This window comes from Lygodium microphyllum, chromosome 17 (genome assembly GCF_053477565.2).
Source record: "Lygodium microphyllum isolate KBCC chromosome 17, Lygodium_microphyllum_v1.1.10, whole genome shotgun sequence".
Classification (NCBI taxonomy): domain Eukaryota; kingdom Viridiplantae; phylum Streptophyta; class Polypodiopsida; order Schizaeales; family Lygodiaceae; genus Lygodium; species Lygodium microphyllum.
In genome coordinates this window covers 101,834,244-101,906,332 of record NC_141151.1, presented here as the reverse complement: position 1 = coordinate 101,906,332, position 72,089 = coordinate 101,834,244, and the positions used below count along the sequence as shown (strand labels likewise).

The following is a 72,089-nucleotide window of genomic DNA, read 5'->3' as shown; positions in this document are numbered from 1 at the left end:
GTCTCCTTTACTTATCATAGAAGGAGTACATCCAAAAGGTCCTTGAGCAATTTCTTATTTAGAATATTAAGCATATTGGCTACCTTTGCCTTCTCATATGAAGGTTAGTCAAGCCAATTGGCCATAGTTTTATGAGCAAAAGGCCAAGATGGCCAAAATCCCTTATATATCCACAGCGGACATTTTGATATATGCCATGATAGCCACTTGTCTTGACATAGCATTTGTAGTGGGATTTGTGGCTTACTATATGGCTATGTGAAGGGTGTCATGAGATACCTTGAAAGACACTGTAGATATGTATATATTTTATGGTGGCAAGGATACATGAGTCATGGGGTGCACTAACTTTGATTATATAGGACATGCAGACAATTGGAAGTCCACCTCTGGCTATGTCTTCATCTTTGTTGGAGTTGTTGTTTCTTAGATGTCTAGGGTGTAGAAATGCACACCCCTATCTACTACAGAGATAGAGTATGTTTCAACCATTGAGGCTTGCAACATACTAATATGGCTCTTTAGTTAGCTATCTAATCGCATGCCTTGGTACTACTGATACGGTCCCTACATTGCATTCGGATTCTATGAGTGATACTCAATTGGCCAAGAATCCGATCTTCCATGCAAAGACAAAGCACATTGCGGTGCATTACCACCTTATGAGAGAGATCATTAAGGATAAGTCCCTCAAGCTTGTCAAGATCTCAACTACCCAAAATATTGCAAAACTGCTCACTAAAAGTCTCTCGACACAAGTGTTTTTCCTTCCTTCAGAGCTGATGGGCATTGGATGACATGACATATTACTCTTTCCATTGTATGAGAAATCCCTAAAGAATATAATGCTTCCAGAAGCAAACTGTTGCTAGACATCGCCAATATCAACAATATCCAATGCCAAGTCATTATCCAATCTGACAAATCTTGTCATGTTGTGATAGGAGTGGAACTACTCTCGATGAGGAGAAACATAAAATAAAGTCCTTAAATCAATCAGCCAATACTGATCATAGGCATCAACCAACTATGAAACATCAAGAGAAGAAGCTACAACTATATAATTATCATCAAAATTAGTATGCACCACATTAATCTCTTCAATCTTGATTTTGGGCATACTACAATGTTGCAATCATCATTCTTTTCTTGCACTTTTCCCTTTCCTTTTTCCTTATGCTTGCCACATCACACATTTTATGGCATTGTGGCTATGACTTTGTTTTCCACAATAATGACAAGTTAATGAGAACTTATGGCCATGAGACTTACTATGAGATTGTCTACATGACTAAGAATAAGACTTCCGAGAGTCTCTCCCATGGCAATCATTATCGCTCTTATCATTTTTGTTTCTGACTATCAAAGCATGAGAACTATGGGAAGCATTAGCATTCTTTTTGTTAACCTCTTCATTTAATAGTGGGCCCTCTACATCCTGCAATTTCAACCCATCAATAGGCATATTTGCACACGTAGCAATATGGAATATATCCCATGGGTCAAGCAATGTAACTAGTAAGAACAATAGTATAAGATTATCCTTAAGATCAATCCCCTTCAAAGACAAGTAGTTGAAGATAGTATGCAACTCATTTAAGTTGGTGGACATGAAAGTACATCTTTCATACAAAGGTCCATGAGCTACTTCAGTCAATATATCTATGAAGCAAGACTTTGCTCATAGACATCAGGACCTTCTCCCATAACTACTAGACAGTCTGCCCATCAAAGACACCATTATAGAAGACCTACTTAGAGAGTGAAAAAATGATTGTGGATTTACATAACTCATCCAATTCAGCCCAACCCTCTACATCAAATCATTTGGCTTTACACCCTCATGTCTCAAATGGCTTAATCTATAACTTTTGCACCAAAACTTGCCATATTTGTGCCTTCCAATAGTCATTATTAGAGCCATCCAATTTGTTAATGTTAAAGATAGCACTATCATTTGATCCATCAATCATAATGCAATAAATGAAAGCATGGTCCAAGACAAACAGGCTACTATAAATGATAGCAAAACAAGTCAAAATCAAAAAGACAATGTCTAAATAGATGAAATCAACAAAGAGCAGGGCTATCCACTAACTACCAATAAAATGCCAATCAAGTCAAATCATTTGCCTTCATAGACAATGCATAAACCTACAATTATAGTATGTTGAAGATAATGACAATCGTAAATCCAAAGCCACGTGTGAGAAATCAACTGACAAAATCCAATCTACATTTGCTAGGTATATCCTACAAGAAGTAATATATGTAGGAACCATTACCAGTAAGCATACAACTAGTATCGAGAGCTATCAAACTCAATGTGTTAGAGGGGGTACATCCAATAGACATAACTGGCATGCATATTGTAGGTCTCAAGAAAAATGGAAGAGCTTTGCCAAATGCACAACCAATTACACAAGGACAATGAATCTCAATGCATAGCCAAGCAAGATGAATGCTTCACTGATAACACATTGACAAATATAGGTATTGAGCTCAATGCAAGGATCAAATAAGCCCATTAGGAAACAAGTAGAGTGAAAGAGCTCCTGGAGAGCATAGACATAACTCAATCGAGTTCTATGGTCTCACTAAAGTAAGCTCAAGCTCAACTACAAATATCCAAAGCTCTACATAACATCCAAATTTCATGAAAGCTCCCACTAGAGCAAAGAGCGATTGCCAAATAAGCAAAAGAAGCTCAATATATCATGTGTATAGAATCCAAACATCCAAGATATATATGACATACATGGGGAGTATAAGACTTAATATCTTCTTCAAGCTCTTACTATAGCATCCAATAGCATACATCACAACCAATATCATTGTAACCAAACACAAATCACAACTCAAGAGTTCTCAATAAGCATAATTAAACATGTAGCATCCATGCCTGACATCAATGTATCCAATAGAGTACCTAAATAGCATTGGAGAGCAAGAGGTATATAGGTACACTGATAAAATCATGTGCTGCCCTATTTTTACAATGCTCAAATGACACTCAAAACTGAGCTGTTGCAAATTAGTCCCAAAAGGCATTATAAGTCATCAAAACATCCTAAAATACATTTCAATACATCGTTGAATGATTCAAGAACCAATAATCATCACATGAGCATGTCACATGAGCATTATAAAGTCAAAAAATGAGGGATATGGTTGTCCTAGATAGGGTAGTAGTAAGTTTGTATGAGTATTTAGCCAATGTGACTAAGCATAGAATACTCAAAAAAGAGTGCTCAAATGATAGCAAATGATGCCAAGACCAAGTTTCAATGGTTCTCTGGTCACAAAAATAAATATTGGAGAGCTCAATGCCTGCAACTGAAGGGATGACTTGCTATACAAATTGGCACAATTGCATGGATAGCCCAAGAGGATGCTGCTAGATAGCTGCACTTGATGACCTTGATGGAGCCTTAGACAAAGCAACCCAAGGAAGGTCCTAGAGTAGGCACAAACAAGCCTTGAAGCAATGAAGGTCAAAGCTCACCTCAAATGGAAGGAGCCATGGCTGCCAAGAAAAAAATGAGCTATAGGCTTCAAAATCGAGTTGAAGTAATTACTAATGATGAAGCTCCTCAAACCAATGCTTTGATACTTGTTGAAGGGAGAAGCCTGAGTGAGAACACAAGCAAGTGGAAGCACCAGAGGTATGAGCTATGGTGGATGGAGCAAGAGAGCAAGCGAGAGAGAAACTCAAGATGTGGGAACTCCAAAAGTCATAATGTGTGACCAACTTTCTGTTGTTCAAATGTCATTGAAAGAATAAAAAATAAAGTGACAATGATGGGCACCTACTACCTACAATGTATAGGTGTGCAGGTACTATCAGTATAGTGAATACATGGGCGACATAGGCATAGGTGCCTTTACCCCCAGTAATTTTGAGTTACCCAATGTCAGGATCATCACAACTTTTAGCAAGGGTACTAAGGCCTTAATGGAGATCGTAGTACCACTAACACTCTCCACACACCCCCATTCACCCCTTAAAAAGAGTAATGATGCCTCTCCTCAATGAATTTCTCAAATCTCAAGCAGGCCATGATAGACTAGCGAGTCATGCACATCCAACCAATATGAACCATCAACTATGGGTACCGGCACTCCATAAGCAAAAGTAGCATGCCCACTCACATGCATGTTCCTAGCACAAACCAACCCTAACCAAGTACTATGGTGATGCAAATGATGCACCCCAAGTTGATGGATTCCTAAAGCCTTGCTCAACAAGGAACTACATTGACAACAAGCTCATTTAGTTGCCAAAGCTCATGCATAAAACTACCCTGATATCCCCATACATAAAATCCTAGGGCAATAAACCCACACAACTAGGAAAATAAGCACCACAACCATCTCTACCCAATTATGGCCCTTAAGTTTATCCTATATAGATCCCAACCTCTAAACCCTTGCAACTAACTTATAAAGGATCACAATCCAATGAGTTGCTGGAACCGCATAGACTAGTTGTCCCTATATGCGAGGAAACATCGAACATTACTAGAATTGTACCCCAGTCTTATCCATTGCATGGTAGACCCCCACTTATGCCTAAAAGCACCCTCAATTCAAAACCCAAGCATTCACAGTGCCCAATTATATCAATCAAAAAGAAGCCAAATGTCCCTCTTAGCTTCAAACCTTCTTATTGAGATAGAGTCTCTCTTGGAACTCGTTGCTAACATGGCTACGCATACTAGCAATGACATAGTCACGTGTATTCGAAAACTTGATAATACCTTCACCCTATTCACATGTAGCTATGAACGACCTGACTAGGACTCCTTGATAAAAACACTGCAAAGGATGTGAGTTCCCTACCATGCTCATGGCAAGAATATTAACTCATCTTCATCAAGGCTACTTCAATCATTGAGGAGCTTATTGAGACCTAGGTTTCATGAGAGCAGGCCCTGAAATGAATATTAATCAGCTCGTTCAAATGAAGTTGTGTTGAGATCATGCTACATGAACTAGCCAACCTCAACCATCTTGCACCAGACTGACTACTTTTTCTTGTAGCATTGGTTTACCCTACAAGCACAATGGGAAAGAGTGGGATATCAAATCATGACCAATGCATAGCAATGGCATGCCATTAAGACATCAGAGTATGATCCTACTTATGTTTCCCCCACATCATTTCATGTACTTGCTCTTACCCATAAACATGTGTTAGAAGATCATGTGGTGTTGCATCCATACATAAATAGAGTCCTTAGCAAGGAAGAGCTTCATATTGCTAGTTGAATCTGTTCAAGGGACCTCCTTACTAATGTTCTAACGTATATTACCCATATCAGTATCCATCCCCATAGGATATGGACCATTACACTACCATGGAATACAATCTACACTTCTAGGAGTGGTGGTTGCAAACATAGCTGCCATGACCCCTTGCAATCTTGAATGTATTATAGTCCATTAGGAGGAGGAGGGGTTTGCATAAACTTTGCTCATAAACTCTACATAAGGTCTATAAATTGAACATTCTTCTTTGAATCATCTTTTGACTTTTTTAATAAGTAAAAATTTCCTTATGTGAGAAGAAAAGCCTTAAGACAAAATTTTCAACTTTCTTTGTGCCTGTGCAAGATGTGAAGCTTTGGTTTTTCTTAGCAAATTGTATATATATGTTTCGTTCATAACAAATTCAATACTACTTGAAAGCTCACCACAAAATGTTGTTAGACCATGAGTAGTGGCTGGAAAAAATCCAAATACCAAAGTGGTGGGGTGAATATTATAAATACAATAGAGAATTTTGAAGGGAATATAAATTATGAGTAGTACACATAATTTCTCACAAGTTACAATCCTCACAGGCATAGTGGATTTATTATAGTGAGTGACAACCATAAATGGGAACAAATGGAGATCCCTCTTAATCCAATGATGGTGCACAAAGCTTTGTGCCTATGAAATAAGCAGGGGAAGTGACCAAAGCAAGATGTCTATGCAATGCTAGGGATGGACAAGTAGAAGGTTCTCGCCAATGATGGCATTAGCTTGAATGACATCCTAGATCCCTCAATAAAAATTCAAGCTAGACTAATACATGCCCTATTCTTTGGAAATAGATACACCTCCATGATGAGTAGGATCTAAGTTCCAATGCTGGATAGTGTGGCTACTTGGGAAATGGATAACAAAAACCTCAATGCCTACATCATAAAAACCATCCATGATACGACACAACTATTAAGCTTTGGCACATAAGAGTTCAAGAGATCAGGACCCATGTCAGCAATAGCAAGTAGAGAGGAAGAAAGGAAGAAGGTAGCAACCAAGGCTACTCTAGTGAGATTTAGTGGGTCACTAATAGCCATTATACAAGAAGCCACCAAAGAATCACACCCAAGAGCAAAGCCATCAATGCATGAACCACAAGGCATAGCAATGCAAGAGGTGTTATTCACTTGCATTAAAACTCTAGAGCATGGACCTTCAAAGGAGCAAGAGAAAGAGAAAATCATGAGATTGCAATAGGAGGTAAGAGGAGACTACAAGGAGGTTTGCTCCCACATGGCAGAAATTTCAAACCAAGAAAACACCTAGGAAAAGAGTTGTAAGTAAAGCCCCCATGACAAGCACAATTGGAGAATAGGAGCAACTCAGCCTAGGCCCATAATAGTTGATATTCAAGCTCAAGCCATGGCACTAGAGCAACTATGATGACCAAACTAGCATATTTCTTTCTCACATAAAGTGAATGATCAACATAAAAAATATAAAAGCCAAATTTGACAAGATACTCTCTACTATTTTCAAATAATGCTCTAGGTGCTTGCCTCAGTCCATAGACATCTTCTTTAACATGCACACATATGTGGGATTCTCTAAATCTTCATAACCTACATGCTACTCCATATACACCTCTTCTTGCAATTTTCCATGCAAGAAGGCATTCTTTACATCCATTTTTTGTAAACTCCAACCTTTGGCTATTGTTATAGTGATCACACATCAAATCTCACAGCAATCTTGGATTTTTTCTTTGCCCTACTCTTGGTACCTATACAAGCACTATCCAAGAGAAATAGTGGAAGAATGGGAGAGCTTCTTACTCATTGCTTGCTTGCTTGAATCCTTGTTTTTTCTCCTTTACTTCAGTATTTAAAATCAACCTCTCTTAGTGGTGCTGCTCTAATGTCATGTCACGAATCGTGTGGAGGGGGGACTTGCTTAAGGTATTGTGCCAAACATATGCCATACACATAAGAGGGAGCTCACTCAAGAACATAAGAAGAGAGATGGAGGCTAAAACTTTTCTTGCTAGTTTCTTATTCTTTTTGTACACACAATATAATGTACACAAAGTATAGAGAAGATAGTTTTAAAGGAGAGTGGTCTACTAAGTCAAATAGTGCACAACTGACTATACTAATCGATTGGGCACTATAACTATGCCATCGATAGGTAGGTGCAACAAACTAAATATAATAAGTGATAAGTCAGTGGTGGCTATGACCTATCTAACCAAGAAATCCATCATGAACATTCACACATGTTGAGCTTGCAAGCTGAACAGTCCTCACATGGCTTCCACACTTCAAGTAGTATATTGATGAAGCCCTACCATTGAACCTACATCATTGCTTCAATTACCTTAGCTCTTTTTACTTCTAGACTTCTTTCACATTCTGCTTGTTCTAAATGTGTGGCCATGTTTTGCAGCACAAAGTCCATATTTTTTTCTTTCCCTGACTCATCTTTTCCTTTGTTATCTCTAGCCATTGGTTTTGCCATTTTGCAAGGATTCCTAGTGTGGTTTGCGATTCTTGCCTAGTTTGGACAAGGATGTTTCTTTGTTGCAATTCATGGCTAGTTGCTTTTGGAGTTGTGCATAGTTATGTGTGGATTTTTCTATCTTATGTTTTCAACTCCATTAGCTACTAGGTCTTTTGTTGGGTCTCCTCTTTGGCTCACTTTGCCTCCTCCATCTCCCTTATTTGTCATTCTTAGACCTGCTTCATCTCCTCCAATTCTACTTCTAAATTAGCTTTGTCTTTCATGGCTTGGGTATACCGGCCTTCGAGTTGCACATGGTTTTCTCTTTCTACTTCACATAGTTCTTGCAACTCTTCATATCCTTTTTCTTTGTCATAACCTTCCCTCATTGCAGCCAATTATCTCTTTAGACTAAAAATACCTCTTATCTTCTATTGTCGATAAGTGTCATGGGCTATCTTTTCTTTTCTAAAGCTTCCAAGGCTGGCTTCGTCTCCTTATCTAGGTGATCCCTTTGCTCTTCTAGCTCTTTTAATAACTCTCCAAAAATTGGTGCTGGGGCTTAGGGTGGTCATGGGTAAAGAAGTTGATGACCCTTCCACTCTTGTCATTTCAAGCACCTTTTGACTAGATTCGGCATTTACAACTACCAATATATGATACCACTAGTTGTGGCTTCTTTTGATCTTGCATGTGAGAGAGTGGCAACTTATGTAGCAAGCTGATAGACCATGCTCTCTAGTCTACTTCTAGCTAAATTGTCTATTGTGAGGGCTAGGATGGGTGATGTTGTAGCTATACGTGAATGGGAAAGCCTTCCAAGTGGAGTCTTATCTTTGCTTAGGATGATTGGTGGCCTAGCTATAGGTCCTTTGCATTGGTGTGTGCCTCTGAAGACCCGCTCGGGTTCATGCTGCTTTACTAATTTTCTAATCTCTAAGGCTATGTCTTCATGCTCTTGCTTTCTAAGGTGCTCCTTTACCTCTTGTTTTTTTTTTCCTTTGTTTCTCTTGCTCTCTTTTGGAGGATTCTTTCACTTTTTTGAGTTATTTCTTCTCTTTCATCATGCCCTTCTCTTGTTCGATTGACCATGATGATAAAATTTTCCCCTTCTTTTCTTTTGATAGATATGGATTGTAGCTTCTATTGCTACTACTAGGTTTCTAGCCTCCTATACTATGGATCTTGGAACCTCTTGTGGCCAATGTGGGGCTCGTAGTATTAGGGCGGTGGTTAGAGCCTTTTTTAGTTCCTCTATGCGCGTTGGCACTTTGCAGTCCATGCGAATACAATCAACACATTATATAGAGGTCTAGGAATCAATGTGTAGTTTAACACAAACCGTCGATAGTACCCGGTATGTCCTAAGAAGCATTGAACACCCTTGTAATTAGCTAGGGGTGGAAGATCAAAAATGACCTTGATCTTCAAGAAATTTGTGGCAATGCCATTCTTTGACACCACATGTCCTAGGATACATCCATGCTTCACCCAGAACTGGCATTTCAAGGGGTTCAATGAGAGGCGGTACAGTCGACATCATTCAAAGACCGCTCGGAGCCTGCCTAAGTATTCTTGCCAAGCAGAGTGAATGCACAAGTCGTCCACGAAGACTTCCCTCCTTTCTCAACATGTCTTTGAATATTGTACACATCAGTCATTGGAAACTAGTTGGTGCGTTAGTTAATCCAAAAGGCATGACTATGTAGGCAAGTACTCCCCATTCAGAGGTGAATGTCGTCTTATGCCTATCGTTGGAATGCACTTACACCTGATTGTATCCCGAGAAGCGGTCCAATAAACTGTAGGCCTCCTTGCTAGCCACTCTCTCTAACATGTGCTTGTCAAGATTGTGGGAGAGAAGGAAGGAGTCTCACTTGTAGCTTTCTTGCTTGCACAATGGGGGAATACACACAAGGGTGGAGGCTGAAAACAGTTTTCCTCTTCTTAGTTTTTGTGTAAGCCAAAAGAACTCCCGTACATAGAAATAGAAGAACCCTATATATGGGTCTCAAACCAAACTCAACTAACTAAGGTGGCATACTAACTGAGCCACGAACTAGAGTAGATAAGGATAGCTGTCATCTAGCTATTATTCATGGGCGGTGTACCAACTGCATCTGCAACTGACAAGTTGGTGACATAAATACACAACAGTCACCCTGGCGTATCACGAGTGGAGCTCGATATCTCAACACTCCCCCTCGAGCTCAATCCCAATTCCTGCACACCAAGCAGGTCTCTGAACTTGCGCAGCTTCTCTGCGCCCAATGCCTTCGTGAATATGTCAGCTACCTGATCCTCTATGCTGACATAAACTAGATCAATAAGACCTAGTAAAACCCTCTCCCGCACATAGTGATAATGCACCTCAATGTGCTTTGTTCTAGCATGATAGACTGGGTTATTTGCCAAGTGTATACTACTCATGTTGTCACAATAAATGACAATTGGCCCATCTGTAGGCTGATGCATATCATAAAGTAGCTTATGCAACCAAGCTACCTCACATGCAGCCATTGCTGCACCCCTGTACTCAGCCTCTGTGCTGGACAAGGCAACTGTAGGATGTTTCTTGCTGCTCCAAGTGACTGCAGCACTCCCAAAAAAGAACACATATCCACTGGTAGATCGTCTATCAGAAATGCTACCAGCCCAATCAGCATCAGTGTATCCATGCAATTGTATCTGAACCCCAGTCTCATAAAATAGTCCATACTGCAATGTGGACTTCACATACCTGAGTATGCGTCTAGCCGCATCCAAATGCGGTTTCCTTGGAGCCTGCATAAACTGACTTACCAATCCAACAACATAGCTCAAATCTGGCCTGGTAATAGTCATATAAATCAAGCTTCCTACTATGCGTCTGTACATAGTAGGGTCTTCCAGAAGCTCACCTGCATCTGCGCTCAGCTTCACATTCTGCTCCAAAGGAACTGAAATAGGCTTACAGCCTGTCATCCCATATTTGGACAGCATGTCCAATCCATACTGCCTCTGCAAGAGCTGTATCCCACTTGGTGATCTAATCACCTCAATGCCCAAGAAATAACGCAGCTCTCCCAAATCCTTCATCTCAAACTTCTGCTTCAATAGCATTTTCACATGAAGGATATCTTCATCACTGTCACCTGTCATAATCAAATCATCAACATAAATGACAAGTAGCATAATACCTTTCTCTGTTTTTCTCACATAAAGTGAGAAATCTGCCTTGGAAATCTGAAAGCCAATAATGACAAGATACTGTCCTATCTTGTCAGACCATGCTCTAGGTGCTTGCTTCAAGCCATACAAGGCTTTCTTCAACTTGCAAACAAACTCAGGATGAACAGCATGCACATAACCTGGTGGCTGCTCCATATAGACCTCTTCTTGTAAATCACCATGCAAGAAGGCATTCTTTACATCCATCTGATGTAAAGACCATCCCTTTGATGCAGCCATAGCAATGACTGCTCTTACGGTTGCCATCCTTGCAACCGGACTGAATGTTTCTTCATAGTCAATGCCATATGTTTGTGCATACCCCTTGACTACTAATCTTGCCTTGTATCTGTTCACAGAACCATCTGCATCATTGTGCTTCACCTTATAAACCCACTTACAGCCAATTGCATTCTTACCTTTAGGCAAAGGTACCAATTCCCATGTAGCATTTGCTTCCAAGGCATCCATTTCTTCATCCATGGCTTTCTCCCATTTTTCTTTTCCCATGGCTTGCTCAAAAGAAGTGGGTTCTGGTTCCTGTATCACTTTGACCATATATGCATAGTGAATGGTTGTAAATCCATCATATTTCAACCTATCCACAGGATACCTAGCTCTCGTAGACCTGCGCAAAGTAGGTTCACTCCCAAGTGCTCTCAAAACATCCCTGGTCTTCCTTACTCCAGGTGTAACAATAGAAGGAATACCCAACTCATCATCAATGCTCTGTTCTGAGCCACTGGATTCACTATCCACATAAGAGTGACCTGCATTCACATCAAACATGGGCTGATCAACCTTCTCTTTTCCTTTTCGTGATACCAGCATACCACTATTTGCATTGCTTTGAGAAGATTCTCCTGATCTCAATCTGCCTATCCATGGCGAAGAATGTGAACCATTGCTAAAGGATGCTCCAGGTCCACTAATATTTTGTGATTGCTGCTGTGAATTCTGTGCAGCATTACCATTTTGTGCATCTACATCATCAATCACATTTACTGGTTTATACTAGCTACTCATCTCATCAAAAACAACATCTCTGCTCACTGTAAACTTACGAGTAGAAGGGTTATAGCATCTATACACTTTTTGCTGTAGAGAGTAACCAATAAAGATGCACTTCTCAGCTTTTGGATCCAACTTGGATCTCAACTCATCTGGCACATGTACATAAGCAATGCAACCAAAAAATTTTAAATGAGAAATATCTGGTTTCCTACCAGTATACCTCTCCTCTGGAGTCATCCCATGTATTGCTGCAGTGGGAGTCCTGTTCATTATGTAGACTGCTGTAGCAACTGCCTCAGCCCAATAAAAATCTGGCAGGTCTTTTTCATTGAGCATGGCACGAGATACCTCTCCAATATGCATGTTTTTCCTTTCTGCAATTCCATTTTGTTGTGGGGTATGACTGCATGAATATTACTGCTTTATGCCATGCTCCTACAAGAACCTTGCAAACTCATTTGAGAGGTACTCTCCCCCTTCATCTGACCTTAGGCATTTTATTTGCAGGCCTGTTTCTTTTTCAACCATAGCTTTAAGAGTTTTGAAATGCCCAAAAACTTCACTTTTCTTTTTCATAAAATACACCCAAACTTTTCTACTATAGTCATCAATAAAAGTGACAAAATAATGACAGCCTCCAAGAGATGCAGCTTTAGTAGTCCACACATTAGAGTGGATTAATTCCAATGGCTTCTTAATCTCTTGAACATGTCTAGGAAAATGGTTTCCTTGCCTGTTTTCCAAATTGACAGGCTTCACATACCTTATGCATTTCTGCAACCTTGAATTTAGGCAATCCTGCAACACTATTTTGGGCCTGCATTGATTTAAGTCGCTGTACATTAACATGACCAATGCGTTTATGCCAGATATCAATATTTGCAACTACACCGATCGCATGTGCAAACATTGCTGCACTCAATTCATGCATGTCTGCATCCAACGTAAACATTCTGCCCTTCTTCTTTCCTTTTGCTATCAAGCGACCTTTATTTTTCATATCCTCAACAAAGCATCCATGAGGATTAAATCTGACCTGCAAGCCCTGCTCAACCATTTGACCAACAGAAACCAGATTCTTGGTGATATTCAGGACATGAAATACATCGGACAGGTATTTCTTTTTCCCATCCTGCATAGACAAAGGAATTTTTCCAATCTGCACAATAGGATGTGCAGTATCATCACCAGTCTCCACAAATCCTGGTTTTTTCATTCTCCTTGCATCCTCCATCCATTCTGCATGACCTGTCATGTGGTTTGATGCACCTGAGTCAACATACCACACATCGTTGCTTTCTTCTGCACTTGTCATAGAATTGTTCATGTGCTGCACCATAAACAAATGCTCATTTCTATCATCACCCTGTCTACTAGAAGATGCATAATTCCCTTGTTGCAATTTCCCATTCATGATGTCATTCTGCTTTTTATAGTAGTCTTTAGCCATATGACCCATTTTACCACAATAGTAGCATTCAACATTGCTGTTTGCATTTTGGCCTCTTTGCCATCCAACACGACCTCTTTGGCTCCCTCTGCCTCTAGAGTTACCACGTCCTCCTCCATAGGACTGGTTTTCTTGAGTTTGCTGCATATTCTGATTTCTACCACGGCCTCCAAATCGGCCTCCTCTACCTCTGCCTCTACCTCTTCCAGCATTTGAGTAGAAGACAGCTTCTTTTGAGGTTTCTCCTGAAGAAGATGCACCACCATTTCTCTACTCCTCAGAAATTAGAAGAGCAATCAACTCCTTAAAATCAGGAAATCTTTCACGGACGGAAATGGATGTTCGAAACTGTGCATAATCCTTTCCTAGACCATTCAAGGTCACAGAAACTAAATCATCATCTTCCACTGGCGACTCAATGGAAGCAAGTGCATCTGCAATCTTCTTCACCTTCATGTGGTAGTCATTGATGCTCATACTTTCTTTTTGCACATTGTGCAACTCTTGCTTGAGCTGCATTTTCCTGGCTTGCGTATTTGTGCTATACATTTTTGACAGAGTATCCCATGCCTCCTTTGGCGTACTTGCATCCTGAATATGCACAATCATAGAGTCTGAAATGCTGATAGACAGCCAATACATAACTTTCATGGCTCTCTCATGCCATGCTTTAAATGCATGCATTTGCTGTTGATTGGGAACATCAGGAAGAACTGGTTCTTCTTCATTTCCTGCAACAAATTCCCAATATCCTTTTCCCATAAGGAAATTCGTCATTCTAAACTTTCATGCTTGGAAGTTGTTCTTGTCAAGCTTTTCAGTTACAATCTGTGAAAGAGAATCAGACGCCATTACAGAACACTGCAAAAAATTCTATCACTGCAAAAAACACAGCTTCACCCTCATAAGAGCAAATCTGCAAAACTGGCGAAAGTGGTATTTGACCACATAGTCACTTCCTAGTGACGATTTTGCACAAACAGGAACCAAGGATGATTCTGTAACTCCCAATGTCTCTGCACACAAGCATACGATGCAATTTCTACAGTAACTTTTCACCGACCTGTAGAACAATGGTCGCACAGCATAAAACTGGGCCTTTTCTTGAGTGCGTGCAAAAAACTTCCGCCTCCAAAACAGGCCCCGAAATGGCCTCAAATCAAAAAAACAGGGTCGCCATGGGCTAAATCCCTCTCTCGCAGCATATACTGCTCTCTTGCTTCACCACGAAGGGCGTCTCGACCTGAGACAATGCACTATTACAATTTCCGGCTGTGCTACCTCTGCAGAGATCTGCTCCCAAAACAGAAAATGAAAGCAACACTGCTCCTCTTACCAGAACACCACGAGCTTGGCTTGCTTTCTTGAGCTCCTTACCACGAACAAGGCTCTGATACCATGTCAAGATTGTGGGAGAGAAGGAAGGAGTCTCACTTGTAGCTTTCTTGCTTGCACAATGGGGGAATACACACAAGGGTGGAGGCTGAAAATAGTTTTCCTCTTCTTAGTTTTTGTGTAAGCCAAAAGAACTCCCGTACATAGAAATAGAAGAACCCTATATATGGGTCTCAAACCAAACTCAACTAACTAAGGTGGCATACTAACTGAGCCACGAACTAGAGTAGATAAGGATAGCTGTCATCTAGCTATTATTCATGGACGGTGTACCAACCGCATCTGCACAACTGACAAGTCGGTGACATAAATACACAACGATCACCCTGGCGTATCACGAGTGGAGCTCGATATCTCAACAGTGCTCAGTGTATGACAGTGGATAATTATCTCTTTTTGTAGCTGCATTTACCTTCTTACAATTGACACACACTCGAATCTTCCCATTTTTCTTTAGAACGATGACTATGGGTGAGGCCCATTCCATGTGTTCAATTTCGTAGTAGATGAATCCTGCTCTCATCAATTTATCAATTTCTTCCTTAACAGTGTGAGCATGCTTTTGGCTCATGGGATACGGTCACTGTTTGACCAGTGTTGCATCAGGTATCATGGGTATGTTGTGAGCCACCACACTCGGGTCTACCCCTTTGAGCTCTTTTAGGGACCAAGAAAAGATGTCTATATACTCTTGCAAGAGAGTAATGAGACTTGCCTCATCGTGCTCAGTCAAGTCATCGACTATAAAGATAGGTCGTGGGGTCTCCCCCTCCTTGGCTAAATTGACCTCCTTGACCTTGGCGAGTCCCTTGGTGGGTTCACTTGCTCATCCTTGTCGTTTGGCTCCCACCAAGATCACCACCCTAGCTCCATTTTTTAACTTCGTGAACTGTTTTGGTAGGTCTTGTGGTTTTCATTGTTCCTTTGTCCACGTTTCTTTGCTCAACATTTGTCGTTCCTCCCTTAATCGTTGGCGTCGTAGGTGAGCGGGTAGGTCCCCCTTTGTGCGTCTAGTCTTGGGAGGCCAAGGTATTTCAGGATCACTTTCTGACCTAACTTCCAATTCAAAATCAAACTCTTTGTCTTCACTAGAAGAGGGGCTCTCCCCTGGCAGTTGTAGCTCAGAAGGTGCGTTCATTCACAACAATGGTGCATCATTTGACGGGGCTAGGCCTGCCTGCTTGTAGTCAATTGCACCCATGTGCTCCAACCAAGTTCGATCACAATCCTCATGTCTGACTCCATCTCTAAGTGCACTCTGCTTACGTGGTTTGGGGTCTACTTGTATTTATTCGATTACATGCCCCCCAGTATCGTATTCTAGGATATCGATTTTCTTTTCGCTCTCACTATTGAAGGAACAATAGTCCTCATACTCGTCGTCATAGCTATCTTTGTTAGGTTGCTCCTGATTCTCCTCGTTCTGACTACTCCCTTCTTGTTGGTTGAGAAGTAAGGCCCAATTGTAATTTAAGTTCAAATCATTTACCTTGGACCATCGCCATTCAGGCTCATCCAAGAGATATTGGAGTGGCTTAAGGTATGGATTGCCAATCAACTTATTGGTTAAGTATCTTAAGATCTCCTAGAGTTTGCATCTATTACTCGGGACTCGGAATGCATCCTGAGTGGGTCTCCCATGTAGATTTATGTTCATCATGCAGACTGGTACTAAAGGCGTTTCCTTGGTCAGTTGCCTTGACGGTGTGTTTGTACTCCTCAGTATCTGAGAACGGTAGGTTGATGGTAGCAAGAATGTGCATCCAATCTCACTCATCCTCAAGGCACAGGATATACTTGGTAAGAGCTCCATAGGATCCCCTGGTCTGCCCATCGCCCTTCAGCATGGTGGAGATGGCATCTAGATTGACTGGCATAGTCTTCCAAGTGTCCATCTCTACTCGCATAGCTTCTTTTCGATTGCCTAAGAAGATAAGACCATTGCCTCAGTCTTCTATGAGTCTTGCGTTGCGCATCCAGGGTCGGCCTAGCAGGATGTCATAGTCTACTCCCTTCATGACTATGAAATTTACAGAGAACTGAAACCCTGTGATCTTAACTGACCAATTTTTTAACACTCCGAATGGCTTTACCTTCATTCCATTTGCCAATGTGATGTTAAATCTAGCAGCCTCGACCAGTGGATTGCCCCAAGTTTGGAGTACCGCGTGACTTAGCACACTCACTCATGCCCCTGTGTCCAAGATTCCCTTCCTGGTGACGTCCCCTAGTGCTAAGACTAGTAGGATTGCATACATTTCCACGCCTTCCCAAAAGGCATTAACATGTAGGGATTTGGGCATGGAGTGCAGCGTCAGACTCAGTATTTGAGTTTCTGCATAATGCTCGAGTAAATCTGTGGCAATTGGCTCATTTGGTTCTTCAACCCACTACTTAAGCTCCTGCCATAGCATTGAGTGCTGCCTAAGCAGATCGCCTAAGCTCAGAGTTATCGGAGTGATCACCAGTGTATTGAGGAGGTTGTTAGTCACTCACCTCTCTTCTAGGTCTATGCTTCTTGGCCAATGACCCTGATTAATTTACCAACTTGGGGTAGTTAAACTTTGTCCAGGTGCCCCAGCTTGTGGTTCCCTCATCTCTCTTGGTTTTGGTTGTGGAAGAGAGACTGGGGTGCCTATGCTTGAGAGATCATCGATCTTGTCCTCCAGTAGGGGCTCGGCGTCTTTTAGGTGCTCTTGGGCCTCCCTTACCCATTCTTTCACCTTCTTGATGGCTTCAAGTTGGTGCTTCGGGTTGGGGTACTCCCCAACCTTAGCACTTCCCTTTTCAGCCGTCTGGAGGTGCCGATGTCTCCTCTTCTACATCAATGGCTTTCCCTTCAACCAGCAGAGTCCTTGCGCTTTCAGTTTTAAGGGTGACCTTAGCATCTAGTCTCTTCTTCCTTCGTCTCCGACTTTTTTTCCAACCGAGATTGTGTTAAGGTTGCTAGGCCCTGGCAATGATATGCTAGCCAGCTTCATTTGTACACGAGTCATGACATGCAATGGGATAGGCAGCCTCCCCATCAAGTGTCTCAAAACTAAACAACCCCAATGGAATCGATAGCTCGTTTGTTGAACTAGAGGATGCTAGGGCAATCGACAAAGAGATGAGTGATTCTACACTCAATGCATCTCAGATCAGCCTTATCTTTGTTTGCCCGCTCCCTGTAGCCGTGAAGAAATGTGTCCTGGGTGATCGCAAGTCCAACACATGATTTGGCTCTTGGGCTTGCCCTCCTAGGCCCCTGCCTCTCCCTCGTCCCAATGCCATCACCAGTACTAGCTTATAGTCCATGAGGATAGCATTGCCTTCCTCATCATATGACACACGGCTTACATACAGCTCATCATTGCTTGGCTCGTCCACATAGTGGACTGGAGTATCACTCGGTGGATGGGTCACATAGAGTCCAGGCAGTCCAGGGATACCCGTAGGATTTATTTCCATCCTTGGGATGGTCGATTTAGCATCATTCAATGCTGGAAGAACCAATGGGGCTCCCCTTTCAAAGAAGTTTGGTGGCCTGTTAGCAAGGTGGGGTTGACCGTAAGCCTGCAGGTACAAGAGCCTCTGAGGTAATCGACAATGCATTGTGTCATGTCCAAACCTACCACAATTAGCACAAGATCATGACCTAGGTTCCTATCACTCAGCTAGCAAGTGGTTTCTGCCATAGTGCACACATTGGATGTGTGTGCACATTGGTTGTCTCATCATCTCCTGTAGTTTGGCTATATCCATCCTAATCTCAACTAGCTCTTGTCCCCACTCAGTGCCCTTCCATGTGTCTTGAGTGCTTGAGTCTATTCTCTCACTCGGTACTAAGGCTCTCTCAGAGCTCCTGTTATTGGACTCTTCTTTATTTGAGCCTTTGGAGCTTCTTTCCTTGAGCTAGTTATCCACTCTAATAGCTTCTTCAAAGACCCTTGCCACCACTGGGTCTCGCTGCAAGCTTGAGTGGCCTTTGTAGAGCTCCTCGCTTTGTATTCCGTTGACGAATACAGTGGATACCACCCTTTCGGTTGGTCTCTCACCCATGGGGATTCTCTTGAAGAGACTCCTCATGTGGGTCACATAATCTTGGATATCCTCTTTCTCTTTCTATTTGGTGTTCATAAGTTGCACTAGTATCCAAGTTTGGAAAATCTCTTAATGAATAGATTTTTCAAGCCATTGAAATTAGTACACTCTGCAGCATCTAGACTCGTGTACCAGATCCCGACCCTTGTTGCCTAAGCACAGTCCAAAGACTTGGGAGCATTGAGTAGGATCAATGAGGCTGTTAGCCTTGCAGACCTACTCGAACTGTTCCACAAACTGTATGGGTTGTCAGTATCTTTCTATTTGTTCAGCTATTTTGCTACCACATGGATTTTTTATTGGCTCTTAGAGCCTCGGTTGACTCCTAACCCTGTCAATATCGATGTTGCCATTTTGCAACACTTCGTTCTGTAGCCGTGTTATCTAGCAGTTGCTTTGTCAGAAGCTCACTTAGTGTGAGATCTTCTTCTAGCGCTCTCTCACTCTCTAACCAACTCCTGCCTACTAGGCCTAGCATCTCTCGATCTCTCACATTTCTAAACTCTAGCATAATTTCCTAGTTTGCTGGTCCTCGTTGTACGAAGCTAGGCCTTGCAGAGCCCTACAAGCTAGCTTCCTCTCCTCCTCTAGGTCTGCTATGATGTCCTCTATCGATCTATCGTGGTGTTCTAGCAGAGCTTGAGCATCGTATTGGTTCAGTAACTGTTGCACAACCTCAGGAAAGTCTCCCAAATTAAGCTCCTCGTCGCTTCTATGGCCTGAGCTACCTCCTTCCATGTCTAGGACCTCCTGTTCTGCCAAGTTATCGATCAAATTGATAAGGCCGAGTAAATCCACTTCCACAATATTGCATGCCTGTGTTGCATTCGGATTTTAGGTTGTGTCCTTCGCTTGGTCCTGTTCTTTGGGGACGATCTCCCTTCTATGTCTTTGAGTCTTCTCTTATTGGTGGGTTCCTTCAAGTCCTTAGGTCTAGGTGTATTCCTTGTTACTTACAATTAGCCCTCAACTTACCCTCACTCTGTGCGTGGGTGCGCATGTATGCTCTTTTCTATGCATTGTGCGAAATCGGACTTTTAGCTTTCCTTAATGGAACTTCGAGTGGTGAAATTTAGAGCGAGTGAAAAAACAAAGTGCACGTAGCTCCGATGCTCTTGTCCATGGGTTGGCTTGACAGGGTCATGTGTTTAGTTCGTATGCTATCTCATTTGGCTCGGTCAGGGTCGGGAGTAGGGGTCTTACAATCAGCCCTCAACACCAAACACCCTTTCAGACCGTTCAACCACAATCTCTAAGTTTGTAACCATGTGTGAGGCGTTCGGTGGGTTCTTTCAGTGCGGATCACGCTTCTCGTTAGCCGGGGTTTGTCAATTTTCCCGATTCTTTCACTTAGACTGTGTCCAATTTTGAAATGTAGAGGTGATCAATCGCAGAGACCCACGAATCGCTTATTGTTTCAAGCATTCCAAGCCGAGCACTAATGGCTATCTCTTGCATAGCGAGGCGCTATCCATCTCTACTAGTGTAGTGAGCTTACCTCCATGCCCGATCAAGTTGCCTTCTCTTCTGAGCACTCCGGTAGCTCCACAATCCAAGTGCAAGCTTCAAGCGAGCTCCATGCTCCAAGCTCCCTTGCCGCCAGCTAGACAAGACAAGACAAGACAAGAGAAGAAGAGAGGAGAAGATGGAGAGCTTCTCCACCATGGTCCCTCACCCTCACACACTCACTCCCTTACACTCTCACACTCCCTCTCTCAAGCACAAACTCAAGCAAGCAAGCAAGCAAGAAAAAGAAGAAGAAGAAGAGAGCTACTTTTGGCCACACACAAGAATGAGCTTCTCATTCACTTTTCAACTTTATATACAAAACCCTAAATCCCTTTTGGGCAGTCATCCCCTTATCCCCTTTTTTACATGGCCACCTATGGCCTAGGCCCTTTTTTCCATTGTCCTCCTATCTTCCTAGTTTCCTTCCTACTGCCCATCTATATTTACAATTTTCACAGGTGAGAGCCCAACGCTCTTAAAATAAATCATGGTGTGCCTTGCACTCTTTTATGAATATATTGACTTGTGCTTTTTCTTGTGCGCCTTTCTCCTTAATTTAGAAATTTTCTACTCCTCTTATGTTTCCAGATTTTTCTTGATGCGCCTTCATCTTCCATTCCACTTTTACCTTGGCCTTGTCTTCTACTTTATATTTTTTGGATTTTCCACCTTGTTCGTTTGAGGGTTAACATTAACCCCTCCTAGTCAAGTGCCACAGTTCCATGGCACTCACCATCGTAGATAGTAGGCTTTGGCATGCATCGAAGATGTGGGTGGAAGGGACTGTTGTGATTTACCTTGGAGTTTTGGTGCTGCGGATAAAGGTGGTTGGTGGCAATTTGTTGGCATGATTGGTTGGTGATAGAGCTGTTGAAGTTGGTGATAGGGCTGGTTTTTGTTGGGAGTTGCACTCATGGGTTGGCAGCATAGGTGCTGATGTTCTGGGGGTTCTGCGGTGGGCAACGATTCTTTGGTGGACTTGCAAGATGATAAAGGATAAGAATTCAGAGTTGAGTCTTGATGAAGAGGTGATGGTACTTTTGTTGGAGTCTGCAATACCTGTAATTGAAAACCTCTCATATGTGGTCTCTTCCTGGGGTAGTGCTAGTCTTCTTATCGTGCACAAGACGTAGTTTGATTAGCTTGGGAGACAAGTCCGAACTCTAAGCAAGCCGAGAGTATTGTCCTACACTTGAGGACCCAACCTGTGTATATATAGTGGTGTAGATATTATGTGTGTACATGCATACTTAGATATTACGTAGTTAGAAGACTGCTGGTCTGGTTCCTCATAGCAATGGGTGGATGAGGCAAGGGTTCGATGGGGTGGGAAAATTTGTCGATGTTGAGGAGAAGTACACTTGAAGGCTTCTTGAGATATCATTTGTGATTTTGACAATACAATGTATCATAATTGAGCTCATTGATGCCTTAGCTTTTGGTAGAGCTGGTGGCTACTTGTAGTGCTCGAAGAGTATAGAGTACTTTCCATGGTCTTGTATGCCTTACTTACCACTATTGATTGCAATGGTATTAAGAAGGGGTGCGAAAAAGAATGGTGCGAATGGTTCAAGGTGACAGGTCTAACCATAGGTGACACAAGCTCCCTCAATATGTCTTGCCCTTGATGTGCCCTGAACAATTGTGAGGGATGTGTGAAGGGCTAGGGGACTAGGGACGGAGCCAGTTGACCAAGGTCATTGGACGTACCTAATTTGAGAACCCCTAGGTGTTGTGCTCTGATCGTGAGTGCTCTTTTCTTTTCTTTTTGTTTTCTCTTTTTTTCACTCTCCTTTTAAAAAAATAAAATAAAATAAAATGAGTACAATCAATGCAATACATTGAGGCAATCAGCCTTTCATTTGGACTGAGAAATGTCGAGATCCAAAGGCTGTGAAAAATGGATATTACAAGGATGATTGTGTTACTAGCCTCGATGCTAAAGGAACAATTGTTGAGATGGAGAGATGCACTTGAGATTTTGCAAACCTCTTTCTAACATGTGAGACATCAGTACAATTGAGGTAGCAACTGTAGTGAGCCAGATGTAGAGTTTGACCAAGAAAGAGGGAGTGGCCAATGACTATACTTTGGGCCATACTCAAATGGGATGTGTGCTTTCTATTGCAAGGGTGATTTTCTCTTGTAGCAGCGGGGCTTTCGTCATGGCTCTTTGTTCTTAGCATTTATGTTGCTTTCTCCATAATGGTTCTTTGTGGGGTTAGTGGTATTGCGGTGATTTGGACATTAAATGCTTTTGTACATAGACCTGTGTCATCCTGCATTCACTTGGCAACTTGTGAGAGTACATGCAAGTCATATGCTTCAACAATAATGAATAGGTGCAGCTCAAAGAGACATCACTTATCAAATTTTCATGGTATTGATTTCGATGCATATCACCTACTCTTGATTATCATTGCTTGCTTGTGTGAGTGTTGACTTTGTTTTTTTTTTTTTTTTTAATATATAGTCATAAAACTCATTGTTTATTTATGTACATGTTTATGAATCCATGTCACTTCGTGAGGATAAACACACATCTAGGAATCATGGCAGCGTACTCAATAACAATAGATATTTCGTAACATCAAGTAGCATGGTACCTTGTCCGAGTCTACTAGCAACATGTAGCTCCTCCTCAATGAGAATCTTATCAACTAAAGAGTTCTCTTGGCTAGTTTTGGCTAAGCCCATACCCCGAATGGCAGTCAATACTCGAAAGGAAGTTGGCGCCGCATAGGTTGGGTCTCTTTGAGACCACCATTTGGCCAATCGCTCCTCTAAGATTGGTTTTTTAAGGTGCAGTGGGATGGCATGGATGGAGCGGGTTTTTTTTTTCGGGGGAGACTTGGGTAGAGTGGGGTTTTTTGAGGGGGGTTGCCCTATCGTGGGGGGGTGGGGGATTGTGTGGAGCAGGGTTTTTTTAGGCAGGGTGGTGTGCCATGTCGTGGGGAGGTGAGGTGGGGTGGGTTGAGCGGGGTTTTTTGAGGTGCGATGGGGGGGATTGGGTGGAGCGGGGTTTTTTTTAGGCGGGGTAGTGTACTGTGTCGTGGGGAGGTGAGGTGGGGTGGGTTGAGCGGGGTTTTTTGAGGTGCGATGGGGTGGCATGGATGGAGCGGGGTTTTTTTGGGGGGGTTGCGTTGTGTCGTGGGGGGGTGAGATGGGGTGGGGGGGTATGTGCCGTGTCTCAAGGAGGTGAGGGTAGGTGGGGTGGGTTGATCGGGGTTTTTCGAGGTGCGGTGGGGTAGCGTGGATGGAGCGGGGTTTTTTTGAGGGGGGTTGCCATGTCATGGGGGGGAGGGAGTAACTTGGGTGGAGTGGGGTTTTTTGAGGGGGGGGGCTGGGCTGGGCGGGGGGTTGGGTGGAGTGGGGTTTTCTTAGGTAGGGTGGTGCGCCGTGTCATGGGGGGGTGAGGTGGGGTGGGTTGAGCGGGGTTTTTGGAGGTGGGGTGGGGGGGGGGGGGGGGGGCTGGGCTGGGCTAGGCGGGGGGTTGGGTGGAGTGGGGTTTTCTTAGGTAGGGTGGTGCGCCGTGTCATGGGGGGATGAGGTGGGGTGGGTTGAGCGGGGTTTTTGGAGGTGGGGTGGGGGGGGGGGGGGGGGGGGGGGGGTTATGCCGTGTCATGGGGGGTGACAGGGTGGGTTGAGTGGGGTTTTCTTAGGGGTGGTGGGATGGCGTGGATAGAGCGGGGTTTTTTTGAGGGGGGTTGCCATGTCGTGGGGGGGTGGGGGGTGAGGAACTTGGGTGGAGTGGGGTTTTTTGAGGGGGGATCGTGCCATGTCATGGGGGGCAAGGGGTTGAGTGGAGCGGGGTTTTCTTAGGGGGTGCGTTGTGTCTTGGGGGTGAGGTGGGGTGGGTTGAGCGGGGTTTTTTTGTCGGGAGGGGGGACTTGGGTGGAGTGGGGTTTTTTAAGGGGGGATCGTGCCATATCATGGGGGGTTGGGTGGAGCGGGGTTTTTTTGGGGGGGGGTACGCCGTGTCGTGGGGTGAGGTGGGGTAGGTTGAGCGGGGTTTTTTGAGGTGCAATGGGTTGAGCGGTGTTTTTCGGGGTGAGATGGGGGGGGGCGTGCCTGTCGTGGGGGGTTGAGTGGGGTTTTTCGAGGTGCAGTGGGGTGGCATGGATGGAGCGGGGTTTTTTGAGGGGAGGGATGCGCCATGTCATGGAGGGGTGACGGGGTGGATTGAGCAGGGTTTTTTGAGGTGCGGTGGGATGGCACAATCCCCTCCCCCCCCAAAAAACCCCCCTCCACCCAAGTCCCCCTCATAATCTAGGCTCCAAGTTTGACCATTATAGCACGGTTTTCAAACCAACGTTCTTCAAATTGACTTCAACCCTCTAGTTATCACTTTAGTTGCTTTATCTCTAAGAGATTTGGTTGGCAAAGTGCATCGTTGAATGTCACAGTTAAGCATTGTTCGTCGGTCTCCTCATCAAAGATGAGTTGCATGCGTTCATGTAGGAGCTTGTCATAGTGCTCGTTAAGATATTCTTGCATTTCCCAGGATAGTGGATATGGCAAGTATTCCTCAAGCTTCTCCTTAGGGAATGTGCCCATGTCTGCAAGGACGTAGACATGTGCAAATATTTTGAGTTTAGCATCCAACTCAGCCAAGCACTCTATGACACTTCTATGTTCTATGAAGGCTTGCTCGGTTGCTATCTCATGCAAGGTTTTGGGGATTTCCCTAGGCTTTAGCGTAGCTAGAGGCTCAGGCTTAGATGAGCAAGATTAGTCAATGCTAGGATTGCTTATGTCCTCGAGGTTTTCATGTTTCTCTTAAGGCTTTGCTGTTATTGTATCATGTTTCCCCTTGGATGCGACTGGTGTAGTTTTGTCAACCTATTGTAATAGTGGCATATCCACTCTTAATGGGTCAATGCAAGTTTTTTTGTCAGTGGATTGAGTGTTGCAAGCAACCATTGATGGTAATGGTTACTTTGACTTATCAGAAATATGGATATGTATAAGGTTTCACCGCTGTTAGGAGAGATGGCGATGGGTTCATTCGTGGGTGGACTCAATGCTTTATTCCCAAGCTCTTCAGCACTCTTGGTCTCAATCTTCTTGACGTCTACCGCCACTTGCAATTACCGTTGTTTTCATTGTTTTCTCCTCTTTTTCTTGGAAGATTGAGGTGTATCCTTTAAAGATTCAAGACCCTGAACCACGCTAGCCATTGATGTGCTTGGTTGGGCCTCAACATTCTCTTTCTCTAGTGTGTCCTCATGGGACATAGCTGTGGCCTGTTGAGTAGCCTCACTAGGTTATGAGGGTACCACTGCCTCTCTTTGTGGAGAGTTTAGCTCTTTAGCCAATTCTCTTTCATTTAGCCCCTTATTCGATTGCATTGGCAGTTGCTCCTGGTTGGGTGTTTGCTCTAGACTCTTGTCCTTACCCATTGGGACATGCCTCCATTGCTTCTTATCAGAGCGGGTGTTATGTATAGAGCTTTTTTTCTCTTACCTTGGAGGTTTGGGTGACTCTAGTGTAGAACCAAGAGACAGTTTAAGGTTCTTGTCATGTAGGCTTGGATGGAACCAATTGAAGAAGTCAGGGTTGTATTGATGGGAAGCATAGAGATCTAGGATTGCAGGGTCTTGAGTGAGGCAAAAGACATATGCACTAACATCAAGAACCATGCTCCCTACTCCTAGCCTGCTAGCCATGTGTAGATCTTCTTCTAGAAGTAGTTTATCGTACAAGGGATGTTTTTGGAAATTGGCAGAAAGCTAGACCTCATGGACATTGCCAACACTCTTAATGAGGTTTGGGGGCAACGTATGTGAGATCATGTCTCGATGTCCAAAGGGCTTTCCTTTGCTCAGCGAGGCCATTAGTTGGTGGCCAATTCTGGCTGCCTAGAGTACCATTTTTGCACAAAGTTGCCTTGTCCTTTCTCTTTTCGTTTGATTGCTTTGAGCTTTTCCTTGTTTGTCTCACATTGAGCAATATAGAGTGAGGGTATTAAGCGCAATTCCCTAGATGTGGCCTTTGGGATGTCCTTTATGACTTCTTTAGTGACAGCTACATAGCGGGAGCAAACATGTTGTTGCTTGTCCCAAGTCAGGGGCTCAGCTATGAGCTTTGTATGCTCTAATGTTGGCCTTCTAATGTCCACATGGATGTATGCACATGTGATGGCTATCAGCTTGTGATCAAGCTTCATTAGGCACTTCATCTCTAGTTCATTAGTCAGATGTGCCATCTCCTAGGCCAAATCTTTGAGAGATTTCTCCTTAAGCCTAGGCTTTAGGTGCTTTGGAACTGCTAGAGGTGTCAAGGATGTTGGTTGCGACACCTCTTCCATGGGTGAATTGCTAAGGACATGTTCCTCAAGGGGCATTATCACGGCCAAAAGTTGTGACTGCTATGATTCCTGATTGGAAGTTGTAGCAGCTAGTTCAGTGGACTAGCTACTATTGGTGGATTGTAGTGTCAAGTCCTTAGGCAGATTGAAAGTGGTCGTGTCTTTTATTGCCCTTTGAGCATTCACTTATGCAAATCAGCTAGTCACGATGGATTGCATAGGCATATCCTTAGACTGAGAGCTAAGGGTGATGTCACATCCCACCTCTTGGACATTTGGAAGCTTGGATGGAGATAGAGATTGGAATTGAGCAACTGCACTTGGTGACTGCTATTGGGCTTCATGTGTCCCTTTAGGGAAAGAGGGTGTAGGAGACTTGGGACTCCTAAGTGGCTTTGACACTGACTGGAAGATTTGCTCGTGGCTATTAGACGACTCTACCATTTGCTTTATTGAGCAATTAGCCTTATCATGAGCAACATTGCGCCTGTGGTGCTCATTATCCTCTTGGGAAGTCAAAGGCTCCTTGGGTACTAGTGGCTTTTGTGCACACTCAATGGTTATATCTTATATCCGCTTGTAAAGCATGCTAGGCTAAGGATCTATCCTTTGAATAGTCCCATTTGGTTTCTTGATTTCAACTGTGCGGGGCTCGGTCACTCCAATGTTTTTGACTCGAGACTTACTCTTTCGTTTAGATTTCCTCTCGTGCTTCTTTGCTCTTGATATGTCCTGCTAGTCTTCAGCTAACATAGGTGGTTTAGCAGGGGCCTTTAGTATCCAAATCCATTGGTTACCTGCATAATACCCTTGAGCATGTAGCAACACTTTGGATATCCATTACGGTATTGTGCTGGCTCTCCATCGATACCTTCGTCTATAAGGCTTTGGCTTCTTTTGTGGTCTTCTACGATATTTGTAAGTCCAAAGCATGTCCTTAGCATTGTCTCCTATCCTTTTTGTTTCAAGCATAGCCTCACTCACTGGTTCTCTCTATTCAATATGCACTTCTATCAACTCGTTCAACAGGTCCTTGCTCTCGTCTGGGCTTGCCTGGCATGTCAGAATGTTCCTTATCTTTCCCCCGAGGTTTAATGAGGTCGCCCTTACTAAAGGTTGTGATTATCCTCACACCCGGTAGTGTCAAGTGTATCCTCTATGCTACATAGTTGGCCTCACACTTTATCGCCCTTTTGAAGAGTCGCCCTAGGAGGGTTTCTTTTCCACAATTAGCACTATTTGGAGGAACATGGAATAGGATAGGCAAGCTTTTAGTTTCAATAGTTACAAGGATTTTGGACTTCCCTATAAGTGCTTGCGAGTGTTCATTTTAAGGACTAAGAGTTGCATTAGTCCTCGGTGTGAGCTCTAGTTGGCCTAGTAGGGTTTATGCTTCATAGGTCAAGATATTAAAATATGCTCCTTCATCGATGAGAGCATCGACACTATGCTCTCTTTCTACAGTGAGTTTGACCCTAAGATAAGCAGGAGGTACTATGTCTTCATCTTCCAAGTCTTGGCTTGTAAATTCAAGCCTTCTGATACATGCCTTTGAGTTCCCAATTGCACAACCAAATGTGGATTCCCTACTAATGTCTTGGGTCGTCTGTGCAGTGTTGTTCAAGGTGCATCTATCATCAAGACTGTCATGCCTAGTCATCCTCGCAGTTGTAGCTTGACATTGTTGCATTGCTCTTTGACTAGATGCAATCTGAATGCAACCTATACATGTTTTTGTGGTGTGGCCTTTTTGCCCTTGTTGGCTAGATGGGCCCATTGAGGTTCTAGGGTTTCTGTTCGTCTTTGTTCGAGTATGGACTTTTGGTTGTTGTTTTGCAAGTGAGAATCTATGCTTGTGCAGAGCCCTTAATACACCCTAATTTGGAGGACCTGTCACGGCGCGCGTTCTCTCCAACCTACTTGGGGGAGGTGCGGAGGGGGCCTCTGCGAGGGTCTGTGTGGGGGGGCAGTCCCCTCCGGCCCACAAGGTTGATACGCTAAACACCATGCGTGATTTGAGGAACCTCCAAGTTTTGAACTACTTGCTCTAGATTTCAATCTAGTGATAGATCTATAATGTGCTTTTGGCTCTATATGGTCTATGGGTCTGTATTTTCTTGTTCTGGTTTGTTGGTCTGATTCCTAGAATCGGATTGTCAGATTTCAGGTGGTCCGACTTTTAGAGTCGGATGATTCAACTTGACTGGGTCTAATTCCAAGAGTGGTATAATTGGTAGCTGGGTCGGAGTCCTATGGTTGGTTTGACTATAGAGTGATTTGATTGTTGTGAGCATCCGACTGGACAAATGGGGCGTCAGATTTGAAGTGTCCGATTCTTGTGTGTCTTATTTTCGTGCATCCGATTTGACAGGTGTCCGATTTTGAGCGTCCGATTTTGGAATGGTCCGATTTTGAAAATCAAAGCGGGTATGTCCGATCTGACAAGGCTAATGGTCTGATTTTGTGGTCCAAGTGTCGCGATCAGGTGGGTTGAGCATTTGATCGGACGGGTTGTGTGTTCGATTATGGGTTGTCCAATTTTCAAAATCGGACAAGGTGTCCCATTGGACCAGGTAGGTTTGTCCGAGTGGTCTCGACTTTGGGAGTCGAATGGGTCGCTCGACTCGACTCTAGGAGTCGGACAGGTCGCCCGATCTGATTCTACTAGCTAAAATACATATAGATCACTTATTTTTCCAAAAAAAAAATCCAAGATAGATGTCGCTAGTGGCTACCAGAACTTCCAGGAGTCAAAGAGGGGTGTGGGCCAAGGGCATTCCATACTTGAATCTCACTGGAAGTCCCGCTACACTCCGACCAATCTGATGTAGGCCTGGACTTGTGAGCTCTCTCTCTCTCTCTCTCTCTCTCTCTCTCTCTCTCTCTCTCTCTCTCTCTCTCTCTCTCAAGCTCTCCTTAACCTTTCAAATGCAAAATAAGATCTTCCTTGCCACTCCTGGCCTCTTATTGCCCTGCCCAAATCTGCACTCACCTTAGTCTTACTCCTCTTACCAACATTTAACCCAGAATTTCATTTTTTATCCTTCTTTTCCCTGTTTCAGTTTGTTATACAACAGTAGAAACCCTACTATGTATTCACACTGTTTTGCTCATATTCTAGCTAAATGTAAACAAAAATCATAAAGAGGTTACCTACACTACTCTAGCCTGCTTATCCAAATCTAAAAAACCAAAAACCTACTTGCTAAGGAGATCGAATACCTCTTCAAACTCCCTCACTTCCTACCTATCTACCTCAAGCACCAGTTCGGGAAAAACCCTACTTCAATTCTCGATTTGAAGCGTGCAAGTGTCAAGGCTTGAATCCGTTGGTCCTGACAACGGAACCAAAATGTAGAGGTGATCAACCACCGAGACCCACGAACCACTTATTGTTTCAAGAGTTCCAAGCCGAGCACTAATGGCTACCTCTCACATAGCCAATGCGATATCCATCTCTACTAGTGTACTAAGCTTACCTCCATGCCCAATCAAGTTGCCTTCTCTCCCAAGCACTCCTAAGTTCTGCAAGTCTGCAACTCTGCAAGTCGGCTAAGTCTACAACTCTGCAAGTCAGACTAGTCTCGAAGTGCAAGTTTCAAGAAAGCTCCATCCTCAAGCTCTACACTCCAAGCTCCATTGCCACGAGCTGGATAAGAGAAGAGAAGAAGAGAGGAGAAGATGGAGAGCTTCTCCACCATGGTCCCTCACCCTCACACACTCACACACTCCCTCTCTCAAGCACAAGCTCAAGCAAGCAAGCAAGAAGAACAAGAAGAACAAGAGAGCTACGTTTGGCTACTCACAAGAATGAGCTTCTCATTCACTTTTCAACTTTATATACAAAACCCTAAATCTCTTTTGGGCAGTCATCCCCTTATCCCCCTTTTTACATGGCCAGTCGTGGCCTGTAGGCCCTTTTTCCCACTGTCCTCCTATCTTCCTAGCTTCCTTCCTACCACCCATCTACCTTTACAATTTGCACAAGTGAGAGCCCGGCGCTCTTAAAATAAATCATGGTGTGCCTTGTGCTCTTTTACAAATGTATTGACTTGCACTTTTTCTTGTGCGCCTTTCTCCTTGATTTAGGACTTTTCTACACTTCTTGTGTTTCCAGATTTTTCTTGAGTGCCTTCATCTTCCATTCCACTTTTGTCTTGGCCTTGTCTTCTGCTTTATATTTTCCGGATTTTCCACCTTGTTATTTGAGGGTTAACACTAGTATTTAAACATCAAGCACAAGCCACGAGAATTGATAGAATGACCATCTAAGGTAAAGAAAGTCAATTTGGCTGATGAGGAGGAAAAGCCTTGGCATGTGTTCATAGCTAACAACCAATTTGAGGATGAGTAGACTAATTTGATGAACCTCTTAAAAGAGTTCAAGGATGTTTTGCATGGTCTATTGAAGAACTTAAAGGGATCTACCCCAACCCTCTAGGCCTTCAAGTTGCCTTACAACCTACAACTCCCCAAACACTTTGCCATCTCAAATGCAAAATAGTGATAAGACACAATCACCAAAGGACATTTCTTCCACAACATCCACTAAAAACCACTAACCGCCCCATACAAAAGTCTCACCTAATCCTAAAAGTGCACAAATTGAGGCTTATGCAAATACCTCATCCAATTCAACTAATCATATCAACCAAATCAATCCTACAAGTTCGGACCACATTTAGGTTTGAAAACCCTCCTACGAGAGATTGTCCATCCTGGAATTAGCTATCGATATGGCCACTAATAAGGGTGATGATTTCATCACATGCATTACACAACTCGACAACACCTTCACCTTGTTCACCCATAATTATGAAAGATTAGATCTAGTCTCCTAGATGAGAATACGACCAAGATTACGACGTCACTATCCTACTCATGGGATAGATTTGAGTTCATATTCATCAAGCATCCCTTGATTACCGAAGGGCTAATTACTACTCGAACAATATGGGAAAAAGCTCATACGACATGCTTCATAACTTTTTTCAAACACACCTATGTAGAAACAACACCACAGAATCTTGCGGGTCTTAATCACCTTGCAAAATTTGAGTTTGCTTTTTTGCAAAAATAGTTCATCTTATATGCACGGTGGGGGATAGTTGGATGTTAGATAATGACCAACTTTGAACAATGTTGTGCCATCAAGTGTAATGAATATGACACGACCTACATCACTCGTACATCATTTAGGGTTACTTGCCTTAACTCAAAATAAACCATTAGAGGAAATCATCATGATTCACCCATGTCTAAATTGAAGTCTTAGTGAGAGGAAGAACATCACATTGCCATCAAAATAGCCACACAAGACCAAATGCATAGAAACTACTTTTATATCTCAGATGCAACCGACATAATCATTTGAAACAAAGAATAATATAGTAAAAACGTTCTTTGAGAGGATAAGTTTCTCAATGCTTATCTCAATATGAAAACCACGAAGTTGTTCGAGTAATCTTCAATGTGAATGAGGCTTAATCGATGTAAGATTTAAATCTTACATATGTTTTAACAGTGGAAGGGGGGAGCTTAAGCTCTAGAATGGTGCCAATTTTTTGTATAAGCCTAAAGTATGTTTGAGATGAGGTTGATCTACTCCAATGTGTGCCTAATCACATCAAGTGACTGCATCTATCTTAGTTATTTTGGATCTTTGATGAGCAAGAAGAATCAGCGCTTTCTCTCTTTTCTCTCTCTGTCATAGAAATGGCAAACCAGTTGCTTCAAAGGCCCTCCTTAAACCCTTTGCTTAAACACCCACCTTACAATAAGCAAGCCCCATGCTTGCAAATGGCAAGCTACCTCCTTGCTTAAGTAGGCCATGTGCTTGCATACATCAAAAGCATGTACCAAAACCTGTTCATGAGTCTTCAAAACTAAGCTATTTTGCTTCAATTCCAACCATTAATGGCTCCAAATATAAGTTTCCACACGATAGAGTTACCTTAATGTATATGAAAATCACAAAAGCAAAAAATATATGCATAAAATTTTGAGAATTGATCTTGACCTTAGACAAATTCTCAATAGTAGTCTTAAATTTTGAGCTAGTATACTTTAAAGAGCATGATGCATGACTTTCTGTTTGAAGACTTGAATCAAGGTTCATGGAAAAAAATAATTCAATTGAATTACAAAAAAAGTGAAAAATACTTTAAACTTATGTAGGGAAGGTTTTAGAATTGATAAAGATAATCAATTTATTCATAATTTTAGGAATTTCCATTTATAGCCTTAATAAAAATCATAAAACATATTAATTACGAGTTCTTGAAATGGTTCTAAGCAAATGATTCGTGTAAACATTGGCTCTACATATATTATTGTTCTCTCATCTTTTTAAAAATCCTCTTAAAGCATAGTTGAAACCACCTTGAGATTATTTGTTTATCATGAGAATGCTTCAAACTCATCAATCTAGATGTATTACAATGCCATCTTCACCTTAACCATCCCCCTATGCATTTTTGTCAATGTACTTTATTGGTTTAAAGGCAAAGTTATGAAAGCAAAGTAAGGTTGGTACCTCACCTCATCAGAGTGCTTTATAGTAAAATTTACAAAAGCAAGGTAAGGGGACAATGAATGTGAATAACACTAAACATGATTCTAAAACATTCGCATATATGTGAAGATAAATGTCAATTTCTTTTTTGGTTTCTACGTGCATGAAAGAGAGGATGTACAAGAATGTCGTGTCATGAGATTGAAACATGTGTGCTTTTTGCTAGTTGTCTAAACAATCACTTTAAAAATGACCTAGTCCTTTTTACAAAGTCCTTATTATGACTTACCATATCATTCTTCATCTTGCCCCCTTTTTGCATTAACAAAGGATCTTGATGGAGTACATGAAAGGGCACATGTGTAGGTTATGATTTGACATTTGTGTCAACCCAACACCACTTAAATTGTCTGTTGCAAGGCATTATATGAAACTTATGATTACGAATGCTTTACTAGAGGTGTTATATCATTTTCACAGGACTAGAACAACAAATCACATAAATCATAGGCTTACCAATGTCTTAGTAGATGAGCAAGCTTGCTTGAAACCACATAACATGCTTCTATTTTTAGTGTGAAATGAACATAATTTGTAGACGGGAATAGTAGAAGTTTCTACTCGTTTTAGACTTCTCGCATCTTAAAATGAGGTCAAACCCTTTTGGTGATTGTAATATAAGATATTACTTTCTGTTAAATGTGTTTGGATCATGTGTCACGAGAAAAAGGTACAAAACTTTGCATCTATAGCAACTTGCTTACAAAGCCTTTTTGAAGACAAACTCATTTAAATCAAGGTGCAATAAAGGTTCAAGTCTCAATATTGTTGGTCCAACGGTGTTTGATCCTTCAAGGTGACAAGGTTGGGATAAAGCCTAAAGCCCAACCAACAAAATAGAACATGTTGTGTTAAGAAAATATGCAACTATCAAAATTATGGAATAATATAATTGTGACAAATAATACAAGTGTTTCTTTAGCACAACATAAAAGGATCTTTCATATTTAAGAATTGGCTCCTTGCCTTATCCCTTGTAGAACGAAGAGTTATAGCAATTGTGAAGAGAGACTATCCTCATATTTGTATGTGATTTGTGGTCCATGTATGTGGTGAATAGTTGATTCAAGAAACTTTACATTGTGCATAACATTTTAGTGTCCTCCTCTTCTTTAAAAACAAAATCTAGATGGTGCATGTTATCTAGAAGTAAAGATAATAATAAAACATGCTCAAAGCTTTGCCATGTAGCTTTGACAACTAGTGAATGTGTTTAAAAAGAAGTTCCTATTGCATCTCTCTATGTAGGCTTGAAACATGCTTTATACTTGTCCTTCCCTATCTTATGTGCATGCAAGGTAAGCATTCTAGGGAGGTACAAGGGTTGGAGGTAGCAACATTCCCAAGGTTTTGAAACCCTCGATGAGGACATGTGCCCAAATACCCATGTAGAGCATGCAAAGAGGAGGAAATCTCAACCTATAGGTGGTGTTCTCAGCATCAACATTTGATTTGTAGGGGCTCTTAGCAATAAAAAGGGAAGCTTTGGTAAGAGGTAACAAAAGAGTTCATAAAGCATTCACATATTTACCTATTGAGTCTCTCTATAATCACTATTTGACTTTGTGACTTCTAGAGTCTTCTATTTGATTGGAAGGGTGCCAATAGAGGATGAGTTCTCAAGCTAGTTCCTTGCTTCATCTCAAGTGCATTGCAATTTCTATTATCACAAGTTCATTTGAAAATGGTCTTTTGTATCCATGGTGGGCTCTCAAACAATAGGGAAGGAGTCGATTCTTTCCTGCTCAATGTGCTGCGAGGGTAGTTTTGCACATGTCTTATAGTGGAGAGTTGGCTTCTTACCTAGCGAAGTGCTACTTGTCATTTGATGATTTGCATCTCATCTTTGAGGCTGATGTCAAAGCCTTGGCGAGCACCTTAGGCAAGTTTCTTTACATTCCACCACTTGCATTAAGGGTAATTTTGCAGAGTATACCTTTTTTGGGGTAGAGGATGGAAGTCCCCAAAGGTTCTCAAGATTTGAGATAGTAATGGGATTGAGATTATATGTGAGGTGTGCTTCTCACCATTCCCTAGTGCATGCTACTACTATCAAGAATCTAGGAATTCTGCAAGATAATGTCAACATAAAAGGAGGAGCATTTGGAAAAGTAGGAGGATGTATGGGATAAGTAGAGGTAAGCAAGAAGAAGAATGGAGGTTTGAAGAAGAAAGGAGCAGTGCATGAGATGTAGATAGTTTTTGACAAGAAAAAGTAGGAGCCTCCTACTCAACATCCATCAACCTCAAAGCAAGCTAGCGGGAAAACGAATATTCACAACTTTATATACTCTGCATGGGGATCTTGTAGCGAATCTCTAACTTTACTATCGGCATGGACAAAGCAATCGACAAAATCACAATCATGTTTGGGAACCTAAGGGGGTTTTGCTCCTTAGATAAAGGAATGTGTGTTGGGAATTTTTGAAACAAAGGAAGCCTTAAGTATTGGCAATCCAAGAAGTCAAAATTGATGATGAGAAAATAGAAGAGTTTGGCCTTAAAGGCTACATAAGCTTCTCTAAACCTCAAACTTGAGGGCATGGTGAAGTGCTTGGTCCTTTGCTTGCATTTCAAGATCACACAGGTTTACTTCATTGCGTTCAAAGTAAGATAGAATTTAGAAAGTATAGTCCTAATCGTGAATGGGAATATGATGGAGAACCCAAAAGACAAATCTAATGGAGCAGGATGCATGATTATGGAGGAAAGTGAATATTGGGGGTACCTTCATATGAAGTCATAATTGACTAGTGCGATGAGTGTCACTTTGGAAAACCTAATGTCACGATACTTGGCTAACAACCATCGTGATCAAACTTGGAGAATTTTGCAACTAGGTTAGTGATATATGTGTGGTGAGGGTGGCTGATCCTCCCAAATCCAAAGTAAATAGGGTACTAGATGTACTCCTTCATTTTGATCGTGCTCCTATTATAATAACATTCAAAATGTCATGTATGAAGAGGGCAAATAGGGGTTCTTCCCCTTTCAAGTTAAATGCCTCCTTTTGGAGCAACAATATCGCTTAAGAAAGGTGAAGGCCATCTAGATTGAGCATGCAACAATTGAAATTGATCATATGAGAAGGTGGGATCATTGCATGCAAGGACTAACTAAGATATCTAAAGATTATTGGTGCCATCAAGCTAGTTTGGGGCTACACCTACATGGAAGTGAATAAAGACCTTTCTTTGCTAACCTAGAGGTTGTCCAACATTGAAGAAGTGGAGTTTGCTCTCAAGAAAATGATACATCGTAAGTCTCCTAAACCCAACAACCTAGGATTTGCTAAGGGCTCTAATGATGAGGAGAATTCGGCCTTTTGGGAATGAAATCCCTTTTTATGTTAGGAGAAGGAATGTTCCAATGCTTGGCTAATTTAGCGTCTATGATTAGCGTGCTAAAGTTATAGTGTTGGGGAGCACGCATTCCAAAAAGGATAACGCTTTTGGAGTGGTCTCCAAGCTCCTAAAAAAGCTTCCATAAGGTCCAATTAGGACAATGTGAATATCTCTTACCTTTTTGATAATCCAACTATCTTACATTGAAGGAAAGCAAAGATAATGGCAAAGTTGGTGAACAATGACCATCAATTAGAAGTATGGACTGATTTTCTTATTTTTCTATTTACTTTTGGACACCCAACATTAAAGAAGGCACTTTGTTTCATTTTCAATATGTAAGTGATATCCTAGGGTTCATCGTAGTAAATTGGACAAGCCCTATAGTACATGTTGTAGGTTCCAAGGTGTGCATGATATGGACCTTTCAGTAAAGAGGCATTTGCTTATGCCATTGTTTGTGTTCCTTTATTGACATTGCATGCAAAGGCATGCTATTATAAACTATAGAGTAATTGAATTACTCAGAGTCCATTGAGACACATGTTAAAGCAATTGAATTACTCCTAGTTAACTAAAGCCCACTAAGACACATGTTAGTTCTATTCTTTCTTGGTTAGAGTAATTGAATTTTTGCAAGTTAACTAAGGCCCAATATGAAATACCTTATCAACAAACTGATTAATTCCCTTCATCTTTATCTATATTAAATTACTATAGGTTAATTGAAGGAGGCTAGGACACATGTTAATTTTCTCTCTCTCTCTCTCTCTCTCTCTCTCTCTTTTCCCCTCGATGGAGCAATTGAATTTCTCAAAGTTAACCAACATTCGTTTATCACAAATAGGTTATTTTCTTTTTCTCTCGATGGAGCAATTGAATTACTCCAAGTTAACGAACATTCTTTTATCACAGAGAGGTTAATTTCTTTTACTCTCTCTGCTTTAGTGTTTGCATTCTTTTAGGAGTAGGCTATTTTTTTTCTCTCTCCGATTTAGTGTTTACATACTTTTATCATAAATAGGTTATTTTCTTTTTCTCTCTAGTCTTTTTTAAAAAAAAGTTGTATGTTAGTGCTCTCGGGGTGGGTGTTCCTTGGGGGCAATTGCTTGAGTGCAGTCCGGTGCACCCTTTGTTTTTCTTCTCAGCAAGGAGGTGTAAGGGGTGACGAAGGTTAAAAGGTTAATAAAATTGGCACTTGACAGGAAGCACCCAATAATAAATAACCACAAAAGGAAAAGGGGAAAACCATATGGCAGGAAGTATCGAACGATGATGCAAACTCGGAATTCGGAATGAAGGAGCATCTCTGAAAAAGGAGGCACAAAAGCAGACCGATTCCATATCCAGGCATGCCAAGCTGCTGCTGCAATCCTCGTTCTATTGGAATGTCGCCTGCCTGACAACAAACAGATTAGGCGTCCAAATAAGAACCAGATTATTTGCTGTCTCCCTCCGCCAAACCAAGAAATCGGAAAGCTCCTCTCTGTTGATGCGCATTGCATTCTGTGGACGGAACCCCAATCTCAGGCTACTACTTCATAGCTCCATCCCCGTGGTGCTTGGATTTTACCCCGGCCATGGGGCACCGTCCAGATTGGGCCACCTCCAGGGCCAGTTTTAGCTTGCGGGAGAATGCCGGTAGCTCCACCGACTGGGCGAGCTCGAGCTCAGGTGCTAGCGCCCGGGATGGCACCGAAGACGATCAGATGATTGCACAAGTGCTGTCGGAGGAGCTTTCTGGCGGAAACGCTGAAATCGGCAAGCAGTTGGCACATTTAAGCTCCATTCCAGTAAGTTATACATGAACTTTAAGCACAATCATATTTCACTTGGAATGTGTCATGCTAGATGTGCTATTTATTTGGAGATAATTTGTTTGTGACACACTGAATCCTTTCCCTCTTCCAGTCAGTCATACTTTGAGCTTGAGACACAATCATACTTTATTTGAAATGTCTGATGCTAGATGATACTGTTTATTTGGAGATAATTTGTTTTATACACACCGAATCCTCTCCCTTTGGCCATTCCAGTAAGTCATACATTGAGCTTGAAACACACAATCATACTTTATTTGAAATGTCCGATGCTAGATGGTACTGTTTATTTGGAGATAATTTGTTTTAAACACACTGAATCCTCTCCCTTGGCCATTCCAGTAAGTCACACGTTGAGCTTGAAACATATAATCATACTTTATTTGAAATGTCTGATGCTAGATGATACTGTTTCTCTGGAAATAAGTTTTTTGTCACCTAGTGTGCAAAAGTGATGTGTTTGTGGTGTTGGATGCTTGTGTTTTGATTCCAGCACTCAAGAGTGTGGGATATACTTGCATGTTTGGGTCAAACCTTTTCTTGAGCTTTCTACTAGGCCAAGTTATGGTTTGCTTTCCCTTTGCAACAGGATCATCAGTCAATTTGCCTACAAGTGTGATCGCAAAATTGTCTACTCTTTCTTTGCAATATGATCAGCGCTAAATTTTTCAATCACTTTTTCTTTGCAGCACATTCCTCGCATTAACAGGTCGCTCCCAACTTTTAGTGGTGCTGAGTTTGATTATCAACATGTTCTGGCAAGGTAATAAGCTGCCTCGAGTTTGGGGCAAGGTTGGTCAAAATCTGTCGTTTATCCTTTATTTTTCTTGCTGTATTGCCTTTCCCAGTTCATGCTTCTCTCATCTATAGAAAAGTAACTTTGATGTTTGAAGTTCAGTTTACTGCAGTTATCATATTCAAAGCACCATTTTGCATCTATTCTTAGGTACTGGAACGTGATTGAAAATGTTGAAGTGTGCATGGCTGAAGTTAAAAAAAAAAAACCTCTGCTAATATCTGAATGTAGCTTTGTCTAGGCTTCATGAGTATGGGCTTCAAGAACGAAAGATGACAGGAGATGGCAACTGTCAGGTTATTTTACTTAACTGAGAGCATTTTTGCAGGTTTGCTAGCTTTTCCAATGCATTGAGTTAAAATGTCATTGGTTTTGTAGTTTCGTGCGATCTCAGACCAACTCTATCAGAATCCTGAAAAACACAAACATGTGAGGAAGCAGGTTGTTCATCAGGTGATTTTGCTAATGCAGCAATTTAATGTTAGCTGTTACTTTCAACAACCTAAGATAAAGATGAACTTATGTCAGCAAGACACTTTTCCACATATGCAGTTGAAAGCTTTCAAGGACCTCTATGAAGGCTATGTACCAATGAAGTACAGTGAATATGTACGAAAGATGCGGAGGTCAGGCAGTTTTCTCAAAAAAGTTGTTCAATATTTTTAACAACTTGTAATATCTTTTGTCATTGGACTTATGAAACATGGTTGAGGGATGAACTATACTTGTTGGTAGGCTATTAAAGTGGTATGATGCTTTGAGCGATAGGTTTGTTTTGGTTGATGGTGTTGCAAAGCAGTTGCAATATGGTAAGGTCATCTAGAGTGGGGTGCCTTAACAGTCTAGGTAGACCTATAGAATGGTCTACCTGAATCCTAAGAAGAAAACTTATTCCGCTTGTTGGTGAGCCTGACAGCTTTTGTGCGCAGGACTCTACAGTGTTAGGAGCCCTACAAATTCACTAACACCAATAACCCAATCATGCATACTGCTGACATGGTGAGTCCTTGGCATAGGTAATGAGATCATGATAGGTCCCTTGTTGATTTCAGTAAGGTCCCAGGGGTAGAGTTGCACTTGTAAGAAATGACCCTTGAATGGAAGATGCCAAAGATTTGGGATATGTATTGACATTATCAACTTGAGTCCGTCAAATATTTAGCTGTGATATCTAATGTGGTCCATCATTATTGGCAGATAATTATATTGAAGTTATTGGCAGAAAAATGTTTCTTAACATGTGTCACGAAAGAAATGTCAAGTATAAGGTAAAAAAAGAAGAGTGAAATTGAAGTTGAAAGGATTATATACAGCCGAGACCCCAGGACCATATTTTGTCTATTCCAAATATAAAGATTACCATGCACAATGGGAAGGTAATACTCTACACACAGCAAAAGAGAATTCTGTATGATAGAAGACCTAGGATGAGGTACATACAGAACTTTGCATATGTTCTAGTGTTAGCGGCAATAGATGCTTGCTTTCACATGTATAAGTGTTAAGTTTAACAACAATTTCATATAAATTTCTTCTCGTCCACAATAAAGATGTATTATGTATATCAGGTCTGGGGAATGGGGTGACCATGTGACACTGCAGGCAGCAGCTGATCATGTATGTGAGCTTGACTTTTCACCTTCCTGATGTAAATAGTTTTATCTTTGCTCAGGAGGTAATCTTTGTTTGTTTTCTGCAGTTTGGAATGAAAATATGGCTCCTTACATCCTTCCGCGAAACCAGCTATATTGAAATCACCCCAAAGATAAGAAAGAGAAAGGAGGGTAAGAATGCTGCACTTGAAGCATTTTGGATCCTTTCAGATGATTTTTATTTTGCATTGTCTAGGTATGCCCAAATGCCGTATGTAAAAGCTGGTAGGATTATGTTTTAATTGTCCTTATACAGGTTTCCATTCTTTCTTGAACAGGCTAGTTTGTTTCTTGAACTTAAGCCAGACGCAAGAATTCAATGTTCCTATTGTCATGAGTAACAAGGTGCATAAACTCTGAAAGCAACTGTTGCCTGGGGGGCGCACGCGTGTTAGGATCTCTGTAACCTCCACAACTCTAGTAGTAAAGCAGTTGTTATGTGATCAAAATAACAGTGGTGATGTGCACCCCATGTTGCTGTATTGCCAGATGTTCCATGCCTTAATCAGCGACATCTTTCGGCTGGCAGCTGTTTTTCTTTTCTTGTCCAACCACATCTTCAGTGTACCGGTCCTCTTCTCTGGCCTTCTTCCTTCTTGGTCTGTCTTGGTTCAGCCTTTTGCTCTTCTGTCATTGGGCTGTGTTGGGCTTAACATTTCCCACTTGCTATTGCTGAGCCAGTCCACTGGCTTGAGAATCATTTGGTTTTTGCCTTCTTTATAAATTATAAGTACTTGCATGCCATATATGATATGCATTGAGCAAAGAGAAATACCATAGCATGAGTGCATTGAGCAAAAATATATAAGATTACGCTAAGTGTGAAAGGCAAACCTAGGAGGCTGAGTAGTGAAAGTTCTGAATGCATTGTCAGTTAGTGATGATCCGGATTTCCCATAGTTATTGATTAATTTGTTTTCATTCAGACATGTATCTGCCTCTCTTCTCATCCTCTGTTCTAGGGCTTGACATATGATGGCATGGGATACTGATCCTTGTAGCCTCTAAGGCCTAGGTCACAGAGGGCAGCCACAAGCTGATGTATAAGGGACTCCCTTCATAGCATTTGCTTCCACATCATCTTTTGGGATGTTGGCTTTACTAAGCTTAAGATGAGGAGGTAAGGGTATCCCAAAAGGCTTAGCTGAAATCTGTCTAGTACCTTTTCAATGTACTTTTCTTGAGATAAAAACATCAATTTCTGCATTCTATCTTTGCAAATCCTCATGCCCAAAATATGCTTTGCATTCTCCAAATCTTTCATAGAGAAGGCTGATTTCAATTGATTTTTGAGAGCATCTAAGCTAGTCTTTCTTTTCCGAGCTAGCAACATATCATCCACATACAAAACAAGTATGATGGGGCTGCCATCTGTATCCTTTTTCATGTACAAACAATGATTTGCACAGCTGCGTGTAAATCCATGAGATAGCATAAAAGTGTCAAACTTTTTGTACCACTGTCGTGGTGCTTGCTTTAGCCCATGTAGGCTGTGTTTTAGTTTACACACCATCTGCTCTTTTCCAGGAACTACAAAGCCCTCGGGCTATTTCATGTAAATTTCCTCATCAATGTCACCATGCAAAAAAGCTGTTCTTACATCCATTTGGTACAGCTCCAAGTCCAATACAACAGTGAGAGAAAAAAGTACACATAGTGTGGTCATCTTCACAATAGGTGAGAAGACCTCTTGAAAGTCAATCCCTTCCTTCTGTGCATACCCTTTAGCAACCAGTCTTGCCTTGTACTTGGGTTTCCCATCAACTGTCTTTACTTTGTAAACCCATTTGTTTGGAAGAGGCTTTCTTCCTTTGGGAAACAACGCAAGATCCCAAGTATCATTAGCATACAGAGATTTAATCTCTTCCTGCATAGCTAGCTCCCACTTACTGCTAAATTGTCATGACTTGGCCTCTTTGTATGTAAGAGTCTCACCTCATCTGTAAGCATCACATAATACAAGGAGGGGTTAAACTTGTGTGGTTGTCTTCTTACACGTGTAGACCTGCGTACCCAATGATCTACATTTTCAAGAATTGGGTCTATATCTGGAGGTATGTTATTTTCAACATTTATTGGCTGCTGTAAGCCATTTTCAGCATGCTGTTCATACTGCTGTACAACACCTTCATTTTCATTAACAGTAGCTGGATTTTCATAATCAGCAAGTCTATCTTGCTGTCCATGACCTCCTTGTGCTTCTATTTGCTGTCCATCATCATCTGGCTAAAAAATAACCAGCTGATCATCAGTTTTAGCTTGTGGTACAACACCATGAGGCTCATTATTTGAAGTAATAGGTGGCTGCAAATTCTGAAATTTGACCTTTTTCATATCTTCATTAGAGGCTAAAGTACCTTTTAATAAATTTTCCTCATTAAACACAACATTACGGCAGCGAATAATTTTCTATGACTGAGGTAACCACACTGTGTAGCCAAATTCACCCTCATCACCATAGCCCATGAAAATGCCTTTGGTGGATTTTGGGTCAAGTTCGTTCCTCAGCTCATCTCTAACATGCACAAAAGCATCACAGCCAAATATGCGTAAATGGTCATATGAGGCCGATTTGCCAGACCAAACCTCCTCTGGGATACCATTATTTAAGGACCTGTTTGGAGAGCGGTTGCAAATGTGAACAACGGTTTTGAGTGCTTCTCCCCAAAATTCATGAGGGAGATTAGCAGTGGACAGCATACACTGCACTCTTTCACATAAAGTCCTATTATATCTTTCAGCCACCCCATTTGAAGAAGGGCTGTAAGGACCTGTAAGCTCCCTCTTAATTCAATAGATGTGAACTCACCTCCATTATCAGTTCTCAAGCATTTCAGCTTTCTACCTGTCTGAGTGGTCACAAATGAATGAAAAGTTTTAAAAACAGCAAACACTTCACTTTTCTTTTCAACAGGTATACCCAAATCTTTTTGGAACAATCATCAATAAAGGAGACAAAATATGCAGCACCACCCAACGATTTCATGGGCATACTACATACATCAGAATGCACAAAGACACCAGAGTAAAAGGAAAAATTTATTTGCTTTCCAAACTGACGCTCATTATAAAAGTCAAGTTTAGAGCATTTTCCATCAACCCTCTTCAGAGAGGTAATGACATCAAGTCCTTTCTGGCTCATATGGCCTAATCTCTTATGCCATAACTCCAAATGACTAGCAACTGCAAGAAACTTGCCATTCAAGGCTTTATAGTGCATACAATACAAAGTGCCCTTCTTGGTTCCTTTTGCAATCAGCATGGAACCCTTTTTCACTTTCCACAAACCACCACCAAACAGTGTAGTGTAACCATGCAAGTCAAGCTAACCAACAAATAGTAAGCTCTTTTTAATGCCAGGCATATATATGACATCTTTCAACACAAGCTCTTGCCCATTGTCTAAAGACAAGTGAATAGTGCCAATCCCATCAATGCTGCAAGCATGGTTATTTCCAAGATACACCTTCCATAACTGCTTGCATTGAACATAGCAAAACACTTCAAGCAAGGAGTTACATGGAAAGAGGTACCAGAGTCTACAATTCAAGTCTGAGTTACACCATCATCAACTGACAAAAGTGCATCAATCATATCAGCCTTGGTAATCTGTATATCCTCCATGTGACATACAAGGACATTATAATCAATTGCACATAATACATCAGCCTTTGTATTCGAAAGCTCCTCTATGACCACACTGGAGGCCACATTGGCCTTTTCCTTGCCTTTGGTTGCCTCAGATGCATTTGTCTTATCTTTCTTCTTTTTGTCTCCTGCATTATTCTTTTTCTCTTGTTTCTTCTTGTAATACTTGCAATCAGGTTTCTTGTGGACCTTCCGACCACAATGATAGCAAGTAATGTCACTCTTTTCCTTTCCTTTGCTCTTGCTCCTATCTCTTTGTCTTACATTTGCATTTTTCTTTTTAGCCCTACCTCTTACATTATAAGCTGAGTTGCTGCCTTCTCCACTAGACATACGTTTAATTTCTTCATCCAAGATTGAACCCCTCACCCCATCGTATGAGAGATTGGGGTTATTGTTGAGAGAAACCACCGAGGTCTCCTAAGAATCAGGTAGTGTCATGATCATAAAAATCGCCCTCAACTTATCAGCAAAGTCCAAATTTGCATCCTTGAGCGGATTTAAAATGCATGTAAATGCACTCAAGTGCTCAGCTGCAAGCTTTGACTCATCCAGTCGCATATTCACCAACTTGTGTATTAAATGCACCTGATTAACAGTGGTGATCTCATAGGTAGTTTTCAGCTTCTCCTATATTGTATAACCTGTATCCAAACCCTTAATGTCTGTCAAGTTGTCATCAGTGACACCCATCTTAATGTAAGCCATAGCCTTTTTGTTTACTTTGGCCCAATTTGCATCGGACATTGGTGCGGGTTTATCTTCCTGCAAAGCATCCTCACAATCCTTTAGGAACAATATGCCTTGCATTCGGTCTTTCCAAAGGTCAAAGCCATGACCATCAAACCGTTTGATTTTCATCAAACTCTTGATGTTTGAACTGGAAGAAGTTGCAGCCATTTTATCAAGAACACAAGAGTAAATGCCCTAGACTGTAAAAGCACAAGTTGAACTAGCAAACACACTGCTATTGTTCCTCAAACAGTGATAAATCTTTGCTTTTTCTACATGAACTAGCCACCACATGGGCAAAAAATGCAGAAATTTACCAAATTCTGCACAAAGCCCCAAAATTTCAGGTCCAAAAGTGCATAAATGTCAGCCAATCTGACCCAGCTAAGCAAAATTTTACCAATACATGAAAATGCCCCAATTTTCTGGGATCCAATGTCAGGAAATCTTACTCAAAAGAGATAAATTTTGGCAAATTTGCCAAAATCCCCAATTTAATTGAGGTCACCACATGCAATGTCTGCAATTTTTGACCTGAATGTCGCTGTCAAGCATGGACGAGATCAAAACCAAGAAAAGCCCCAAATTTTTGGACTCAAATTTGCACAAGTTTGAGATCTGTGCCTCTAGTGCATGAACCCCCGTTAAGACAAGAAAAAATCAGAAAATTCTCAACTTTTTGACAAAAAAAAAACGGGGAACGGAGAAAAGAGGGTCCATTGACCTGTCAGGCGTCACGTGACGTATTAGACGTCATGTCACATGTGCCTGATTGCTAGCCTGTGCCTGGACTGCTCGCTTGTGCTCGATTGACGTTTCGTGTTGCGCCCAGCTACCTTGGTCATGTTGCGATTGCTGGTCGTTGCAAGTCCAACAGCCGTCGCCCTTTGCAGCCCAGTCATGCCACATGCCTGAGGTACATGCTTGCTTTTGTCCGTCATGCCTGCCATTGCCCCGTTGTGAGCTTGACGTGTTCGCGAGTTGAGTGTCGCCTGTTAGTGGTCTCGGGAAGCGTGCGCAACCTGTGCTTTGATACTAGTTGTTGGAGCTCAGCTGGGGATGTGCAGCAGTTCAAGGAATGAGAGTGACGGTGCGAGAGAGAGAGAGAGAGAGAGAGAGAGAGAGAGAGAGAGAGAGAGAGAGAGTGTGTGTGTGTGTGTGTGTGTGTGTGTGTGAAAGTACAATTAGATTTTAGTGTACCAACAATGTGTTGGTACACAGAATAAAATGTATTTATACTTAGGGCATATAAGGGTGCATTCACATGTACAACTGAATAGTGTGTGTGTACCATATATAGAGGTGAAAACGGGCCTTTATCCTAACAACCTGTCTATTTATAGATGTAGAAGGATCCTCACAAATTAGAGTTTTGCATGTGGACATAGAGGACTTCTCCTTGTTTAATGAGAATTTTGGTAATTTATATGTTTTGGGCTTGTTTTAAAGAGCTAGTTAGTTTGTAATGCATTTTTAGCTCAACACCCCCTCTTAGGCTCAAAACTAGAACCAAGAAGGGACTAGAAGAAAAGCTCAAGCCTATTTTTACCCCAAGGTATCCCACCCCAAAGTAGCTAGGGAATTGGACAAAGGGTGCATATTGGCTGCCTACTGGCCTACCAATACTGCCTACCAATACTATAGAGGCGATGGTCATCTTACCAAGGGAGCCCAAGTGATCACCCCAGAGAGGCCAAGGAATCGGACAAAGGATGCTCACCAGCTACCGAGTGACTTACTAGGATCTACAAAGGTGGATGGAACCACATTGTTTTCTTAAAAAAATAAAAAACTAAAAAAATAAAAATAAAAATTGACAAGTTATGGTTTGCACCTTATCAAGTAATTGTGCCTTGGGGGGAGAATTGAAAGGGATGGTTAGATCCAACTCATCACAAAACATACAAGCCATGGTAGAGGAGGAGGGCTCACTAGTTGAACAAGGGTTTTGACCCCCATTTGATCAGAATTTCCATCAAAGCTATTGAATAAAAGGTTACTCCTATTAGTTACTTTTCTCTCTTGTCTACCAATCAGCCCTCAATAGTTTTCAGCCAATTCCAGCTCGGGGTGAAGAGTAATTGCACAAATTGCTGCTGAAACCCTAATATACAGAATAAATTAGGGTTTCCACATCCATCTAGGGTTCTATGTCTAATTATTGAAGACCCAGAACTTGGAATAGCAGCTTAAGGCAAGATATTTGCAGTTGAATGAAAGCCCATTCTTAAAGTATTGCATTTGCATTCAAGAGATTGTGATCCAATTTGAGCCCAGATTGTTGTATTCTCAAGGGGCAAATTGTGCCCAAGTAGTGCTAGTCATTTGTGACAACCCATTGTATTGAAGATTGAAGGAGATTAGCTTATATCTCATTATACTTCAACCTCAGAGCAATGCAAGATAAAGAAATACAACAAGGGGCGCCAGTTGGGGGCCAATTGGGTGTTGCCTATCCAAGATTAAGTAATAATGTTTGTATATCATTTTATATGTATTTAATGCTTGCTGTAATTTGAGTTAAATCAGGTTTATACGACCCTATCAAAGATTGAAGGTTAGTTTCAATACCAACTCATAGTGACTAGTAATACTAAATAGTGATGCCAATGATAGAAAGATTGTTAGCATACAATACTTTGGGAATGAGCTCGAGATTCAAAGTCAACTCTAACCAGAACACATTGAGGTAAAGTACAACATTGAGGATGATCTATTAGATCCACCTCCTTCAATCCATTTGCATCGAGAGGTGAAACAACCCTAAAATTTTACCAAGAAGCACATGGAAACTTTACCTTTAACTTCACTTCCCCTAAAACATGTACTAGGAGCTAGGCTTTTCTACCCTTAGAATCATCCATATTCTCAAAAATTGAGGTTGTTGCAAACATGGTACATTATCACCTTTGTGAAAGGACACTTGGCCAATTGAACAATTTCCCCATGAGGTATATGTCCAATAGGAAGCTTGTTGCACGAGTATTCTCACTTGTATTGTGTACCATAACTCTATCCATTCCATTGAGCAGAGCATCATGAGCACCTCACTCCCATTGGATCCTAAGCAGTCTCCACCTATGGTTTTGGTAAATACATACCCCTATATCCCTCTTCTCTGTCACCAATTGGCAACACTCTTGTAGGTGACTTTGTGTACTCTTTGTTTTTGTGGTTTGTGAGTTGACCATCCCTTTTTCCCAATGGTCACTAATTGGGAAAAATAAAACAAAACAGAAAGATAAAATCAAAGTGGTTAATACATCACTTTTGTAGGTCCTTGTAGGCCATTGGGCAGCCAGTGAGACTCTTTGTCGGATGCCTTGATCCTTTTGTGGTGGCCATTTGGACTCTTGAGTAAAGATAACCATTGCCTTTGTTGTCTCGTGTAGGTTCTTAGGTAGCTAATGTGCACCCATTGACTGATGCCCTAGCTCCTTTGGGATGGGACATCTCATGGTGAGATGGGGTGAGCTTTGCTTGGTGTTCCCTCTTGGTCCTAGTTTTGGGTGTGAGAGGGGGTGTTAAGCTAAAAAAAGGTGTATTACATATTAAACCTTTTTTAGCTTATTGAATAGATCCAAAATTCAAAATGCACTCTTATGCGTTTTCAATGTTTCATAAGTAAATTCCCCTATTTTTAGTTGGTTCCATCTCTATAAGTTGAGATTGTGCTAGGTGACTTGCATCCCTTGTCATCCCCAGTTCATCTCTTCTACTCCCATCAATCCATCATGACATGGCTGCCAGCTTATTGCTTATTACTGCCCACTCTTCTCCAACTGTTGTTGTGTATATCCTTTAGCTGCCCTTCTATCTGCGGTATATCGCGTTTGTCTACGACTCTCTAGCCAGACACTTGTGAGACAAGCTTCCAAGTGTTCCACCACTTCTTACACCTTATGACAAGTGGCTGAACACTTGTCTTGTGCTACTACAGTTTTCCCCTTTGCACTAGTCTCCCTTTCTCCTATAAAAAGAGCTCATTTACTTTCATTCTACATTAGTTTTCCTTACTGTAAACTTATGTACAGCAGCTGAAGTTAGCCCAAAGTTGGTCCCATTGCAGCAAATAAACATGTTTCTTTGGGTTTGAAACTTGGGAAACGTTTCTATGAGTAAAAAATGCAAGGTTTTTTTGTCAAAAGAAACAATGAAGCTTGAGGTTAGAAAGATGTTGTGCAACATGATGGGACTTCAATTCGAACTACCATTGTCTTCATAGCAACCTCTAGATATGAACTCCCTGATTCTTGGGAGGGGAGGGTTGGGAGACGATCTTCATGTGCAACATATTGTAGAACTTCTCGAATTCGGCTAGCTTCTTTTACACATTGATAGGAACCTTGCATATGCTGAAGGACTCTAAAAGCTTTCACATGAGGTACATGACATTATTACCCCATTTGAAAGCATCATGAAGGCTTCCTTGAGCTGATCCTGTAGCTCAACTTTACTCCTAGGGCTGCTTGATTTTTGAAGTCCCACTTCTCCGGTGCATCACACTGTGGAGTGCCAATTCTTGGCCTTTGATCATGTCTTGAATCTCTCGTGTGACAGCAGCCTTTATCATAGCCACATCAGACGGAGAGTAGGGTTTCCCTGTCTTGTTTGTAGCAGTCTCAGCCCTTTCCAGGCAGTCCGTGTGGCTCTTCTACTGCTGTTGTGATCATTCCCAGGTTGGCAGATCAATCCACTTTTGGGGAAGTTGGAACTGACCTGGGTGCCACTTCTCCTCATCTTAAAGTGAAGATGTCGATGCATCTCTAGGTGGGACTTCACCTACTTCTACCAAATTGGTCAGCTTAATGCTTAAGATGAATGGGGTTTGTGCAACGATCATGTATGTCAGGTATCAACTGAAAAGTGCAGAAAAATCTGCAAAAAGTGCACCAAGATCTAGGGATCACACAGCAATACATGGCTGTGAGGGCTGTGAGTAAACTTTAGGGAAGGGATTTTACTCAAGAAAGTTTGTGGATGTGACGAATAAGTCGGCATAGGTAAAAGAATGTCTGTAGAAGACAAATGGCAACAAAAACACAGATGGATAGACCTCACCTGCTGTCCTGCTATAAAATGCAGCATTTTGTCGTCTAAAACTTTGTGGCTGATCTCAAACGGGTTGATGATGGTCTATAGGCATCCTAATCAGCAAACACAATGTTGCCTTATGCTCTTAAGTGCAGCTGCTAGCTACCATGAAACTGTCATTAGAAATTAGGATGGATGGAGTGTTATGGCACTAGCAAATGCGATCAACTGTGAAGGGGTCCATTGTGAGGAACACAGGTCCGGACTGTAATGCTTCTACAAATGGCAATCATCAACCTTTTGGGCAAGTTTTAATGGTGAGGATAGAATTTGTGCTCTAATATAATTATGGAAACTGAAATGGAATGATGTGGACATAAAAACTCAGATGAAGGATGGACTGGCATGAGGAGCAGAAGCATGAATGAACTGGTATCTTTTTACAACTAGGGAAGAAGAAGACAGGTCTATCATAAACTGGTCGCAATCAAAAAGTGGGGCAGGGGTCCTACCTATCAGTGCCGAAAAAGACACTAAAATGGAGTGGTTGCAACCTGGATGCCTATTTCCAGAACCTCTATGAATATTCTAACTGCTGGATGTATCCTTAAGCAAATGAGAGAGATTTTCATGTGGCAAAGGCTTATGGCAAGGGATTGGGAGCCCCTTGGCAGTAGTCCATGATGTAAGCCCTATTGTTCACTTATCGTCATATTGTTTCACAGGTAAGTTTTCATAACTAGGGAATTCGTGCAAGAGTTCATTTGCACAAGGTTGGTACCTTTATAAAGCAACTTCAACCTGCTAGTTTGGCTCTTTGCAACCGTGAACAAACATTCTTAGCTAATTCATCCAAATGTTCAAATTCATCAAGCTAAGAAGGCAGCAGCATCTTCTGCATGCTGTTACTTACATTTACTGTAATATCCATGATAATTCTGTTCTATTTGACACTTTCGAATTAACTTCACCAATGTTCTCAAGCTGTAGGTAATGCAACTGTGTACATGGCATGTAAGGAAGCATCACATTTGTTTAGTTTGTTCATCACGCTTTTCTGTTCAATCTCTTCCCCCAATAGGACACCAAACTGTTTGACACAAATAGATGTTTGCCTGTAAGCTCCTATTCTGATTGTTTGCTTTCAGATATATACTTGAGCTTCTGGTCAGAGATTCACTACAATTCGATTTATAAAGCCACGGGTGAGTGGAATTGCAACTGTCTAGGGCATATTTTTGATTGGTTAACTGGAGAATCCTTTAGTCTAATTTTGATTCTGCCAACAGTTTCTTGACTACGCCTAATGTTTGCTTAACTGTCTTTACAGGCTATTCACAGCAGAGACCGAAGAAAAAGCATTGGCTCTTTTGAGCTGGGGTTAAAAGAGCATGTAAGATTCTGCTACGTGGTGATGCAAGATGATGATGAGAAGAAGATGTACAGTTCCTGGTGTTTTCTGGAGGCAGATCTCAGGAGAGAGAGTGGCTTCCTTGTACAGGCCATCATTTTATGGAAATAAAGCTGCTGTTTTAGTGATGTACTGATCAGCACACATGTTCCTAGCTGTTAGTATTATTCTTTTTTTCTTCTCAACTTGTGGGAGGGAAAGCATTGATTGGAGACTCAGCTTCATAATATAACAGTGTAAGCTTGATGAGGTTCTCTGCTCAAAAAGTAATCAAAGGGCTTCCCCTAAGCAAGTCTGAAATATTTGAGTACTTGCAGTGAAAGCTTAATTATCTCAATACTTCGATTCTATGAGCTGCACCTTTGTTTTGCTTACAGCTTGTAACTAATGTACATAGTCTTGTTGGAGAGCAAGGAAGAACAATGAATACATAAGAAAGCAAGTTGGAAACATTCGAGTACCTGCAGTAAGAGCTTAGTAATATTGATACTACCAATTATGAGCTGCACCTTTGTTTTGCATATAGCTTGTCACTAATGTACATAGTCTTATCAGACAGCAATGAAGAATCAATCCATTATATAAGCAAGCAAGTTAGAAGCAATTGAGTACCTGCAGTAAGAGCTTAGTAATATCAATACTATCAATTTTAGGAGCTTGCCACCTGAGGTAGTTCGAAATATTAGAGTACCTCCAGTGAAAGCTTAATTAAGTACCTGCAGTAAGAGCTTAGTAATATCAATACTATCAATTTTAGGAGCTTGCCGCTGAAGGAAGTTAAAAATATTAGAGTACCTCCAGTGAAAGCTTAATTATCTCGATACTACTGTGTGTATGAGCTGCTGGTTTGTTTTATGTCAAGCTTGTCTACTAGTATGCATAGTTTTCTTGGACAGCAAGGAAGGAGCAGCCAATTACACAATGTGCAGCTAAGGTAGAGAACTACAGAGGAGAGACACAGAATCGTACCTGCAGGGAAATTTGGAACCATATAATTCTTATAGCAGAAGACAATCAAGATAATAAGATTGATTGGATGTGTGAGATGGTTGTCTCGTGTTACTGCTAGCTAAGTGAACCACTGAACAGACACGTGACCATTGTAGATCTAGCCTTAGAAAACTTTGCGGATTGATTGGATATGTGAGATGGTTGTCTTGTGTTATTAGTAGGTTAGTACACCACTCGAAGAGACAAGTAACATGACACATGTCCATTGTAGATCCAGGCCAGAAGAATTTGCTATCTGGCAGTGTACTATTATCTCAGTCCTGATTGAGACTTGTAAGAGAGTTGATCTGTTTCAACCCTGTGTTACTGATGCAAGATTTGTTTTAATATTGCAAGTTTTTTTCTGTGTCCACAATTCTTCATACTTGGTATTGAGTGTATGCACTTTGAAGTTACATTTCCGTGAATGTATAGTCAGTAGAAGCTAGCTTTACAAGGCTCGAGTATGAGTGTTAAGGCACTTTAGAACTAGCAGTAGGGTTTGCTGAAGTCCCAGCACTTTTGACTGTAAGCTTTCTCAAATTTGTCATTGTAAGTTTCTAAATAAAGACACTGCAGTACATACTTCCCACACACTTTGAGAGTGCATCAGCAGAGATGAAGCAGTATATGCTTATGCAAATTATGACATCCATGATGATATAAGCGTCGACCACAAGTTGAATGGAAAGTGACAATTCTAGCATCCAACTGTCATATAAAGCTACATTGTTGTGTAGCTCTTGCTCATGTTGGAGGTTTTGTCCATGTTTAGCTACTTTTAAAAAGGTCTATAATCTGCTAGGTAGGGTGAATGGTCTTTTAAGTCCACATACGCCATTTGAGTGGTTTTGCAAGAACAGATGAATTTGGAGAAAGTAAACAGGTTTTGTAGTTTTATGCATGCAATTGGTATCTTTTGCGATTTTGAGATTAGAAGTCCCTTCATTAACTTGTTTGTTCTTGTTCGGCGACTGAATTATAGCTTTTGGGTAGCTTCATGTTTGTCTTCAAAAGAAAATTTGCCTAAATTTTCCAATGCCAACCATTTTGAATAAATTTACAGCAATCATGAAAATGGGTCGCAAAATAGGTTTTACTATTGATTATATAACATTGCGAATGATACTAAGTATATGCGGCAACTTATGGTCCCCAACAAAAACTTATAATAATAATGTGCTAATTCAACCCAAATAAAAAGAATATGTAAACTTTATCATTGTTGTTGGTGTTGGTCTAGTTTTGTTGAGTTCATCAACAAGGGTGGTTGAAGATATGGGTGATTTACCGTCCACAATTGGTCACTTTTTTTGATATGGCCTTCAATTGCTAGCTATCCCTCATGGTTAATTACTTTCAATTGATGTAGTTTTTGGCACTTTAGCTTCTTCCAATACTTGGGCACATGCCCATGACTTATGGTTGCAAACTATGATTTTGATTTATTTTCAGTTTATTCCCCTATTTGGATGGTGTGTGTAGATACTTAGGGCATTGAACTTGCACACCTTGTAATGCCATATCTTAAGCCAAAAGAAATGCATATTCAAAGATCAATCAAGAACTAATTTATGAAATACACATTCAAACAAGGCTTACTTTTATTTTTGAGATAAGATTACTGTGTTGGTTTTGCACACTATGCAAGACCATATCTTAAGCCACAAGAAATGCATATTCAAAGAATAAAATACATTTAAAGATAGAGATTATGATCCAAGGATTAAAAAAAAAAAGAGAGAAGACACACATTCAGATCCCCACCATAGTGCCTCACCTTGGAATATTAGTCGAAGAGATCGTGCATGAGTCATAGTATCATTATTCCTATGTGTGAATGCGATAGCTTGTAAGTCAAATAATTTATAAACAAATAGTTGGGACCCACCTCAATGGCCATTAAAGAAGGAGAATTGATTTAATGGTTTGAGTGGGCAAGAGCTCTGACTTAAACAAGGATGCCATGTGAATGTATGTATCCGACCAAGTGACGACAAATATGAATTCTTACGGCCTTGCTCTTGCCCACAAATGCCATATCTTAAGACACAAGAAATCCATAATCAAAGCTCAAGACACTATCATACAATATTCACATATTTCCTTTTTGAGATAAGACACATATTTGGATGCATATTCAAAGCTCAAGCCGTAGGGGATTTTCTTTTTTGAGATAAGACACATATTTGGATGCCCACAATGGTGCATCCCCTTGAAATATTGGTTGGAGAGAGTGTGCAAGAGCCATACTATCATTTTTCGTATGTGCAAATGGGATAGCTCACAAGCCGAATGAATGGTATCATTTTTCCTATGTGTAAAGAAGAGAATCGATTGAGTGTTTGAGTGGGCAAGAACTCGAACTTACACAAACACACCATGTGAAGATAGGTATCCAACCAAGAGATGCTTTTAGTGAGACGTGAATGCAAAACCTCATGATTATGAGGCCAAGTGTTAGTTTGCGATGATTGCAAGTTTTTACAATTGTCTACATGTGTTTAAGTTTTTGTCATATTTTGGGGTATATTTGAGCTACAATTTCTTCCTTCCTATTCTTATGAAGTCAATGGCTTTTATAATATTAAGAATCTAGGTGTAGGCCATGTCTTCTCATCTCATTGACAAAGTTCTATATGAGACCACCTTCCTCTCATACCACGCAACATCTTATGCTGGTAAACTTGTCTTGTAGAACAATTTGAGAATTACTAGTAGAATAATTTTATTTAGAGTCAACCTTGACTAATGATTGTGAGAATAGTGTAGCACTTTTTTGATATTTTCCTTTTTGGCACATGGTAAAGAGGAGAGAAGAGAGAACCCTCATGCTTGCACTACATCAAGCACTCAATCCTCTTAGGTGCAAAGATGATGATATCTTTATGAGCATGCACGACCAAGTGAAAGCATACTTGTTAGAGAGGCCTTACTTGGTCTTCTTTAAATGGGTTAGTAGGATAGGGTCCTGAGTTTCATTGCATGTCCTTTGTATTTCTTGCTTAGTTTTCCTTTGAGGAAGTTGAGATTCTTGCTCAATGTTGCTCATTGCTCATCTCATCGGGCATATTACTATTAGTACTTTATATTTGTGAATTCACATTATTGGTTGCTACATCATATGATATCATAACACTACTAAATTATGTATGTGGATTTGTCTACACTATTTAAAAATTTCCAACAAATTGGACTTCTCGTAGTTTAATGCAAAGGAAGCATAAGCGATTTCAAAGCTTTATAAGGGATGCCACCCAATTTCTCTCTCTTATGTTGCTCTCTTGCATATCCCTTCTAGTCTCTTCTCAAGCTTAAGGATGTGGCAGATGGAGTTGAGAACTACTATCTCTATTCTCCTCGAGATTCTCTAGTGTCTTCCACTCACTTCTCCTACTCCTTACTTGTTAGCTCTCTTGAGCTCTTGGAGATAGAGACCAAGTAGAGAGTAGGCTTGCACTACACTACCCAAAGCTTTCTAAGTGGTACATGCCAATGAGGAGAGAATAGGCTCATGCTACACTACCCAAAGCTCTCACAAAACATATTAGTTTGATAAATATAAGTTCTATTATGGGCAAACAAACAAGATTGCGTGAGATTTTTCTTTGTAGAGGATGCTTACAGAGTAACTCATAGAGGAAACCCATAACAAAATGAGAGATATGGGGCATAGAGAGAAAACTACTTGGTTTCAAGGGATTAGAGTAGGGTTTTATGCTCATCTTGTGTTACCCCTTGCTTTCTTGCTTGCTTTGCATTCAATTGTGCTTGAAACCTCCCATTCTTCATTCCCACTCATTTGCAAGTTCTAAGGTTCCATATTTGACACCTTTGGGTTGTGCTCAAATATAAGTCTTTCAGTATGGTTTCATGAGACATTATATTATTTGAAAGATATATGTTGTGGTTGCTTACACGTCTTTGTTGAGGCTATGCTAATGTCTCAATGGATTTCAATACTTACTTAGAAAATTGAGAGTCAAATTAAAATAGAAATGTCTAGAAAATGAGTTTCTTTAACTCTTTAAATGAGTCATCCCTTCACACAAATTTTCACAATGCAAAAGGGCACTTGAGCAACAACCCTCTCATACTTATTGCAAGCTAAAAACAAGCACAAGAAAGGAGTTTCCCCACAAAAGTTTATTGAAATTCATCACTAGACTAAAATGGTTTTTAGCACAATGCTCTTAATAGTAATATATTAAACATATGAAAAAAAATGAACGGAGTTGTGTAAGCTCCCATCACATTTCTCATATGTATAATTGCTGTTAAATTTTCCTTTAAAATGAATATTGTGAAAAAGCACTTTTTAGTTTAGTTTATGCACACCCATGCCCATGCACATGGATGACGAATAAGATATCATTTTAGGTGCAAGTCATACTAACATTTATGTGTCACAAATTCCCATTAGTTGGCATGAAAAACATTCTTAATTTTATTTTGAATCCATTAAGATTTTACAATGAAATAAGAAAGATCAACTACTTATGTAGTATATTATTTTCAAGGAAACAAAGGATGAATATGGATTTCTTTAGGAAGGCACATGTGTGGTAGATATATTAATGTTGAAAAGGAGATCATAGATGATCTTGTTTCATGTTCAAATAGAAAAATCTTTTATAAATAATCACTTGTTAGTGATAGGCGTATCAACATCTTTACGATATTTTTAGGTAAATTGTAACATCTTATTGATAAGAGTGTGCTCTTCTATAATAAGTCTAGTTGACTTGATAGAACTTTTACAAACAATGGCTATTAATTAAGATGTGGAAATGCATAGAGCATAATGGAATATAACACTTGTTTATGGAAATAATAGATACAATATCATGTAAATTAATTGCTAGCTACCTCTTGTTTATGAAAGTAATGGATATGGTCTCATCTAGCTTAAGAGCTACCCCCACCCCTTTCTTTCTTTTCCCTCACCTCCAATAGTTAAAGTGCATTACTAGCTAAGTTTCCGCATGATTTTGTATTCTAGCAAGCGAATGCAAGGAATGGGGTGCTTTTGGAAGATGGATACCTTAGTTTATAATGCATAATGAAAATCACCTCATTCATTCTTTGCATGCAAAGTAACTGTAGTTATACTTGTCTAAACTCTTTGGATTTGCCCAAGTATTTTTTGTTTTGTACTAGTCAAAACACTTCTTATTTCCAAACTTAAATCATCCTTATGCATACATGTAAGGTGAGTATGTTGTTGGTTGAAAATATAAAAGTGGTTATAAAGGATATACAATTTGACAAACTCTAATTATCTTAGTATTGAAAATATGATATTTTTGATTATTATCAATCCTATTCATTCATTGTTTACCATTTTGATTCTAGAAGAATCAATTCCACATTAATGATAACAAACATTGGTCTCAAGGAGTATTTCCACGTCATGAACATTTCTAAAACCAAATCGTAATGATGCTTAACTAAAATTCAAGACCTCTAGTTGATGAAGACAAGGTGTTCTAAGGTAAGGAGACTAGATGTATGGTGTAGTCAAGTGGGGCACACCCTTCTTATGCATTGGGCCTTATCATAACATGGATGCCATTTGCACAAACAATCAAGAGCACAAAAGTATCTATTATTGAGAAATTAAAGCAGCGGTTAGTTTTGGTTGTTTGCTAAGTAGCACACAATTGAAAGTACTGTATCATTTATGTCTATGTGCTAGTAATAATGCACATAAGAGGCACTTCTTGTGCTTTATATAATCTCCCTTTATTCCATGTTGCTTGTGTAAAGGACATAAATTACCATAAGCCTTTCTCATGGAACATTGCATAGGAAAACTCACGACAAAGGAATTTCTACCACTTATTCCAAATGTGATATGGTTATCAATTGTTGGAAGCATAGAGAAGCTTTGATATAGAAAAGAAAGACAATGAATGTGGATTATATCAAAGACAGTGCTAGCAAAACACTAAACATTTCTTTACTTAAGGTACAAAGTTAGTCATGATAAACATGTTTTCTCATGTAAGCAAACGATTTACCAACTTGTAAATGTACTAATTTTCCTATGGATGGCAAAACACCAAGCTCATTGCCAACTAGAAAGAACAATTTTGCATTTGTGCAAATTTGTCTCAAGACTCATCGTTCCTTAAACTTATGCTTGAGCTTGTGCAACTTTGTCTTAAAGTTCATGGTTCCTTAAACTTGTTACACTCCTAAATTAAAGTTGAATGTAGCCCTCTACATGAATAAAAACTAAGAGAAACTTTAGCATGATGCTAAATTGGTTTTTATACTATACCAATTAACGATTTTCAAGGAGGACACAATGAAACACTATATGTGGGATGACATCTGCAAAAAAGTGATGTTGGTCTTTTCGATTGATTACACTTTGGATGCGATAATCACAAAGGTACATGTAGATCATGTGTGATGGATAACTTTTGAAGCCTATAAACTATTGGTGATCAATGCAAACGAGCATGTGATGTGGGAGGCCTACAGAAACCCTACTTATAGAGACTTATATAATGTGAGACAGGGATGAGCGCTTATTAATATGATAGAAAGATGCACACTCTTGGAGATGTGATAGAAAGGTGAGCTTCTATGCATACTTTGAGATGTGAAAGGAAAGTGAGCATGTTGAGGTGAGAAGTGATAGAAAGGTAGAACTTCCTAATGCATACTTGAAGATGTGATGGAAAGGTGAAGCTCCTAATAATTCATTGCCCATGGAGAGAGGCCGTGATGTCATGTCATGTGAGGGTGGTAGGCCTAAGACCAAGGAGGGACTTTACAGAGAGAAAGCCCACATGAAGGGGGGGGGGGGGGGGGGGGGGTGTTGCTAGGAGATAGAGACGACTCAAAGGAAAGGGGAATGGGGAACAAGAGGCGCACACGATGCAGAATATCGAGACTCAAGGAAGGTGTCGTGGGGAACCATAACGATTGTGGCCGGTATCATGCGCACATACGAGAGAGAGAGAGAGAGAGAGAGAGAGAGAGAGAGAGAGCAAGCAAGCAAGCAGGCAAAGAGAGCGCCCATGAATCTGCTTTCTCCCTAAAGCAAACAAAGAACCATCTCAAAGACACAAGGACAAGCAAAAGGAGAGCGAGCTAAAGGGAGCGCCCATCAACCCCACTTTTCCCCTAAAGCACAGGAGGAACCATCTCAAAGACAAAAGCTTGATGAGTGGAAGAAAGTTGAAGAAGAATGTTGTTACAAGCTTCCATTGCACGCCCATTGGTATATAAAGACTCCCCCCATTGTATAATTTCACCAAAGACCACTCACACTTTATGCCACTCCTTTATGTTTCTCTAGTGGGGGTATTGTTCAAATGTTGCATCGTATGCATTTTCTTTGGTCCCTTCCCTTTCTCTTCTCACACACATACACCACTCCACTGTAGGAGGATCCCGTTTAAATTGTCTTCAACCCCTTTCTTCTTTACTCCTCAAGGCAACACTGCTTGGGAAACTTATTGCCACACACAGCTTGTTAAACGGAAAGGCCAAGTTCACCTCACAGGAGTTGTAGGAAATACCACCACCACATGTAAAGAATCTACGATGTGATATTGCCAAGGCCAATATATTGTGTGTAGCATCACCCCTTAGAGAAGGGCCATGATTTTGGTAGCATCCCAATAGCTATGTAGCAAAAGTTAGAGCTCAAAAGGCGAGAGAACTGAGGAAAGGGATATTTATTTGTCATGTTCAACACAATAGATATGTGTTATGGGTTAGAGAATGCCCATTTGATAATGTGTCCCCTAACAATGTTGTAGCTCATAAGATTTGATGCTAGCATGTCCCCTAACGATGCTGTAGCTCATATGATTTAATGCTAATGTAAGTGCATCATAGCTAACTAAGTGAAGTTGCCACATAGTAGTGTCAACTTCTTCACTTTCCTTGATTCTTATTCCCACATGGAAATTTTACTTTCTTCACTTCACTTCTCTCTCTCTCTCTCTCATGGGGGTCTAAGGTGTTGGGGTTTTAGGATACAAGAATGTGTACAATGTGTATGGGGCATTAGAGTTGGGGGACGGTTACGTGTCAACTCTAATGCCCCATACACATCATGTTGGATAAATTTTGCAAGGATTTTATTGAAGGGTAGGGTTAGGTTTCCCCCCCTTCTTATCCCTCTCTCTTTTTGGTTCCCTTCACACACACACACACACACACACACACACACACACACACACACACACACACACACACACACACACACACACACACACACACACACACACACACACACACACACACACACACACACACACACACACACATGCACGCATGCACGTGTGCGCGCGTGGAGGGGGCCCAATGTTTTTCCCTGGCATTTTATGTTTGTACATGTGTATGTATGTGTGCACATTAGAGTGCTATGTGGGGTCACTTTATCGCGAAATTAATGCTCCCATGTTTATCACTTTAGTAGTTCAAGAAATTAAGTGTTTGGAAAATGAAGTTATTTCACAAATAACACCATTTATATTAATGGCTCATAACAATACCTCGCAATGTACGTTTTGGTTTGGACTTAAGAGTTGGGAAGTGAGGTTATGATTTTATTGGGGCCCTACATTTTTGGTTTGATGGGAGCCTAGTGTTTCAATGTGAGTGGGATGTAATGCTTTCTTTTTGGGTGTTAGGTCCTGTCTACTTTTCTTTAGTCTCTTGCTTTTTCTTTTTCTCTCCCATCTCTCTCTCTCTCTCTCTCTCTCTCTCTCTCTCTTAGATGCATGTGTCTCTTTCTAGTCTTTTTTGATTCCTTATCTCCTCCCCCCAACAAAATTCTTTGTTCTCATTATGGACTTTTGTTTTTTCTTTATAATCCTATGATGGCTACCCTACCGCTTTTTTTCAACCCATCGAATTGGGTTCAAATCTCCCTTCTTTATTATTGTAATAAACGATCGTGTGGATGTAGGAATTGAACTCAAGAGTCGGAGTCAAGACGATTTGGTCACCATGCATTCAACTTAACTAATTGAGATACACCCATTTGGTCTCTCATTGTTGACTTTCTCTCTCTCTCTCTCTCTCTCTCTGATGCCAGGAGGCATATTCCACGGTGGATTCCGTGAGGTTTTACGGTGGATTCCGTAAACTTAGATGACCGGGGCTCATACGCAAAGAGGATTCTTTGTGCGAGAAGTTGATGGGGACGCCTGTCCTTTTCGGGCGTTTCATTAATTTAGTGTGTACATGGGTGATTCCATAGCGGGTGATTCCGCAAAATGCATATTAAATTAATAAACGTTTATGAGTTTAGAGTGCGCACTCGTAATAAATTAAGGTTAGGATTTATTTCTAACCAGTTGATTTATTTATGTAGCTGAAGACTGCTAGGTATTCACTTTTGTCGGTTTAATTGTGTTATTTTACTAACGATTGTGAATGCTTCAGTTGATGTGTAGAGATAGCAGCAGTGGCGGAGGAAAGCATTGGAGTCTAGCGGGTTTCCGACCTTTGGATATATTTTGATAGGCGCCACGCCTATATTTTGATTATGTCTATAGAGACATCGACTATTTATTATTATTTTGTATGCGCTTATGCGCCTGGATATGTTATTTTTTATTTGGACATTGAGATTGGGCGTGCCAGACTCTTTGGGCACCGTCCATTAGCTTTATTTTCCTATTTTTGGTAGAAAGCAAACTCAAAAGCTAAAAGCTTGTCATATTTTTGTAATTGGGCTATTTTTGAGCAAAAAGATTGGAAATATATATTAAATACATGCTTTGTGAAGCGCTCACACAAGGCATGGGGGAGATTCAACCCAATTTGTCTCTTGTCTCATGTCGTGCTTGCTTTCACATTGGTTTTTGTGCTAAAAAGTAGAGTGCTTTGTTCTTGGGGACCTTTGGGAATTCACTACGTGAGCTACCTGCGTCCGATCTGCGCACCAGTGGTATCAGAGCGGAGCAGAGATCAAGGGCTTCCAATCGCTACCAATCTCGGGCGAAGGCGGAGCTCCAGGAACAAACGGCCTCTACAGTCAATCTCGTCGCGAACCGTCGATACAGGCAGACTTCTGGCAATCAAGAACCCCTATTTCCACTGTCAGATCGCGAAGGACCACTCTCTGTCGGCGGAGGACCACTCCCTCAACTCCATGAACAAGTCGTGATGAACAGTGAGAAATTTCTTATCTTCTTCATTAACAAAGCTTAAGTACAAAGCTTAAGAACTTAAGAGAAGCTTGATTAGCAACAAATCGTCAAGTCGTGATCAAGAGGAGGACCCCCGAAATTTTCGGCGGAATCAAAAAACGGCCCCCCCCCCCACGATTGAAAAACGGCGGCCTATTTCTCCATTACTTAAGCTTATTAAGCTTAAGCTTAACTAATTAAGCTTAAGTTACCTCTATACTATGCAAGTCAGTGAAGGCAGATAAGTCTGCAAACTCTCGGTCACGCACTCCAGAAGACAAGTTTCGCAAGTCGACACTAATCAAGTACTGCAAGTCCTGCAAGTCAGCTAAGTTCAGCAAGTTCACAACCCTACAAGTCTGTTAAGTCTGCAACTCTGCAAGTCAGACTAAATCAGAACTGACTAAGGCTTGAAACTCCTAGAAGACTTGTTCGTATGCAAAAACTCTGAACTGGAAAGTTGTTCGCAGCAAGCTGTTTTACCTATCTGCAAGTTCGTTGAAGTACTTTCAGCAAACGGAGACAGAAATATTTCAGAATTTCTGAAAATTGAAGAAGAAAATACCCAAAAATACATAGCCTTGTAACCCCAAATTTGAGCTACGCTCATCCCGCTAACTGATTTTGAGTGAGAAAGGTTTGTTGAGTTTTACAGGATGACTACCCCACTTATGGATGATCCTATGGCTGAAGATGATCTACCCGAGCCTACCATGGAACAAAAGCTGGATCTTATCATGTTACAATTGGACGAAGAGCGAAGAGCTAGGCAAGCCTTGCAAGCGCAATTGACAAAGCTACAAGGAGCGTCCACTGATAAAGAAGAACCTCAAGCTGAAGATTTGATACGCCGTACCATCGACGCCACTCTTGAAGCACAAACCATTCGCAAGGAATCCAAGATAAGTAAACGAAGTTTCAAGTTTCGCACTTTCAATGGCATAAGGGAAGGAAAGACTGTTTTATCATTCATTAGCCAGTTTGATGACTATTTCCATGAGGAAACTTATCCTGAGAAAGATAAAATCAAGTGTGTTACTAATCATCTGATAGATAGAGCATCACTTTGGTGGACTGTCGTCCGCAAGAGCATAGAATGTCCTGCTACATGGGAAGATTTCAAGAAGAAGTTCATGCAAAATTTCCTTCCACCGCAATTTCATGAGAAGGCAATCAAGCAATGGGATTTACTCCAACAACGCGACCGTGAGCCTATTCCACAGTATACAGAGCGTTTTTGGAATGCACTTTTACAGCTACGCATGCTTGAAGACGTACCAGAGACGACCCATAAGCGGAAGTACATGTCTGGACTTCTTGGACATTACTACGCTGAGGTGAATATGTTCAAGCCTGCTACTCTTGAAGATGCCATCTCCTTAGCTCACGACACTGAAGATAAGTTACGTGGAAGAGATCGACGACCACAGCCATTCCAAGCAAACGGTAATTATGGATCTAAACAATTCAATTCAAATTTCAGAAGGTTTAATCCAGGTCGTTTCTCATCACCACCTTTCCGTAAGAATTGGCCTAAACCACCCGCATTACCAACCACTGTCAATCCAAATCCTAAGCCTATCCAACAAGCAAATCCAAATATACCCAGACTCCCAGCCATTGCAAATAATGTGACCAAAGCCAAGCCTATCGTATGTTACAAGTGTCACCAGCCAGGCCATCTCGCAGCAAATTGTCATTCAAAGAAGCCATCAGCACATATCAACTACCTTGGAGCTATGGACGAGGACGAGCATGAGGATATGCCGGACTTCACTGAAGAAGAAGATGATCCTACTACTACTTCCGACACTTTACCAGGTATGCCTACTTTACATTCATTGTTGACTATGAAATGTATGGTGCATGGAAAAGAAAGAACTGTATTGCATGATGACGGTAGTACGCATGATTTTATTTCAGCAAAATTGGTAAAGGAATTGAAATTGCATACAGTACCTACGCACTATCGCATAAAAGCTACATTTTTAGGCACTAGGTACAATGGCACACAAGAAGTTCAAAATTTAGAAATTCAAATTGGTCCATATATTGAAAGAAGAAATTTCTTAGTTGTCCCATTACAGTCTAGCGACATTATTCTAGGAATGCCATGGAGACACCAACATAATCCCAATATAGATTATTCCACGCACACAATGAATGTAAATTTTCAGGGAAAATCTATTACATTATTTGGTATGCATGCATCTCATATGTTTCCACTGCTTTCGCATACTCAAGCAAAACGTGCACTACGCAAGAATACTAAATCATATCTCATTTGGGTGAATGAATTGCACGCAAAAGAAACTCATATGCACCCTAGACATAAGGAATTTCTCGCATATTTTAAAGACTGTTTCGCAGAAGACCTACCACCAGGTTTACCTCCATCACGTCCAGAAGACCATAAGATTGACCTAATACCTGGCACACAACCACCTTGCAAAGCCCCATATAGGCACAATCAAATAGAGCAAAAAGAAATCCAGACTCAAGTAGAAGAATTACTAAATAGAGGCTTAATTCGACCTAGCAGTTCTCCATTTGGTGCACCTGTGCTCCTAGTCAAGAAAAAGAATAATACTTATCGGATGTGTATTGACTACCGAGCATTAAATAAGATCACTGTAAAGAATAGGTATCCTATACCTAGAGTTGACGACCTTATGGATAAACTGCAAGGATCTTCTATATTTAGTAAAATTGACCTTAAATCTGGATATCATCAGGTGAGGTTAGATAGATCCGACATATTTAAGACTGCATTCAGGACACAGTTTGGCCATTACGAATTCTTAGTTATGCCATTCGGATTAACTAATGCACCTGCTACTTTCAGTAGAATGATGAACCGTATTTTTCTAAAATATCAGTATTGTGTGATTGTTTTCTTTGATGATATTTTAGTATTCAGTCAAAGTGAAAAAGAGCATTATGAGCATTTATCATTAGTTTTTCAATTACTGAAAGAAAATCAATTGTTTGCAAATCCTGACAAGAGTGAATTCTTTAAGACAGAAATAGAATATCTAGGTCATATTGTATCAAAAGAAGGAATAAAAGTTGATCCTAAGAAAATTGACGCAATATTGCATTGGCCTATTCCTAAAAATGTACATGAATTACGCTCATTCCTTGGTCTTGCTAGTTTCTATAGGAAGTTTGTACGTAATTTCTCATTACTTGCTTTACCACTGACCAAACTTCTTAAGAAAGGCATTGTTTATCAATGGACTGAAAACCAGCAGAAATCCTTTGATTTACTTAAACGTGCATTGACCAATGCCCCTGTCCTACAATTGCCTGACTTTAACAGACCATTCTTTTTAGTTGTGACTGATGCTAGCGGATCAGGAATAGGAGCCGTGCTAATGCAAGATAACCATCCAATAGCATATTCTAGTTCTAAGCTGAAACCCTCTGAGCTCAAATATTCCACTTATGACAAGGAACTTTTAGCAGTTGTTCAAGCATTGAAACAATGGAAGCATTATTTAATGGGTTCAGAATTCATGATAAAGACCGACCAGCAAAGCATTAGACATCTACTTAGCCAACCCCAAATTTCTGACCGCCATATCAAATGGGCTTCATTCATTCAAAGTTTCCATCCTATCATTCAATACCAACCTGGAAAAGAAAATGTAGTTGCCGATGCATTAAGTAGAAGACCTGCAATTCATAACATTTCTATCATATCTTTTGATTCTTTGATTGCTATGAAAGACACATATCACCAGGATATTACTTTTCATTCTGATTGGCAAAAATTAGTTCAAAATAATTTCATTCCTGTTGATTCATTATCATATAATGATGGATTCATGTTCTTTGAAAAGAGACTGTGTGTTACTATTCCATTCCGATCATTTGTTTTGAATGAAATTCATTGTCCCCCATATCAAGGTCATAGAGGTATCATCTCTACATTACGCATGTTAACTGAAGATTTTTATTGGCCGCATATGGATGCAGATGTGTCTAATTTTGTTTCTGAATGTTTGATTTGTCAAAGAATAAAAAGACATCATGGTAAACAGTATGGATTATTAATGCCTTTATCTATTCCATCTAAACCTTGGGAACATATATCTATGGATTTCATTACTGGCTTACCAAATACTAAATCTAACCATGACATGATTTGGACAATTGTAGATAGATTTAGTAAGCAAGCATATTTCATTGCATGTAAGAAAACTTTAACAGCATCACAAGCAGCACAGTTATTTTTGAAAACTATTTTTACTAACCATGGATTGCCGAAAGTGATTATTTCAGATAGAGATTCTAGATTTTGTAATAATTTCTGGATTACACTGTTTGCAAATCTAGGCACAAAGATTGATTTCTCATCTGCATTTCATCCAGAAACAAATGGACAAACAGAAGCCACAAATAGCACTATTTTAGATCTTTTACGTGCATACACTATCTCTAAACCTCAAACATGGGATACTCATTTACATTTATTACAGTTTGCATACAATAATACACCGCACACATCTACAAAGAAAGCACCTTTTGAAGTTATTTATGGACATAGATTATCTACACCTGTTGCATCTTTGTCTAATAAAATACAAAGTGCCGATGATATTGCTGTTATGCATAACACTATTTTTGATGAAGTAAAGGATATGATTGCTAAAGCCCAACAATCATATACCAAACAAGCCAACAAGAAAAGACAAGCCATGAATTTCAAAGTTGATGATTATGTTTGGCTTAGAATAGAAAAGCGTAGACTGCAAAGTGTAGATAGACATCCAGTTGTCAAATTAGCCCCTCGATTCTACGGACCATTTAGAATCATTTATAAGATTAATGACAATGCATTCAAGTTAGAACTGCCATCACATTGGAAAATTCATAATACCTTTCATATTAGTTTATTGAGACCATTTAGAGGACAATTACCTATCCACCCTGTCTATGAAAATCCACCTTTACTAGAAGAAGAGACTGAAATCCTTGAACCAGAAGCCATCATAGACACTGATTACATGACCACTAGAACTGGCCGAAGGTACTCTAGATATCTCGTGAAATTTAAGAACCATCCTGTAGAAGAAGCACAATGGATGCACGCTAGAGACCTAAATGCTTTCCCCACTCTGTTAGCTCCACATTGAGCTAATAGCAATTGAGGTCAATTGCTATCCCACCCCGGGGGTATGATGCCAGGAGGCATATTCCACGGTGGATTCTGTGAGGTTTTACGGTGGATTCCGTAAACTTAGATGACCGGGGCTCATACGCAAAGAGGATTCTTTGTGCGAGAAGTTGATGGGGACGCCTGTCCTTTTCGGGCGTTTCATTAATTTAGTGTGTACATGGGTGATTCCATAGCGGGTGATTCCGCAAAATGCATATTAAATTAATAAACGTTTATGAGTTTAGAGTGCGCACTCGTAATAAATTAAGGTTAGGATTTATTTCTAACCAGTTGATTTATTTATGTAGCTGAAGACTGCTAGGTATTCACTTTTGTCGGTTTAATTGTGTTATTTTACTAACGATTGTGAATGCTTCAGTTGATGTGTAGAGATAGCAGCAGTGGCGGAGGAAAGCATTGGAGTCTAGCGGGTTTCCGACCTTTGGATATATTTTGATAGGCGCCACGCCTATATTTTGATTATGTCTATAGAGACATCGACTATTTATTATTATTTTGTATGCGCTTATGCGCCTGGATATGTTATTTTTTATTTGGACATTGAGATTGGGCGTGCTAGACTCTTTGGGCACCGTCCATTAGCTTTATTTTCCTATTTTTGGTAGAAAGCAAACTCAAAAGCTAAAAGCTTGTCATATTTTTGTAATTGGGCTATTTTTGAGCAAAAAGATTGGAAATATATATTAAATACATGCTTTGTGAAGCGCTCACACAAGGCATGGGGGAGATTCAACCCAATTTGTCTCTTGTCTCATGTCGTGCTTGCTTTCACATTGGTTTTTGTGCTAAAAAGTAGAGTGCTTTGTTCTTGGGGACCTTTGGGAATTCACTACGTGAGCTACCTGCGTCCGATCTGCGCACCACTCTCTCTCTCTCTCTCTCTCCCTCTCTAATTTTCTCCATGTCTCTCTACTTTTTCTCTCTCATGGGGGCCTAAGGTTTTTGCATGCGTGTGCATGTGCGGGGCATTAAAGCTAGGGGCAAGGTTATGTTCTTAGGATAGGCCCTAGGGTTTGACATCTACAAGGCTTTGATCAGGTGGTCATGGTTGGGGTTTCCTCTTTGCATGTCTCTCTCTTTCACACACACATGCACACACGTTGCATGTCTCTCTCTTTCACACACACACACACACACACACACACACACACACACACACACAGAGTGTGTGTGTCTATGTGTGTGTGCACATGCATACACACATGCATGCATGAGTGAACACATGTGTGCATGTGTGCCCACACATATGGAAGGGGCCTAAGGTTTTCTCCTTGGAGACACGTGTGTGTGTGTGTGTGTGTGTGCACGCATGAGTGAACACATGCATAAGTGAACACATGTGTGCGTGTGTGCACACACACATGGAGGGGGCCTAATGTTTTCTCTCTTTGGAGGGTTCTCCTTGCTACATGTTGCATGTGTGTGTTGGGCATAAGAGTGAGTGAATGGTAATGTGCCCAATATTTCCATTGGGGGCTTAAGTTTTTTTTTTTTGGTGGGGAGGAGGGTTTTGAGTTTCTATCTACTTCTCTTTCTCTGTCTTTCTAATTATCTACCTCTCTATCTCTACTTTTTGTGTGTGTCGCTAACCCCTTGATGGGTGTTGAATCACTTACCTCATTGTGGCTTGCTATTGACACTTCCTATTGCTTGCACTCTAGTACTCTTGTTGTCTTATTATCATAGCACCCTAGATGGATAGAGGATGCCCTTGCCATGCTTCCCATGTGTATGCATATTAGTGTACAGTGCATATGTGTGCATCCTTGACCCTTCGATACTATGAGTATATATGTACTTATGTATGCATGTGTGGATGTATCCCCTATCCTAGGGTCACGTGTGTGCTTATAGGTGGTTGTATATGTACATATATGTATGTATTATATCTATGCACATGTATGCATTTCTATGTGTTTAGTGTGTATCTATATATGAGCAAGTTGTGTGTATGTGCACATGGCGTGTGCGTGCGCATGTGTGTGTTGTGTGTGCATGTGTGTGTGTGTAAGGGTTTGCGAGAGTTCAATAATGGAACATTGGATGGACTCATTGTTTCAAGAGCTCGATTTGTCTATGGTTTATTATGAGCAAATACAGATTGTCCACAATGCTTACATCAATTATGGGTCTTCTAATGCAACCTTCATAATTGATTACAATTTTCACAAAAGGATCTTGGCTCTCAATGTTTTGTGATGCATGCCTTGTGGCAATCTTATTTGGATATCCCTTGAATTTCAAAAGGGGCCACCATCCTAAAGGATGGAACATTGAAGAGTCATGCAGTTGGGGGAATTGATTCAAAGACCTTACCATAAAGGTACAATGTTTTGCACTAGTAAGTGATAGATTGGAAAATATCACATGAGCACCTTAGAGATGAATGATGCCTACAATAATACAAAGCTCTTTTAAACTTTATACAAGTTGGAAAAATTAAGTTTTAGCACACTTAGTCAATCCTATTTTCCACATCGATTGTTGCTTCAAACTTGTATTAAGCAACTTTTCTCTTGTAAGGGTTAACAATGTGTGTGCAACCCCACCCCTTGAGTCTCCTATGTACACATGTTTGATATGAATATATGCATGTATATATGTATATACATGTGTGCATGTTGTGTATGTGTGCTCCCCCACTCGTCTAGTACCATGTGTGCATGTATGTATCTTCGGGTGTGCTCCTTACCCCAAGGGTAGTGCTTATATGTGGTCCCTACCCCAGGGTAGTGATTGTGTAGGTGCATGCTCCTCACTCATAAGGTGGTACTTGTGTGTGTGCGTGTGTGTGTGACACATTTGTATCTACATATGCATTGTGTGTATATGTGTTTCCATGTGCATGTGTGTGAATGGGTGAGCACATAAATTAGTATGTTTTGTGTGCATCCCACGGTGGTCCTTGCCCTAGGGTAGTGCTTGTGTAGGTGCATGCTCCTCACTCATAAGGTGGTACTTTTGTGTGTGTGTGACACACTTGTATCTACATGCATTGTGTGTATATGTGTTTTGATGTGCATGTGTGTGCATGGGTGCGCACATAAATTAGTGTGTTTTGTGTGCATCCCACCCGTTGATACTGATTATGTGTGTGTGCATGCATGCATGCATGCTTTTGTGTGAATTTGCATATGGATGCCTCTTTTTGTGTGTGCATGCTTCGTAACCTTAGGTTAGAACTTGTCTGTTTATGTGCATGCATGCATATTTATTTCTACACATGATACACCCCATCACTTTGATGAGGTGTGTGTATGTGTGACATGTGTATGTACATATAAATGCATATGATTGCGTATTCATGATGATATCAATATATGTATGGGTGCATGCATAGTGTGTTTTTATATGTGATTTTGTGTGCCCCTTGCACCTAGGTAATGTATGTGAATATGTATGTATTTTTCTATATGCACATTTGCATATATGTTTATATGCTTAGATATGTGTGCGTGCATGTGCATCTATGCCACTCGGTTAAGGTGTGTGCCAACATAGATATTTGTGTGTTTATTGTGCATGTGGGCCATATGTGTATATTATAAAAGAGCACAATGCACAAACTCGCACAACATGTACCTATTCAACATTTGAAAAATGATCTCATATGCTTTCATATGGAAAATGAGAATTGTTAAAGTGCGAAAATCAAGAAAAGAAAAGGCAATAAAAAAATAGCCATTAGAAAGCTACCCATATGCTTTGGGACAAAATATAAGAGAGAAAGAAATGTAAAGTATTTTTTCAAATTCAAAATCCAAATTGACTCTCTCCTCAAGGTAGTCCTCCCCTCTTTCCATTTGTGTATGTGTGTGTAGAGAGAGAGAGAGAGAGAGAGAGAGAGAGAGAGAGAGAGAGAGAGAGAGAGAGAGAGAGAGAGAGAGAGAGAGAGAGAGAGAGAGAGAGAGAGAGAGAGAGAGAGAGAGAGAGAGAGAGAGAGAGAGAGAGAGAGAGAGAGAGAGAGAGAGAATTAAAGTCAAAAAAAGGATAAGGAAAGGGAATAGATTTGGA

At 40.8% G+C, this 72,089-nt stretch overlaps 1 protein-coding gene across 1 annotated transcript; it reads left to right on the top strand.

The window, feature by feature from the left end:
* Window positions 1-37,838: 37,838 nt before the first annotated feature.
* Window positions 37,839-52,184, top strand: LOC148022200 (OVARIAN TUMOR DOMAIN-containing deubiquitinating enzyme 12-like). The gene is made up of 9 exons (XM_087697841.1): window positions 37,839-38,434; window positions 39,151-39,224; window positions 39,499-39,553; window positions 39,636-39,710; window positions 39,810-39,883; window positions 40,826-40,874; window positions 40,957-41,041; window positions 51,472-51,528; window positions 51,654-52,184. Exons 1-9 carry the CDS (start codon window positions 38,222-38,224, stop codon window positions 51,695-51,697), a joined length of 726 nt encoding a protein of 241 aa, XP_087553967.1. The 5' UTR covers window positions 37,839-38,221; the 3' UTR covers window positions 51,698-52,184.
* Window positions 52,185-72,089: the final 19,905 nt, after the last annotated feature.

What these genes read in the sequence shown, in the direction of transcription:
- LOC148022200 (XM_087697841.1), top strand. Translation starts at nt 38,222, where the DNA reads ATGGGGCACCGTCCAGATTGGGCCACCTCCAGGGCCAGTTTTAGCTTG. An exon ending in TATGTACGAAAGATGCGGAG is followed by an intron (nt 39,884 to 40,825) that starts GTCAGGCAGTTT and finishes TATGTATATCAG; the next exon opens with GTCTGGGGAATGGGGTGACC. An exon ending in TTCGATTTATAAAGCCACGG is followed by an intron (nt 51,529 to 51,653) that starts GTGAGTGGAATT and finishes CTGTCTTTACAG; the next exon opens with GCTATTCACAGCAGAGACCG.